Here is a 72,089-nt window from a genome sequence, read left to right as displayed (position 1 = left end):
ATGCTGTAAATACTGTTGTTTATCTAATAAACAGAGGGCCTTCAAGTTCCTTGGATGGTGGTGTTCCAGAGGAAGCATGGACAGGTAAAAAGGTAAACTACTCCTTTTTAAAACCTTTTGGTTGTGAGGCCTTTGTCCATATTGATAAAGAAAATAGAACAAAGCTTGAGGCAAATTCAAAGAAATGTATCTTTATTGGATATGGTGTTAATGATTTTGGTTATCGCTTATATGATTATGAAAATCACAAAATCATTAGGAGCAGAGATGTAATATTCAATGAAAAGGTCTTGTATAAGAATCAGTTGCAGGAAAAGAAGAAAGAAAACGAAAATAAGGAATACGCAGTTCTTGATGAAATCACTGAAAAAGTAAAGGTGCCTGAAAATAATAATAATCAACAACCACAACAACAGCAACCACCACAGCAACAACAGGCACCCCAAACACCTGAAAGTGGTGTTAGAAGATCTACCAGGATAAGTATACTCCCTGAACGATATTCTCCTACATTATATTATTTATTGTTGACTGATTCCGGTGAACCCAAATGTTATGAAGAAGCAATGCAGGTTGAAAGCAGGAAGAAGTGGGAGGTAGCCATGGAAGAAGAGATGGACTCCTTAATGCATAACCAGACTTGGGATTTAGTCAGGTTTCCTGCAGGAAAAACTACATTGAAGAATAAATGGGTTTACAGGCTGAAGGAAGAAGATGGAGGAAAACAGAGGTACAAAGCTAGACTTGTAGTGAAGGGGTTTGCACAAAAGAAAGGTATTGATTTTGATGAAATATTTTCTCCTGTTGTTAAAATGACTTCAATCAGAACTATTTTAAGTCTTGTAGCAGCTGAAGATTTGCATCTTGAGCAGTTAGATGTAAAGACAGTCTTTCTCCATGGGGATTTGGAGGAAGAGATATATATGTAGCAGCCACAAGGATATGAGGTGAAAGGGAAGGAGAAACTAGTGTGCAGGTTGAAGAAGAGCTTGTATGGCTTAAAACAGGCTCCAAGGCAGTGGTATCTAAAATTTGACAAGTTTATGTCTGAACAAGGTTATACTAGATGTCACTCTGATCATTGTGTTTATTTGAAAAAGCAAAATGATGGCAGCTATATTATATTTTTATTGTATGTAGATGACATGCTTGTTGCAGGATTTGACATGCAAGAAAAAAATGTGCTCAAAAGAAAATTGGCAAATTCATTTGCAATGAAGGATTTGGGAGCTGCAAAACAAATCCTTGGTATGAGAATAACTAGAGACAGGAAAAATTGTAAATTAACATTGTCTTAGAATGAGTACATACAAAAGGTGTTGAAAATATTTAACATGCACAATGCAAAACCAGTTAATACACCTTTTGCTAGCCATTTCAAACTTAGCAAGGAAATGTGCCCAAAGACCCAAGAAGACATGGATTATATGTCTAAAGTTCCATATGCATCAGCAGTTGGAAGCTTAATGTATGCAATGGTCTGCACAAGGCCTGATACTGCACATGCAGTGGGAGTTGTAAGCAAGTACATGAACAATCCAGGAAATGAACATTGGATGGCAGTGAAATGGATTCTCATATATTTGAAAGGTACCACAAATCAAGCATTATGCTTTGGTGGTTCAAACATCTCCCTACAAGGATATGTTGATGCAGATATGGCAGGTGACAGAGATAACAGGAGGAGCACTACAGGATATGTATTTACTGTTGGAGGAACAGCTGTCAGTTGGGTTTCAAAAATCCAAAGTGTTGTTGCACTTTCAACAACAGAAGCAGAGTATGTTGCTGCTACAGAGGCTAGTAAAGAAATGATTTGGTTACAAAGGTTTATGGGTGAATTGGGTAAGGAGCATGATATGGGCACGTTATACAGTGATAGCCAAAGTGCCATTCATCTTGCAAAGAACTCAGCATTTCATTCGAGGACTAAACACATACATCTCAAGTACCATTTCATACGTTAAGTGTTGGAAGATGGAGAGTTGAAGCTGGAAAAGATACACACTAGCCAGAATCCTGCAGATATGCTAACAAAAGTTGTAACCAGGGAGAAACTGAGAATATGCTCAGTTTCAATTGGTCTTCAAGGATGACGATGAAGATGAGAAACAGCCAGGTCCAAAGAGGAGTCATTGTCCAGCAAATGAAGCAGCGATGGAGTTTCTACAATCATTCTCCAAGTGGGAGATTGTTGTGTGTGGAGCATGATTGTTCAGAGGTCTTTGTTTCAGCCGGATGTATACCCCAGGAAGTTTGTACACCCCTCCACACGGGGGGGTGCGGGGGGGACTTGTCCCCTCCGCGGGGCTCCGGGGGCCAGCGGTCCCCTAGCGGGGGCAGTACCCCCGAAGCTAAAAATAAATGTAAAATTGCCTTGTAAAAGTATAGTAATTTCTAGTCAATCTGGGCCGTTCATTAGGCAGATGATCTGACGGTAGAACTTATGTTTAGTTTAGGGTTTTTTGCCCTAGAAGGCAACCCCTCTCTTTGTATGAGGGCATTGTATTGGAGGCTGAGATATAGATGTGTATTCGGTGAGCGAGAAACAGAGAGGTGAGACTGTGAGAGAAAACAGAGGATATTACAGCGGATTTGCTGTAGGTTGTGTCTCTTCATTTTGCTGAATAATAGAAAGGAAGGACTGGTTGTTCGGGGTGGACGTAGCCCAAACTGGGTGAACCACGTATATCTGTGTCTCTCTTGTTTTGTGCGTTTTCTGTGTTTATATTTCTGCAATATTTTATGTGTTCCATTGCTCCGTAATATATAATTTTCTAACACATTTCACCAAGGAAAACAAGAATTCGAGCTAAGTCAAAACAAAAGTAGTGAATAAAGGAATGTAAATGTATCTGTATAATGGGAGTTTGGAGAATTTTTAGTTGGAAAGGGTCTAAAATTTTTGTGTCATAGGGAACTAGTTTGAACACTTGGATTGAGCCCTCATGCTCAATTTCAAACCTTTAAAGAAGACTGGAATATGTAAAGGTTTTAGCCTAGTAACCACATTTTCTTAATACAAATTCCTACCCATTTCTTTGAAAAGAAAAAATAAATATTACAATTTTATTATAATTGTTTATAATTATATAAATTTATATAATTTAAGTGTGTATCATATAAATAAAAAAATTAACATTAAAATTGTGAAGATAAAGATAAACAACTAGAAACGAAAAATATTATTAATAAAAGTTTTTTTTCTATATAAATTAACAACTACTCCCAACATGCTCCTAAAGTTATCTTAACCTATATTGGTCCTTCCCTAGTTATCAAGTTTAACATTGGTGATTTTGACGGCTTAGATGCCCCTGGGTCGTGACAACTCAGGGAAGAGGTTAGTCGTGCAATCATCTTAGGACTCGCATAAACTAGCAAATGTAAAACAAAAAGTAATAAATAACAACAAAAATTTAAAGATTATTTTTTTTAATTTATATATTCAACTTCTTATTTTCTTTTTCTTTTTTTGTGACTAGCGAAATCAGCAACGCACCGCCTCTTGTACTCGTGTGACATGGCGTCGATCCCCGATGGCTTCCACTATAACCTCCATGTGCAACTACACCACCCCCAAGCACAGCGCACTTGTAAGACGAGGTTTGAACCTGTGACTTGCACAATGACACGAAGGCCTTCACAGTATGTTCACTAGCCAACATGCCGCGCCCCTAGGGTTATATATTTAACTTTTATCTATTAGTGAAATATTAAATTTCTATTTTAATTGTTTATTAATATAAGAATTTCTATAATTTAAGTGTGTATGGTATAAATAAAAAATTAACACAAATGTGATGATTATGATTAACGTTCACTAAGATTGATATGATCTATTAGAGAAGTAAGAGATTAGTTGAGATTCTTTAATATTTTATTTCTATGATCAAAAAGGAGGTAAAGAAGCATTCCTTTATCACCATAGGTATGTTGAATTAAGTGAAGAAGGTTAATAGTGTGGCAAATATTTTGAAAATTTAACCGGATGTGAGTAAGAGCAGGTTAATCCAAGAGAAAATGTGTTTCATCTTCAACACTCTTAGCATCACAAAGGTGATAGACTTATCGTCCCAAGGTGTTTTGGGAATTGACCAACGCCCGGTTTCACTTTGAAGCTCATGAGAATTAGTTCTTATCTTAGTAATATTCATTTTCTTCTTAGCATTGATCAAGATAGAAATATAATTCTAGTTATCAAGATTGGGGTTGATCACCTCCTTATAATACCTTAGCTTCATTTTTTCCTCTAACTCCTTATCATCCAACAACTTATCCTTAAAATTGGAAGTAATAATATTTTTAATATTATCCTTATTCTCCAAGATGGTCTCCTCCTTTAACCCCCTGTGGTTTAGCCAAGACTGGGCATCCTTGTGCCAGCCTCGCTTGAGTCGAAGATGGGGTTTTGACTAGAGTTAGAAGCAATTTTGGGGAACCTCTTGGCTCTCATGTTGTCTAGCTTATTCTTATACATGACATGTCTAATCATAGTCATGCTTTCAATGGGGAAAAGGCTAGCTTCAATCAAGATGATAGGTTAGGGAGTATTTTCTTTAATCTTAAAGTCGTAGGTGTAAATTGTTTTTGGATTATTTCAATCTTCTTCAACTATTCTCTAGATAATTTCAACCCAAAACTTCACATCCATATAAAATAACAAGCATGATGAGAGCCTCAAAGAGGAACTTTTTTTACTCCATACCCAAAGATCTATTGACTTACAACTGTTTTCAAGCCCATAATAAGCTTTACAACCTCCAATTGTCCTTTTTTCAATGTTATAATTCTAGTTGAGTTGTTGATGAATGTTAATTCCCATATATTTGTATGAAGAAACTCTCCAAATAGTTTTTATCATACATGAAATTATCATAGATGATCATTTTGGATTTAATTATCGTAACTTTAGTCTTGTTGGTATTAACAGTCATACTCATCTTAGAGCAGTGATCTTGGAGCACTAGTTTTCTAATATACATATATTTCTCTTATATGTAATCTTTATATTTTACTAAAAATTTACACTTCTAATATCGTTGTTTATAAATATATAAATTTATATAATTTAAGTATGTATGATATAAACTAAAAATTAAAAAAAAAAAACACTCACACACATATTTAAAAATGATAAATAACAACAAAATTTAAAGATTAAATTAATTTTTTTAATTTACATATATTTCTCTTATATATTTAACTTTTATATTTTATTATAATATTATTACTCTATTATATATATATATATATATATATAGTGTGTGTGTGTGTGCCCACAGGGCATAGGATAGACAGTGATGGTGGGTACTGCTAATTCACTCCATGATGTGAAGGTCATAAATTCAGTGGTGTTAAAGGCTAGTGTGGCCCATGCCCGTGCAATATCCGAGTGATTTTGACGGCTCAGATGCCCCTGCAATTTCTCAAGCCAAAGTTCAAGTTTGTAGCTATCATCTGAGACAACTTGACAAACAATATTATATATATATATGTGTGTGTGTGTGTGTGTGTGTGTATAATTTTATGGAAATGTTACACTTCTATTAACTATTTATAAATATATAAATTTATATAATGTAAGTTTTTACTGTATAAATAAAAAATTAACATATCAAAATTGTGAACATAAGGATAAAGAAATAGAAATGAAAATTATTATTTATAAAAAGTCATGTTTGTGTAAATTAACAACACAGATCTTCCTCAAGTTATCTTAACTCTTATTGGTCTCTAACTAGTTGTCAAGTTTGGCATCTGTTTTAATCAATAAGTCATCTAAGGGCTCACATAAACTAGTAAAAACAAAAAATAAACATTAAAATGTTTTTTTTATTTACATATATTTCTTTTATATATTTAACTTTTATATGTTATTGAAATATTACACTACTATTATAATTATTTATAAAGATATGATTTTATATAATTTAAGTACATGGTATAAGTAAAAAAATTAACCCACACACATTCAAAAATAATATAATAAATTTCAACAAAATTTATAAATTAAAATATTTTTTCAATATACATATGTTTCTTTTATATATTTAACATTTATATTTTATTGAAATATTATGCTTCTATTATAATTGTTTTTAAATATAGAAGTTTATATTAAAGAAAAAGTTGTAAGTAATATTTCATTAGATTACTGAAAATTTACATAAAGTACAAGAATGTAGAGTTGTCCACAAACCATGTTCAAATTGAGCATATTCAAAAAACAAAAAGGTCTGTCTAACTTGGAACTTACATTGTGCAAAGGGTAGGGATGACCATTTGCCCGTAGATGGGAAATCATCAAATGGTCTTCCTGAGTGCCATGAAACAAGTTCATAACAACAAAAACCAAACTATCATGCAAAAAGCAACAAAAATTGAAAAATCTTGTCTTGATTCATGATAATGTATATATTTAACATTTATATTTTATTGAATATTACACTTCTATTATAATTGTTTATAAATATGTAAATTTATATTAAAAAAAAAATTAAGTAATATTTCATTAGATTACTAAAAATTTACATAAAGTACAAGAATGTAGTCATCGACGAACCATGTCGAGATTGACTATATTCAAGAAACAAATAGCTTGTCTAACTTGAAACTTGCACTGTGCAAAGCTTAGAGATGACCATCTGCCCATAGATAAAAGTGGACCAAAACCAGAATCGATAGAAGAAAAACTCTATTTACAACATGAAACCTAGCAATGGGTCATCTGCCCATAGATAAAAGTGGACCAAAACCAGAATCGATAGAAGAAAAACTCTATTTACAACATGAAACCTAGCAATGAGAGGGACACTACCAAAATCACTTTAGGGATCGAATCTCCCCATTAAATGGAGAGTTAGAGACAGTGAAAAAATATTATTAAATAAATAATAAATAAATAAAAGTAATGATGTTCAATGTAAATTAACGACATCCCTATAATTATCTAATCTCTATTGGCTTTTAAGATTTTATTTTTTTTATTTTAGTTTGTTGTTATAACCCTTTTTGAATTCCATGAACTTGGAAACAATTTTCAATATAATTTTAGAGGAGAGATTTAGTGAAATTATTCATGTTCCCGTTTGGGTTAAGATTTGCAAACCTCATTAACCAGCAATGAAATTCATAGAACTTCAAATTTAATCAATTTTGTTGGATTCTGAACATGACCACGGACTCCGCTGCACAGGACATTTTCATGGGGGCTTGATTGGGGAGTCTTCCTAAATTATGGATGCCAGTCTGCAAAACACCTAGCCATGGCCAGTAATCACAGCCAGTATGGTCGCTGTGTTATGTGCACCTTATCTGATGTGAGGTAAGGTACAAGGAATTGCGAGCACCATATTCCAGAGGTTCAGGGTGATTTATCAAATTCTTCTAGAAGGTGGTGACCATGGCAGGATGAATGCAACTGTCTGCTCATCAACTGTCAGTATTTAGAGAAAAGAGGTATGACTCGTACGAGGAAAGATTGAACTCCTTGCATCTCATTGGAACAGTTATTGGATGAAAATTATGGTCGGAGCAGTGTACCTAGGCATCCGCCCGGAAAAACCTCCGGCCGCTGGCAATTCCTCCGCCCAGCTCCGCCACCCTCAGCTAGCTCCGCCCAGCTTGATTCCGTGAACTTCCAAAGATTAATAAACAATGGTAGCGCATCTGACTCCAGGCACAATGGTAGCGCATCTGACTCCAGATCAGAACATTGCATGTTCGATTCACGTCGGATACAATGTTGCCAGTTCATTTATTCTTCGGCCAGATGTTGTTCGATTCATTTCGGGTACAATGTTGCCTGTTCATTTGTTCTTCGCCCAGATGTTGTTCGATTCACGTCGGGTACAATGTTGCCAGTTCATTTGTTCTTCGCCCAGATGTTCTTTGTGCGTCCCAGTGCGGAAGTCCTGTTAGCACTTCGCCTTTCCGGTCCTTTTGGCACTTCGCCTTTCCACCGAAAGATCTAGGATTCCATTCCTTTCTCGCCATATCCTTCTGCAAATCTTCCAGCCCATATCTTTTGAGTTTAATTGCCAATCTCATATCATATTAAATACCCTCTTGTCGATGCGATACAGTATGCACAAGCCATATAGTTGCTGAATATCTATAACAAGATTCGAACAGGCGACCTACGCTTACAACAAAAACAAAACTAACCATAAGCAAACATGCAAGATCGGGACGCTTTCTTACCATCGATTTTCCCGGCATGATACTGAAGAATGTTCTAGGGAAAATCGATTGTAAGAAAGCGTCCCGATCTGGCATGTTTGCTTATGGTTGGTTTTGTTTTTGTTGTAAGCGTAGGTCGCCTGTTCGATTCTTGTTATAGATATTCAGCAACTATATGGCTTGTGCATACTGTATCGCATCGACAAGAGGGTATTTAATATGATATGAGATTGGCAATTAAACTCAAAAGATATGGGGTGAAGGGTATTAAATATGATATGAGATTGGCAATTAAACTCAAAAGATATGGGCTGAAAGATTTGCAGAAGGATATGGCGAGAAAGGAATGGAATCCTGTCAGAGATCTTTCGGTGGAAAGGCGAAGTGGCAAAAGGACTTCCGCACTGGGACGCAGCCGACAAAGAACATCTGGGCAAAGAATAGACGAACTGGCAACATTGAACCCGACGTGGATCGAACACACAACCTTCTGATGTGGAGTCAGATGCACTACCATTGCGCAACCTATCCCTGTTTATTAGTCTTTGGAAGTTCACGGAATCGAGCTGGGCGGAGGTCGCGGCAGAGCTGGGTGGAGTTCGTGGAGGGTGCATAGCTGAACGGAGGAATTGCTAGCGGCCGGAGCTGGAGGTTTTTCCGGGCGACAATGGAAACCAGGCCATTCCTCCGCCTAGGTAGACTATTCCATATGGTCTCTTTGGATACTTGGGGAATCACTGAACAATTTGTGATCAGGCTAAACAACCATATTTGCAAGAAACCCAAAAATGGATGTAAATTACGTAATTATCATAAATTTATCTAGTAAAGTCGCACAGAGACCAATTTCCAAAATGACCAAATAATGAAAATTTCATTTATTTAGCAAGCATCTAGCAGAATCAAGTAGTAAAGTCGCACAGAGACCAATTTCCAAAATGACCAAATAATGAAAATTTCATTTATTTAGCAAGCATCTAGCAGAATCAAGTAGAGAGCCTTCAACAGCGCAATGTTGTTCAGGTAGATAACAAGATGCCAAATCTGACCCATGCAAAGAAAACCATTGATTCATACTGTTACAACACAATATCAGAGATTCAAAATACTGAATTTCTCAATAACAAGAGGCTAAATCTAATTTCATGAAGAGAAGCATTGATTTATATTCTTACGTTATCCAATATCAGAACTTCGAAATATTGAATTCATGGTATCAAAGATATTCTTGCATAGTTGTTAGAATACTTGCATACAAACTGCAAAGTATTTCCAAAGTAATGTACAGAATTAGAGTATCCTCCGTGTCTTTAGCGTGTAAAGTTTTTTAACATTTTTTTTCTAAAATATAGCATGTGTTTCCTCATGAAAGAATGTGGTATTTAGATCCCATACTTCCAACAAAGTCTTTAACATTTTAATCACTAATTCCCATCCTTTGTTCGAAGAGATTTTTGATAGGTTTGGAAAGCCCATTTCTCTTTGACTAAAAGTTCCTTGGTAATTTATTTTGACTCCAATTAGGTTTTAACCGAACATATATTTTCTTTACTCTTGAGAATCTCTTTCTTCAAAGAGGAATAGAAGTCCTTGACCCATTCCTTAGTAGTTTGCTTAGTGGTTCAACTAAAAGTTCCTTGGTAATTTATTTTAACTCTGATTAAGTTTTAACCCAATATATATTTTCTTTGCTCGTGAGAATTTCTTTCTTTGGAGAGGAATAGGAGTTCTTCACCCACTCTTTAGTAGCTCACTAAGTAGCTCAAAATTTGTGTTCCCGTATATGCATTGGAGATCTTATAATACAATTGTGCCATGCACTAGAAATGGCATCTAACACATATTTATATATACAATTAGAGAGGATTATATCTAAAGGGGATAGGACCCTAATTTGGTAGATCTTTCCTGAGAAATGAGATAGGCATGTGTTCAAAGGCTAACAATGGGATGATTTTATAGGAACCTTGGATAGAGGTCTATGGAAAAGTGATTTAAACTAGAAAGCAATCTACCCAAACCATGATATGGCTAAGGCCAAATCTTGTATTCATCTAGGTTTATATTTCTTTAGTTTTATGTATATAAGGTCCCATAAAGAGATCAAATCTTCTATCCTTTCCTGAAAGGGATCCCTTACTATGCTCTCTCCTTTTTCATTTTGATTGAGCATGGTGTTGAAATTTCCCACCACAATAAATCTTGATCAAATAATGGAATCTCCTTATGGTAGAAACAGGTTCTTGTCACTCTATTTTTCCCATCTATGAAAGGGACATTTAAACATTTTGTTGGGTAAAATGTTAAATTCTTTGCACGACTAGCTCCACACTAGTCGAGATGTTGTTTTTAAAGAGGTCAGGGATGTTGTCAAACAAGAAGTCCTACCAAGGGAACCATATTGGTATACTCCATCTTACTTTCGTCATAGTTTTTCATTGTCTATTATTGATTATGATACTAAAACTATCATGGAGGTAGTGGGTTCAGAGGATGGAAAACTTTGGAAAAGGGTCATGGTTGAAGAAATGGCAACCTTAGGAAAAAATTGGCTTGGGACCTAGTTGAGTTTTTCGCTCGAAGAAAGCCCACTGGTAGGATATGTGTATTTAAGAAGTTGAATGCATAAGATAAAGTGGAAAAGTACAAAGCTTGGTTAGTAGTCAAGGTTACTCCGAAGTAGAGGGAATTGACTTTCGTAAAAAAAATCTCATGTTCCTAAGTTAACTTTTATTAAATTCCCTTTTTTGTTCCTACTACTTTTGATCGTTAAATAGAACAAATGGATGTGAAGACAACATTCCTACATCGAGATCTGGAAGAAGAAATCTACATGAAACATCTAGAAAGTTTTGGATTGGAAGGTAAAAAAAAAAAGTAAGCAAGTAAAAAAATTATGTATATAGGTTAAAACAATCTCCAAGGATGTGGTATAAAAAATTTAACACTTAAATATTGAGACTTCGTTTGACAAGGAGCAAAGTGATCATTGTGCATATTTTAAATTAGTTGGTGATCATTTATTTATGTGTTCTTGTATGTGGATGATATGTTGTTGATTGAAAACAAGGGAATCATCAAAGATGTCAAAACTCAATTTTCCTTCAAATTTGACATGAAAGATCTTGTTACTTTAAATTTTATTTTGGGTGTGGAAATTAAAAGTGATTTGGAAAACAAGAAACAATAGTTGAATCAAAGAAAACCTGTTAAGACAATATTGTGGAAGTTTAATACGCAAGGATATAGACCAATCAATATCTATATTCTTGTAGGTGTAAACCTATCTATAGACTAATGCCTCAAGACACGAAGAGGAAGAGAAGGATGATGCAGACTGGGTTGGAAATACAGATCGCAAAAGATATACAAGTGGTAATGTGCTTAACCTCAAGTGGTTATGTGCTTAACCTATTTGGAGGAGAAATTCATTGGATAAGAAAGAGACGTCTATAGTGGCACTCTCAACTACATAATTGAATACATGGAAACCACTCATGCAAATAAGGAAGTTGAATCTTTACAACGATTGTGTTCAAGTATTGGGTTTGTATAGGAATCAATAAGTTTATATTGTGATAATTATAGTGCAATCTTTCTAGCAAAAAACCTAGCTTATCATTCTAAGACAAAGCATATTGTTGTTTAGTATCACTTTGTTAGATACATTGTTGAAAACAAAGTGTTGTTGGTGAAAGTGGACACTTTGAAGAATGTTGTGGATTCATTAATAAAGTATGTGGACATTAAAAAGGTTTTTTGTGTAGAGAAACAATGGGCATTTCTACCCTAGATGGTTGATCATATAATCCCATGACCCCATGTATGTAAGCCTAAAACAAGTGGGAGAACATTAGGTGTGTTATATTCTTTCCAATTTTCTCTTTTGGCACTTTTGTGGCACATGGTTTTTCAACCCATGCTTTTCTAATTCTAATTTAGGAATTAAGGTTGTAATATAATCCAAGTCAATGGATTAAGGATTTTGGATGCCACGGAATCATATATATTGTATTGTAACTGATGAAGTTTACTAATGATAAAAACTCGAGATATGGCTCTAAACATTTTATTGATGTTTTTATGTGTGAATTCCATTGTTTACTTTTCTATTTATAAAAAATCTATATATGCATTGTTTACTGTAAAGATTTAAGGATTACGTATTCATGATATTGAAGATTAAGACTCATCAAGAGTCAATAATAAGAATGAAGACTATAGGTCAAATGAAAATATGGAGAGTGGGATAGCGCTTCCTCTTGCTAAAGGATGTTTTTAGTGATTGGAAAGGGATTCATTTTGGGATTTTCTTCCAATATCAATGCTTTGAAGGTTCCAACATTGAAAGAATCAAATGCTAACATTTTAATACTAGGGGTATTTTCTCCTTGAGAGATATTTTCATACTTGCTTTATTCGAGTATAAATCTTTACCTTGAGATTCACTAGTGGGTGCCTTTATTACTATGCAACGAATGTGTCATTCGGTTGGTTTGTCAAGGCTATCCCAATTCTTGTCCCGGTCTAGAGAGATTTAAGGGTGTTGTTAAGGAAGGCCCTTGTTTTGCTTGAAAAGAAATGGCTTATTCATTACTAGACTTTTTCTTCTTAACCCATTGCCATTGTTCATTCTTTTATTGTATTTCCTTCTCTATTTGAGCATTATTGGTGCAATGTTTCGCAAAGTGACCATATTCATGACACAATCTACATCTATATGGAAGTATCTCATGATCCACCAATTTAATGTGTTTCTAATTATCCAGGGTTAACTATATTTCTTCGTGCATATCATTCTTTCACTGCAAAAGTGTAGTTTTTTGTTATTCATTTTGAATTAAAAAAAAAACATAATAAAGTGGTTGATTTTCAGTAATTTGTGGCATATACAACGCGTTGAATTAAATGATTAAAAAAAATTGCAGTCTAACTGCTATTTTCAGAATTTTTAGCTAATACAACCGTGAGATTCATTTATATCCTAACAATCAATGGTGAAACTAAGATTACATCAACAGCGTGTACAAATTGGAGTCGAGGAGAAAATATTTTGTAAAAAGACTGAATTTTTAGAAGAATAAAACAGAGGATAATAGTAGCTAATTGTTGTTATGCCTACCGAGATAAATTGTGCTATTAGCACCTCAACATATTCAGCAAGGATTTGAAAAATTCCAACTTTTTGGTTGATTTCTTTGAAATCTGGTGTGAAAACATAATATAGAATGTCGAGGAGTCCAAGATAGAACATAAGATCTGAAGGAAGGAGATGAGTATCTTGGACTTGATCACTGATAAGCTCCTCCATGAAAATGGTGCCAGGGTCTAAGGATAAGGCTACATGTGTCGCAATCTAACTTTCAAGAGGTTATTTTTTGCTGCAATGGTTCTAAGCTTACAAGATTCCAAGTTTAAAACCTCCAACTGGGCTTCACATGCCAGCTAGTCTATAATGCATTTTTTAGTCACCAAGAATCTGTATACAGATTATCTTCACTCTCTTAGCTAGCGACATAAATGCCCAAGCTACAATCAACTCCGCTTTAGTGTTGGTTCTAGTTCCAATTCATAATCTGAATGTGAGAGATCTATTTTCTTGCAATTTAATCTAGCCTCCCCCACAACAGAGTTATTTTGCGCAGCACCATCAAAGAACCCCACTACTAAATCATAGTCAATGGGAGTGACGGGACTCTTTCTAGGACTATTGTAATGTTTGGAGAGGAATTCTCTTAACAGAGGAGTGAAGTGATCATGAAGGATGAAAGAGGAATTCTCTGAACAGAAAAGTGATCATGGAGGATGAACGAGGAATTCTCTGAACAAAAAAGTGATCATGGAGGATGAAAGGAGGATATTTATGTCCTCTTGTTCAAAAGTAACCTTATTCCTGAGGTTCCAAATGCCCCAAACTACAAAGATGGGAAGATTAATTTGATTTTTATGTTTCTTTGTCCAGAAGCACAACAAGTCATTAAAGGTGGATTGATCTAGATTTTCTTTGGTGCCTAGAATTTCTAGGACAAAGACCATATTTTTTTAGATGTTTGGCATTTGACAAAGAGGTGGTCCACCATTTCCTCCTGCTGTTTGCAAAGGCAACAGCTATTTGGTCCCATAAAACCACATTTCTGCAAGTTTTCCCAAGTCAATGTTTTATCATGTAAGACCAACAACACAAAATAATTTATCTTGTTGGGCATGGCCATTTTTTTGATGTAATTTTACGAGTCAAAATGTATTAATTAATAATTTTATTTTATTTTTTATATTTTATTTTTATGTAATTTGACCAAGTAAAAATGTTTACATAACAGGACATCTTTTCCATATAATTATTATTATTATAATAATTAATAATTAAACCAGCATTTTTAGCCCCAAGGGATAGTTCAATTGGTCGAGTTCCCGTTGCTAAGTACTTTCCAATTGGGAGGTCACGGGGTCAAATCTCCTCGACACCCTCAGGGTTAGGCCTGTTAAGATTGGCCGATGGAAAGATCCCTTCGGGTGGATCTGCCCCGATATTTCCCGTGGATGTAGCGACCACTCAGTGATCGTGAACCACAATTTAAACAAAAAAAAAAAATTAAACCAGCATTATCAACATTGCATTTATATACTTTTTTAAATAGACATAATCAATGCATTTTGCTCACCAAATATTAGTAATATCCATGTTAGTCTTTCATGTAAATGTTCCTCACTGAGATCTTGACTCATTAAACATTATTGTAATAAATCATTTGATAATCTAACCAATATATGTCTTCTTCTCTACATAACAAATGATTTTTTTAATAATATGGTGAATGTGGGTATTTGGGGACCCTCTATATAACAAATTGTTTTTTTAATAATATGGTGAATGTGGGTTTTTGAGGACAATTTGAAATAGAATGGTGAATGTGGATATTTGTGAGGATTTCAAATAGGATGGTGAATGTGGAAATTTGCCAAGGGTTTAAAATAGTATGGTGAATGTGGATATTTTCCGAGGGTTTGAAAGTATCCATTGCATACCAGAACTGTCCTGCAAATCATATACCAAAGCAATAATGGTTGAAATTATGTGATTTGTTAAGTTGCATGACACAGAACACACATAATGAGTACTATTTTCTGAGGCTTTATTAATAATTCATGTAGGCATCTCGTTGAAGGTATTCGTTTGCTTTAAAAAACCATATTTCATGATAAGATATTTTATTTATCTTAAATCTCTTAATTCAAATAAAATACCAAATATACTATAGAAATCATGTAAACAATATGCACATACATGTGAACTTTCAAAGACTAATTCATTATACAAATAAATTTATCCAATGGATTTGATACCAAAGCAATAATGGTTGAAATTATGTGATTTGTTAAGTTGCATGACACAGAACACACATAATGAGTACTATTTTCTGAGGCTTTATTAATAATTCATGTAGGCATCTCGTTGAAGGTATTCGTTTGCTTGAAAAAACCATATTTCATGATAAGATATTTTATTTCTCTTAAATCTCTTAATTCAAATAAAATACCAAATATACTATAGAAATCATGTAAACAATATGCACATACATGTGAACTTTCAAAGACTAATTCATTATACAAATAAATTTATCCAATGGATTTGTTAATAGCTGATGTTAAATTCATAATTCTATTCCTTATCATTAGAATTCCACTAAATGAAATACATCATAATTCTATTCCTTATCATTAGGATTCCACTGAATGAAGTGTTTAGTGATAAGAAAAACAGATGGGGAATTCAGTCAACTCAAATTTAATACAGATCTCTAGTAGGTATGAGAGTTTGACATTGTATTACCTTAACTTCCGATTAAAAGCTAAATAAGATATTTTATTTGTTTCTCTTACCACTCTTGATTCAAATAAAATACCAAATATATTGCAGAAATAATGTCAGTAATATGCACATACATATGAACCTTCAGATTAATTCATTATACAAATTAATTTATCTAATGGATTTAATTGTTTTTAATAACTGATATCAAATTCAAAATTTGATTCCTTATCATTAGATTCCACTCAAAATTTTCCTCCAAGTGATGAGCAAAAAATGGGGAATTCGGTCTACTCAAATTTAAGGCAGATTTCTACTAGGTATGAGAGTTTGACATGGCATTGCCTTGAACTACTTAGAGCAAAAAATGGGGAATTCGGTCTACTCAAATTTAAGGCAGATTTCTACTAGGTATGAGAGTTTGACATGGTATTGCCTTGACCTACTTAGATCAAGGTTAGTATAAGAGTGAGATTCGTCTCGGTCACGAGGCTATGCAGATAATACTCCAAAATACTGAGAATGCGTATACCACTAAACCTCATAGACACTCGAATCTATAACTCTCTTTCATAAAGGCCAAGCACTATATCCTATGAGTGCTGAAGTCTAGACAGCCTCCACGCAGTCAGTGTGGCATCAAGCATCTATATCCAATTGTCAAACCATGCATGAAGCTTTAATTAACACGTGATTAAAGACACCATACTGACATCTTTGTTTGAATGGGCCCCAAAAACCCATGTGTAAGTCCATTATTTTCCCACGATAAGCATGGTCCACGCAGGCGAGAGTTTTCTCAATTCCACACGCCATGCATGTTAACCATGCATAAAGCTTTCAATCCCCAAAACTTATTTAAACAAAAAAAACGCAGCAATTTTCGCATCCATATGGCATACGTGCGAACAATGCTTAGAGCTTCCAATCCAAAAATTGCAGCAATTAACATGATGATTAAAGACATCATGTATTACTTCACTGTTCGCAGTGTCAATTGCTTAAGATGGGCCTATACATACAGGCATCTTGATTGAATTGTGCCCAGATATTTACCGTAGCAATTATAACTAACATATGAAAACTGTTGCTAGAAGTTAAAATAGTCTAACGCATGTTGCATGCCACAAGTTGCATTTTCAGTTTCCTCGAGCTTATTGAATGTGGCGGAAAAGCCAAGGCATTTCACATCAGAATTTGTTGAGCTGCATAATCTTGCATCTTCAAATCCAAATGATAAATAGGATTTGTTTCATTGAACTTTCTGACAAACTAATCAACAATGAAAGAATCATACTATACCATATTAAAAGTATAAATGAGGGTAATATATTTACTCCTGTCAGGAACAGTCCGTTCTTAAATTAAGAAGTCCAAACCAAGGGAACGAAATTCTAGCCAGACAAAATTCATTGATTTGGCCAGCCGAGACGTATCATCATACACCAATTCCCCAACCGAAAAATTCAATAAGTTCGATGTCAAATCCAGCTTGACGTCTGGTACTATCATGGGAACTGATAGTAAAATCCATTGAAATACAATTTCACTAAATGTAAAAAGTGTGAACATGGTGTAATTGGCAATAGGCTCAAAACTTAAATTACAGCTTACATTCCATCTAATGGCACAGACACATGAGCCCAAAAAAAATTACACATTCACCGATTAATTGAACATCTGTCAGAACCAATACAAATGTAAGTAGTCGTTATTATCATCGTCTGTGGTTATAAAACCAAATGTAACCAATATCAGAGGGGCAATAGATTACAAAATGGGAATGTTGTACAGTTTCAAAAGAATATCCTAAATACAACTAGAATCTCTTCCAAGAAACAAATGAGCAACTCCCTTAAACAGCTGCTCATTATGGCATGCAATGCTATCACGGAGCAACTGCTGTATGACTACTACCTAGAAGTTTAACACATTGCAAGGCATCAAAGCCAAGACTCAAATTTTCCCATATTCCATCTGTTTGACTATCTGATAGCAAACAAAAACACTACAATATTCCAATTTATAATTTGGAAGATATACTCGGCAAAATGCTTGCAGTGAAACACAAATATATGCAGCGAAAACATGTATAACAAAATGAAATAAATGTAGTTGCCACTCCAAAAATGGATGGCAGGCCGCCGATCCAAACCAAAAGGACCACAATTATACGACTCCTCGAACTTCATTCATTTAAGCAAACGCCCCCAATGGTCCAGTCCTTCGGTCTAAACACTATTTCTTTAATTGTATATCTTTACAGGCTTTTCAAAAGTGTGGCGGTTCTGCCAACATGAAACAATACAATCAGGTCCCACTATCATATATATAGTATAGCAAAACACTGCAGTTAATCAAAAACATAACTCAAATTTTAAGTAATTAGACAAAGAAAATTGAATTTTACATGATTAGCTTGGTGGGATTTCTTTGGAGCACTATCAGAATGCTCCAAACCAAGGTACTGCTCCCAAGCTCCATACACATCTCGCTTCTGTAGAAGCATTAAACCAAAATAACTGAAATAAATAACCCTGCTCAATCTTTGTATGCATTTAATTTCAATTGAACTCATAGCAAGAAACATCAGAACGGCAAAATAAATCCGACATATAACCTGAAAACGAGTAGACACGATGTCTGCATCTTGAAGATATTCAGGACGACCCAAAGAAATGAATGCGAAATTCCACTGTTACAAAAGAAAGGGACGTTAAACCTGAATTATGGAAACGAAGCAGATTTGGATTACTAACATTTTGAAATATTAGAAAAAAGCAAAAATTCTCTACCTTGCAAAATTCTTCATCGGGAACATGCAATTTCATTTTTATTCTTTCTTTTACTTCTGCTAATGTTTCGCCTTCATGGATAGCCAAAAAGAAGGGCTCCCCGAAGTTTTGCACCTTCAAAAAAATAAAAAGCTCCAAATCATTTTTTTAAATCAAAAGATTTAATCACTGCACTTGTTACACTCATTGAAGCTTAAAAGCATAGAATCCTTTATTTTAGTAAAGTACAAGTAAAGAAAACTAATAAATTTACCATATGGTTCTGAGATGCATCCTTTGTGAAATGATACACATGAATTAGCCGGTCCTGGGGACCTATATTTTTCTCCTCTTCTGGAACCTGTTCAGAGATGTCATTAAAGTAATCATCAAGAAATATCAAAATCATTAGAACAATGGAAATTCGGAATACCTCCTCTGCTCGCAAAGTCCAATATTGATCATTTATGTTCTCAATCTTTTCATTCGGGGGGAAAATCTGCATACAGAAACAAATTATTGGCATTAACTGAGAATGTGAAGTGATAGCCAGGTCACTAGATTTCACCATAATGAAAAATCATAATGCATATAACAAACCATCAATAGACCAAAACTCCTAGAATAACCTTGTAAATTTACCTTGTAAATTTTGTGGTAGAAGACCTCAAGCAATCTAATATCCGCATTTGGATTTGAAAGCTCAACCTATTTTAACAAGAATAATAATGAATGCCAAGCATTGTCAGCAGTATACCTTGGAAGACAACTCGAAAGATAGAATCAATAGAAACACAAGGCTTCCAATAGTTTGCTTCAGCAATGACAAGTAACAGTGTCTATTCATAAGTAACATCCACAATAAAACATTGGCATGTCACTGAACAAGCTCCCTTGAACGTAAGCAGACAAAACATTACAGTGCAGAAAGCAAATTAATAAAGTCAATCCACAGAAATTGAAAATTGATTGTATACCAAATAAAATGAATTAACACAATTGTTTAGAAAGAATACCACATCTCCACATAATGTTATTGTTAAAAATTCAAATATTAAACTTGACAGTGATATCATGTGTTGACCAAGTTCAAAATTACCACAAATGACAATTCATGCACTACACATACATCCAAGAATGTACAAAAGCAATGGGGAATTAAAAAGAAAAGGGAATGTAAACAACCTTTGTCTTAAGTTCATTGATAACATCACCAACAGTACTCTGTTTGGGCAATCTGATGCTGTGCACAGATACCTGTTATAAAGCTAAAAAACATCAATCACATTACAAAAAATGATGCTGCAAGTATAGCATTCTACACGCAGCTCCTACACTGCACAATCAAACTAGTCCTAGTATTTTGCTCACCTCATCTTTTGTTGAATGATGGAAAGCAACCTTCAAAGTTTTTAGCCCTTGCAGCTCTGGAAGAGGGATATCGAGAATTTCATAATACAAGATGTCAGAAGTCTGTCAAAAACAACCATCCATAACTCAGTACATTGAAGAGCTGGCACATAATAGAGTTTCACTTCCAAAAATCTGAAAATATACCTACAAATTTATTTCTATTTTTGAATAAATAAAAGCATGTGATGTGTACCTGATTATAATGTATTAACATATCACTTAAGTGATCTACACCTCTGAATCTGATGGCTTGAGGCTTTGGTTGCTGTGAGTAGCAATTATGTGCTGTGAGACGGATTTTTGAGGGATCGTCCAAATCAAGTTGCTGTGCAACTCTCTCCACAACATCGTCATAAGTAGAGAGTTTTGAGCTACAAAAGTTACAAACCATGACTATAAATAAGCCACCATTGTCCCTTAACTTTTAAGATATAAATCAAAATAATTTCCTCCCTCTATAGAATTACAAATACCAAGGTTCAAATCACTTACAGTTCCAAACAAAAATCGTCTTCCTTGGACCTATCCAGGCGCCGAAAATGTACAATCTACAGAAGAAAATCACCACTAAAAATTTAATAATCTTCTCTATTCACCCCACTTGGCAATGGAAGATACAAATGCAACATAATTCATAAAGACAGAATTTTGGATAAAAGAAATAATTAACAAATCGTACAGAAAAATTTAGTATGTAAAATCCTACATAAAATTTACAGGAGCAATTAAGCCATACATCATTAAATGAAGGCAATTATTATTAGCCTTAGTCTTATTTCTATGCAGATAATGATGCAGGGAAAAATATTAGCTAACATATATTTTACATGTTATTCTTCTAACACCTAACATTTTTATTTCTTGCAACAGAATGGTACCTCTACATTGGGGACTTTCATAAAAATTACAAAACAAACAAGTCGCACCAGGGATGTCTGTACCTGAGAAGATAAAAATTCATAAATTATTTGAAGTTAAACAGTAAAACCCTATGGTTGCTATGGGAGGCAGGCGCAAGGGGGATCATTCTAGATCGTGAAGGAGATCAAGAACTTACCTATGCTTGGGGTCTGGTTTATGTTTCTAACAATGAGCAGAAACACTTTTGGTTTATCAAGACCTTGTGTTGATCAAGAAGGGGATAAAATGTGCTACTGTGTTAGGGGATACAGCTCCAAAACGATGTTTATCTTGCTAGACTCCTCAGGTACCTTGTATCCATAATTCAACCGCTTACATCCAGGTCACCTTGGGTGTGGAATTAGGAGTGATGAGAATAGATGAAGGGTCTGTCCATCTACCCCCTCCCATCATATTATACCTCCTAAGTCATGGCAATGCACCATAAACCCAATTGTCATCCCAAGCATGTAAGCAATATGTGGGTGTTAAAGCCCTGTGGAGGTGTGCTTTTCATTTTACCTCACATGCATCATGTATTATTAAGGGTTGCAACATACGGAGAGTTCATGGAGCAGTCCGATTCTGAACATGGCCACAAACTTTGCTCCACAGGACATTTTCATGGGGGCTTGATTGGGAAGTCTTCATGAATTCTAGATGCCAGTCTGTGCAGAACACCTAGCCATGGCCAGTAATAACAGCCAGTATGGTACAAGGGGCTGTGAGCAGCAGATTCCACAGCTTCAGAATGATTTGTCAAATTCTTCTAAAAGGTGATCACTATGGCAGAAGTTCTACCCTTGTTCCACCCAAGGATACCAGATCCAGATACCTTAACTATTCTGGCCAAGTACTTTTCCACCCACCTTCATCAATTCCTTCAGATCCTCTTGCTCACTTTGGATCAGGATACTTGATTATGTACTGATGTGAATAACATTTTCGTAAAGATTCAATAAATATCCTGGTTGATCCAAAAGGAATAAGGGAAGAAAGACCATTTGGAAAACAACGAGATAAATTATCCCCTTTTTAATTGAATTTCATGTGATTCGAAGCAATAAATTATAATGTCATGATTTGTATGAATCATACTAATGTTTGGTATTCAAGTATCCATATATGTTATAAAGATTGATGATCTGTTCTGATTAGGTGTCTGAACTGGAGATGTGAAAATTAATTATACTTAATCTATTAATCACCTTCAAGGCTTCAACCCTCCAACTTTGAAAATTATGCTAATATCTGCAGGTTGTAGGTCTCAATGGAAGAATTTATCATAAATGGTGTTTTGCAAAATTTAATTGACATAATCTAACTTTAGAAGTTTTGGCTCTTTTGGCCAAAATTCGATGATACAATTTTGGGTGAGATTGTGGTTTTTCATTGTTTAAAATGCATTTTTGAACTCATAAATGGATTCAGCACCCTGAAAAACATCATGGCACTCAAATTGTGCAGATTAAACAGCTCAAACTTACAATTCTAACAAAGCCCTGCCAAATTTCCGGCAAAATCAACCAAAAAATATGCCAAGAAAAGGGCCAACACATCCAAAGTTAAACTACAGCAATTCAGTTAGCTTCAATGTCAAAGCATTAGTTCCACTATAATTTGTGTGGGTAATTTCAGTAAATTAGTCTGCAAAAATTGCTTCATGTCAAATAAAACATCAAACTGATAAAGAAACATGATAATATCTAAAAACTATCACGATGTCACAATTCTTTACCCCAAAACAATATTATTGCAGTAAACAGTGCAATATTTTCAGTTTCATGAATATCACGAGATTCATGAAGAATCAACCTGCCCACAGACAGAGGTACATAAAATTATTGTCTTTTTGGATATTTTGTATTTTTTTATTTTACCAATATTTTGAAATATTTCCAACATTGCCGATATTTTCTTTTCAAGATCCATGGCAATATTATAATGTTTGCAACATTGCAAAGCACTTATTTTCCAAAGAACATTGCTAAGCACTTAAACATGGAAATGAAGATATTTCATATAAATGAAAAAAAAAATGGCCTTGACAAGTTACAACATTAGACATAAAATTAAAAGCTGGACGTCACCAGGGAACTACAGTGCATTACAATAGAAATCAGGCAATTAACATTTGCGAGCTACGTAATTGAGATTCTAAGCAATGATAATGTTTGAAACATTGCAAAGCACTTATTTTCCAAAGAAGATTGCTAAGTAGTAAGCACTTAAACATGGAAATGAAGATATTTCATGTAAACGATAAAAAAATTGGCCTTGACAAGTTACAACACTAGACGTAAAATTAAAAGCAGGACATCACCAGGGAACTATGGTGCATTATAATAGAAATCAGGCCATTAACATTTGTGAGCTATGTAATTGAGATTCTAAGCAATGAACTCAGTGCCCATTTCGGTACAGGAAACATTTACCGTACAGAAACAAATTCAAGGAAAACATAAACGATGCTATAGAAAAAATACAAAGCACTCTCAAACACAGACCTTGGCAAACCTAAGATATTTAGCAAAAATTGAATAATTTTTGTGGCCCTGATGATTCTAATAGATATATAATTAAAAGCGGGGCATCACATGAGAACTACAGTTCTTAATTAATAGAAATCAGAAAATTAATATCTGGTACTATGTAATAGAGATTCTAAGCATTTTACTTGGTGATCATTTCTGTACAGGACACTTCAAATGTTTCACATATATTTCCTACCAGGTATGTAGATGCCATTACATTACCATAAAAACTACTCTGCGTGTTTTCAAGGAGTAGACAGGCACCATGACTTAGAATTAAGGAAAAAAATTGAATAACGAATAAAAACAAAGACACAACAGGTTGTAAGAAATAATTTTCTAAAAAACTTATCCATGAATCTAAATGTGCAGTATCAGAATCAACAGATTTTAAACGATGAAATTCCAAAAGCTTATTATCCATGCTTATAAATGCACACCATCTATATAAAGAATTTCCTTCCAATACATTCACCTATATATAGATATGGTGTTTCCTGTTCCCTAGAATTTTGAGTATATGGTGGCCAAAACCCAGAGCATTTCCATGCTCCACATGGCATTATCTGAGGAAGTGCAACATCTATCCCCTACAATATTTGTTCACGGTTCTAACAAATGCAAAATTTGTATGAATAGCAATGAGTTGAATCAAATTTTGAGGCACAGTTATGTACAGAATTTTCACAACATAATTGAGAATTTAGCACAGCTATCAACTTATGCCCTGTATAATTAGACAGGTACCAAATATGGCATGAACACTCTTAAAATCAACAGAAAGTCATCAAAGAGACAACAAACGCCCTAAAACTAATAACTCCATTGAAAAAACTTGGCAGGCTAAATATAATTCAAACCATACAGCAAGTACAAAATCTTGACATTCAAAGGAAATAATTGTGCACAATTACATATTTGCCCACATCCAAAAGAAGCTTTAAAACCAGCATAAAATAAGAAAAAGCCTTGTTTGACAACTTATAATTCATACATGCTTGTGCCATATAACCTAAAGTACTAATTAAAACCTTCATTTTCTTTAATAATAATTTTACATCAGTTAGAAAACGCACTGCAAACAAATTAAATGATAGAAGACTGGTCCAAGAAATTGCAAGTGTGAAAAAATACAGGGCTACCAGTAGATTATGTACCTGCCGATTATGAACATAATCCAGGAATGAAGGAACATCTGGAAATCGATGTATATCCTCTTCAGATGTAGCTAGAGATCTCTGAAAACAAATGATGTCCCCATCTTCAAGCTGCATGATTGACATCACCACAAATATAGGAAATAATATAGTGAGGGAACCATACTTAGTAACAAACTGCATTGCATGAATTTCGAATAATAAATCCCCTCACTGACCCTTTCTAAAATAAATAGAGATACAATAATGATAAAACAAGTATTGACAACAATGGTATAAAACTGAACTAACCTGGCTAGATCGAAAAGTAATTCTCTTTTCAATGGGTTCACACATGACATTTGGTTCAAATTTGATTTCCTACATATTACAACACCCAATGCATCAAAAATTAACCAATGGATCATAGACAACCAACAAACTAGGTGCAACAAGGATCCACAGATACCTTGGAATAAGAATGCTTATAATTAATTTGCCAGCACCACATGACATCGTCACTAATTAGTGTCACAGTATCCAAAAGCTTTTATTCAACTAACCTCGTAAAGATCAATTTCCTCATCTGGTGGAAAACCAGCCATGGCATTCAGCTTTGTAATAATTTCTATTGGCTTGCCCAGAGCCTTGACAAAAAGCCTCCCAACATACCTGAAAGACAACAACACTTAATCATATAGACCCAATAAAACATCCCACAAGGCATTGTATTGAAAGGCAAAGTGATTTAGAACATTCAAGATAAACAAAAGCTATTACCTGAGCTCTTCTCTCTCTGGATCATACAGTTTGAAAAACAAAAGTATATCATCTTTTGTTTTATCAGGAGGTGGGAGCAGTCGATGATCCTACAGATATAAAATTATAAATCATTATCAGGTAACAGTGTCATAATGCCTATCACAACTGAAAAGCTGGCACCAGTCAGATATCAAACATTTTAGCAACTCAAAATTTACAATGACATGCAACAAAGGTAAGATGTCTCTATGGACAAGAAAGATGAGAAACAATTCCAGATATAATATATCAAAGGGAGCCTACATCTTCTACCACTAGTGCAAACTGACAGCATTTCAATAGTCACATTAGTAAGAAACAGATTCATAGTTCTAAGCAAGTTTCTATGGGTTCTTTTAATTAAACAATTAGCACAAATAAGCTACCATGCCATTCCTTTCTTAAAAAGGACACAATTTTAATATTAAAATAATAAGCCAATATTCCATGGCTAACAAATAGTCAAAAACTGTGATGTGACTGCTGTCATATTTCATTGCACAAGATTCCAGTGTATACCATGTTGAAAACAACAGTCCACATGTCAGATTCAGAAATTTACCGGACCATATTCAGCTTCCAAAAACAATCTCAATTCTGCGATGTGTGCCTTGTTTGAAGTCTCCCTCAAGATGCCAACCTGTAAACAATAAGGACTGCAATAAGTACTAAAACTCAAGAAAACCCCAGGAAAACTGATTTTAAAAGTTGCTTACAGATTGGGACTCCTCCGGTTGTGTTAAGGGCCTGTTAGGACGGTATGTATGGTTTTGACGCTTAGCCCACAGCCAAAACCGCTGAAATTGCACTGGAATACCAAATTCTTTTGCAACTTCTTCCTGCAAAAATAATGATATTCCATTAAAAAAAAATCTACAAAGACAACTGATGGTAGAAATGAGAAATGACAAAAATACAGTAACAAAAATGTCATCAGACACTACATTTACAGGTCCTTTGAACATTGATAAGATACATATCAAATCTTTAAATTACAAAGGATAAACCATGATTAACAAATGGAGCAGAGAAAATCCATCACTATTTCCTGTGAAGGCCACAGTAAATCCCACACAAGAAACTCAAGAAACTGAAACTCTTAAACATTAATCTTACACTCTGTTTATCATGGGGCTACAGAACAATGGTCATTCCTTGATGCAGTTCATTACATCCACTAAAATATCCAGAATACTCACTATATTATAAATTTCCACTGTAGTTTCTAGCCTTTTATTTCGGTGCAATATCTAGAAAATGATACACAATTATATTTATAACCTTCCATCCCTCACAATTGTTAAGTGGATATGGCCAATACTGCAAATGGTGATGCTCATTCCACTTTCATTACTACCATACGGCCCTTCTACAACATTAAATAAGAGGGTATATGTATGAATAATTTCCCCGGTATGACACAAAAAAGGTAGAGAATTTTGGTAAGTTTTACTACGACACTTCTGCAAGCAGAAAATATTCTTGAGGCAAATCATCTACCTTCTTCAGGTGAAATTTAGCAGGATGAGCAGAGCTAAAGATCAGCCTATTTCTTGGTTGGTATATTAGGGCCCTGGTGTCTCTTCCAGGTAGATAAGATAAGACCATTTTATTAATGTCCAACAACTGACCATAAGTGACAAAAGTAGGTTAATGTGACTGAAGAGCGCCAGTATACAGTGCAGCAGTAACAGCACAACTTGTAGAAAACACCAAAAATAATACAAGGAACAAACCATATATGTATGTGTAATACCACCTCTGCCCCTTTTATAGAATAAAGAGGCAAGATAAAACAAGCTCAGTTAAATCTATAAATGACTATGCCAACAAATATTCTAGAAACATTCAAGGTCATTTACCACTTAAAGTTTCTTAATTTATTGCACTATACAGTATGCCATCTCAATTCCAGAACTAAACAACATTTTTCGTAAATACCTCGATCTGTTATGAATAAAACTAGCACGTTACAAAAAGGCTAGCACCCTTTTGGTAGTTAAGTTGCACATTGTAGACCTGAAGCTAGTAATAAATTCACCCTGTTGTTGACACAGTTCAGCTTACCACTGGATAGAGCACTGCTAGAAGTGGTTCATTGAGCTTATCAGTTCATCCTCTGTTGGGCCAATGGTGAGCCTGAGATTAATTATTATAAAAAGGTGATATCTTCTAGCCTTCTTTCCAGATTTACATCTCATTATTTATCATGACAAGAGGCACATTAACAAAACCTGGTTTGTGAGACCCTCAAAAATAGACAAACATGACCACTCTATATTAACAAGGTTAATTTGTTTCCTTCTTTTAAGACTGCAGACAAGAACTTATGTCCTATTATATTTTTATTTAAGCATAACTTTACATGATAGAACTGTAAACTGAAATTGCACAACTGTTTCAGCTGTACAAAAAGTACCGAAGTAAGATGAACACAAGTTGGAACAGTCATTAACATAAAATAGTACAGACCAATTGAAACAATCCATCTCAAACCTCTGGGAACCTCATGGTTGTGATATTCCCATTCGAAGTGTTAAGTTTAGAATCTAGAAAATTTGACATCATAGTAATATCGGTATAAACTCTGGATACATACTGGTTACCTTGTGAGCTTAACCAAAAAATCATGTGGGTATCCAGTACATAAACAGTAAGACTGAGTTCTAAAACTGTGGGAGATGAAATGATTAAAGCCAACGTGCACATTGTCAGAACCAAAATTTATTTAATATGCCAGCTAGAATATAAACATAAATATTGAAGGATCCATTCCAATGTTGTGAACATTGGCATCGGGATAAAATCGGCAAGGGTTTGGAAAACCAAAAAATTGGCAAAATTAAGAGACTATAAAAATATCTTTAAAACTCGGCAAACATCAGCTAGGACAAAAAATTGTGATTTTGAGATAAAATCAGGATGTTATCGAGATGTTCACAACACTGGTCTTCATCCATTATGCATCATATCTTGCTTATCAAGCAGTCACAGACTACAGCATACTATGTTAAACTAAATGCCAAAGCCACTTCTTGTAACAAGAAAACAAAGTGCTTAATTTGCTCCTAGAAGTTATTACATAACAATCTACTTTAGGGACTTGAAAATCACAGGGAAAGATTTTTAAAAGTACATTCTTGCAGGTACCCTTTTGACAAGAATGAATTTCATTCTGGGGATGGTTGTGCTATTGTGACAATATCCACTTGCACTGACAAAGTGGTCTATGGATTATTTAGTAGTTTCTTATCAAATAATTAGATTCTACCATTTCTACTTGGTGTTCTTGTGTATTTATAACATTAAAACGTAAACACCATAAGTAAGATATACGCTATGAAACCTAACAAGGTAAAAAATTTATATATGATAGATCTTATCATCTTCTAGATATCATCTACATTAGATCTTATAAACTTGCAAGTTACATTTTGTACCAAAATTCTCTATATTATAATCATTAATATATAACCTATATATTAAAGTATCAATTAAAACTTACGAATTTATATATACTCAAAATTTAGCGGTTGAAATTTAAAACACCAGATGCCGATTATTTTATATAAGTATTGTATATTTAAAATGTATATATAAGTTACATATTTATAATTATATGTTTAATTTGTTCTATTAAGCTCCAATTTTTACAAACTATGAAAATATATTTATATTGTTTGTACTGCAGTTTCCCCACCATACCTGGATCCTGACTTTCCACAAATCTGGCAGATACATATCCAAAACATGGTAACTTAGACACGGGGCTGGGAAACTCTCATCGTCTTTGGAAGAACAACCCTGCAGCTGTTTCCCAGTACCTTCTACATCTCCAAAAACAAAGAAAGCTCATTGGTACAGTTACTTACTCCCTAACACTTGCTTGTTGAAATACTGCCTTGTAAAGAAAATGGATGTACACTTGCCATGTTGATTTATGATGAAATTCAATTTCATCTGTCAACTTCAAGTCCAAATTTTACATTGAACAGTTTCAACTTTCACCATCTGAAAATATCATTAATCCCTCTAATTTTGCCAATTCCATCATTGTTCAAAATAGTGACCATATAAAGGGAGGGCCCAAGAGGCAACTATGAGAACGATTCGATATCAAGATGACATAATATATCAACAACTGCATGGAAATATAAATTTAGGTTCTTCTCTGTGATTTTCCAATTACTGTCTATCAGCCTTACAATTTAAACAGTTGACTCAGCAGAACAAACAGCTGACTAAAGGACGGTTATGAACTGCAAGCTTTAATTATTAGATTCTAATGAGATCCTTTGAGATCATAATAGCCAATACAAATTCCTACAATATAAAAACTACAGCAGAAAAGTTCAATGAAGAAATTAATGATAGAAACAATATGTCTCTATACAGAAAACTGAAAAATACATGATTATAAAAGAAAAACCTTTAGCACTGATATCAAAATTTTCTACAGCATAAAGAAGCCTGTCAACTTAAAGAATATGAATGTGATCGGATGTGGATGTCCTGTTCCAAACAGGACCATAAAAAGCTGATTACAAATGATAATACATTTTTCCATGAAAATATGAAAAGCTTCTTCAAGTCATTCAGAAAGGGAGAATCATAATAGCCAACACAAATTCCAGCAATTTACAAAGTACAGCAGAAAATTTCAATGTAAAAAGTAATGATAGAAACAATATGTCTCTATACAGAAAACTGAAAAATACATGATTATAACAGAAAAACCTTTGGCATTGATATCAAAATTTTCTACAGCATTAAGAAGCAAATCAACTTTAAAAAGTATGAAAGTGATTGGGTGTGGAGGTCCTGTTCCTAACAGGACCATAAAAAGCTGATTACATGTGATAATATTTTTTCCATGAAATTTGGAAAAGCTTCTTCAAGTCTTTCGGACAGGAAGAATCATACCTTGAAAGAGATAAAAGGAACTTGCTTCTGAATCCGAAACGTCCGGACCTTATCATGATCGACAAGATCAAAATAAATGTCCTTACCAATCTGATTAGAAAGATCTTGATCGCGGGCAACCTGAAACAACAATTGTAACCAGAAAATATTATTTCTTTCTCAATTATTGACATTTTAAGAAGAGCGTTACACAATTGATAAGAGACTACCTTTATAATTGTATAAAGATGCGCCTCTGCCTTTTCTTTCCGCTTCAGTTCTTTTTCCTCTTGTTCTTTCTTTAGTCTCACCTGTAAAATATAAATGCATGGTGCTTAGCATCACGATAAACAAGATATGAACCAAGTAACTTGACGAAAGCTTTAATACATAATTAAACACTGATAGTTGAACAAACAAGATATTGGATGAAACGAACTTGAGGAAGCTCTAATACATAACCAAACAATGATAGTTGAACAATTTCACAACCAAAATGCTCACCCTTAGGTGCTCGGCAATATCCTTCTCATCGACATTGCAGATAATCTTGTCCTTGTCACTTTCTCTAACATAGACAAGCATGTAAGCATTTGAATATTTTGTAAACTTAAATGGAGTATTGTTCAACCCAGGATTTGTCTGTGGAAGCTGCAACAACAAAGACAAAGAAAAGCATTGATATTTTTGAAAGCTTTCAGTGAAACTCCGAACAGCAAAATGGGTAATATTTTTACCTCCTCTTCACCACCATATTGTTCTTCCAGGGCTCTCTTAACATCTTCCTTTGTAACGCGTTCATCATCAAACTTGTACCTATGACAAAAATTCACATATATTTAATCAGAAAAAATGCATAGGCATCTAGAAAGTAAACCATATTATTTAGCAGAACAAGCCCCCACATAAACAAATTACGGTTCAAATGGCATACCACTGATCTGAGAGAGTCGGCCTAATAAATGCATAATAATGGCCACCATGAACACCCCCGCTATGGACCAGAACACTGCCACATAGCATCAGAGTATAAGCTTCCAGCACAAATATTTCATAAAAACAGAATCTAAATTTTAGAAAAATATACTAATAGTATTATTGAATTCTTGCATGTTGATGTATGGTTGAAACCCTTTAACAAATACAAAATATAATGAAAAATAAAAGAAACATGGAAAAATATCAATACATAATACAAAGACAAAGACAAAGACCAGGACCAGGACCAGGACCAGGACAAAGACCAAGACCAGGACCAGGACCAAAGACCAGGACCAGGACCAAAGACAAAGACCAAGACCAGGACCAAAGACAAAGACCAGGACCAAAGACCAGGACCAGGACCAAGACAAAGACCAGGACCAAAGACAAAGACCAAGACCAGGACCAGGACAAAGACCTGGACCAAGACCAAGACCAACACAAGGACCAGAACCAGGACCAGGACCAGGACAAAGACAAAGACCAAGACCAAAGACAAAGACAAAGACCAGGACCAAAGACAAAGACCAAGACCAGGACCAAAGACAAAGACCAAGACCAGGACAAAGACCTGGACCAGGACCAACACAAGGACCAGAACCAGGACCAGGACCAGGACAAAGACAAAGACAAAGACAAAGACAAAGACCAGGACCAAAGACAAAGACAAAGACAAAGACCAGGACCAAGACAAAGACCAGGACCAAAGACAAAGACCAAGACCAAGACCAAGACCAAGAGCAAGACCAGGACCAAAGACAAAGACCAGGACCAAGACAAAGACCAGGACCAAAGACAAAGACCAGGACCAGGACCAAAGACAAAGACAAAGACCAAAGACCAAGACCAAAGACCAAAGACCAAAAAACAAAAAACAAAAAACAAAAAACAAAACAAACAAAAAACAAAAAACAAAAAATGTTTTAAAAGCCCAATGGGCCTAAAAAAAATTCATGACCAAAGACCAAAGACCAAAGACCAAAAAACAAAAAACAAAAAACAAAAAACAAAAAACAAAAAACAAAAAACAAAAACAAAAAATGTTTTAAAAGCCCAATGGGCCTAAAAAAAATTCATTATCACTTCATTGAGTTGAGTTTCTTGGAGAGCAAGAGCAACAGAGCAAGAAGAAGCGAGGAGCAAGCATGCAAAGAGGTAAGTAACTTAGTAATTTAGTTAGTTTAGTTAGTTTAATTTAGTTAGGTAGTAATTTAGTTGATTTAATTTAATTTATTTAGTTTAAAAATCATGAATTTAAATTAAATTAATTAATCCCAATAAATTAAATTAATTTGCAGATTCAAAACCCTACAAACATCAAACACCATGGACCTAGCTATATTTCTTGGCATTTTCCTCTTCTTGGTCCCTTCTATGGTTATTATGGTGCTGGAGAGTAGGAAACGGAGGGGCCAAACTAAAGAGGGGGATGAAGACGCTGGAGAAAGTCGAATTGATGAAAACCCCGATGACGAGGAGCTGGAGGAGGGTGAACATGACCCTCAAAAAACTAAACAAGACCAAACCCCATTGTGGAAATATGTTAACAAAGCTGAAACAGGGAGAGGGGGTGGAACCACTAAATTTCATTGCCCCCATTGCAACAATGATTACACAAGTTCATACACCCGTGCTAGAAGACACCTCTGTGGGAAAAGGCCATGGGATGGAGACAAACAAATAGGAATCAAAACTTGTCCAGCGGTGTCAGCAGCGAATAGAGCCAAATACATAAGAGGAGGAAACCCAATACAAATCAAAAAAATCAAGGGGTTTCTTTGAACCAAGCTCACAATCACAAAGAACTCCTTTAGCATCCTCCCAAGGCAGTGGATATGGAGGCACAGGGTCATCAGCTTTAAGGCGTAGAACCATATCAGATTTCCTTGATGAGGGGTGTAGGAATGATGTGGATTCAAAGGTTTACAGGTTTCTCTATGCATGTGGGATACCATTCAATGTTCTTCGCTCACCTTATTGGCACGAAATGGTTTCTGCCATAAATGATGCCCCTGAAGGATACAAGAGCCCTGGGTATGACAAGGCAAGAACCGTTGGCCTTGATCATGAAAAAGCAAAAATATCACATTCTTTGAATAGAATGACAAGTTCTTGGACTGACCATGGGGTGTCCATTGTATCTGATGGATGGACAAATGTAAAAGGCAAGCCATTGATAAGTGTTCTTGCTGTGTCTGTTAGTGGTCCCATCTTTCTAACTGCACATGATTACTCAAACAAGTTCAAGACCGCCATCAACATTGCAGAAGCATTACTTGAAACAATTGACCGTATTGGGCCATACAATGTCATCCAAGTCATCACTGATAATGCTCCTAATTGTAAGGCAGCGGGAGCAATTATTGAGGATAAATACCCCAACATATTTTGGTCTAGATGTTTGGTTCACATATTGAACCTTCTGATGCATGATGTTGTCAAGAACAAAAATGCACAATACCAATGGATTGGTGATTTGTACAAGAAAGGCAAACAAATGATAAACTTTATTACAAATCATAGCAATACCCATGGCCTTTTCCGCAGTCACTCGAGATTGGAGTTGTTGAAGATTGCGAAGACCAAATTTGGTAGCTATTACCTCACCTTCAGGCGCCTTTTGAAGGTAAGAGAGTCATTGGCTAGCATGGTATCAAGTCCACATTGGCAGGTATTAAAGGAAAGGGCTACAAATGCAGCTGATAGGCGAGGTTTTGAACTGGTGGAGGAGGCCGCTCTTGATGTTCAGTTTTGGACAAGTGTGAGGCAAGTATTGGATTTCACCAAGCCCATTTATCACATGATTCGATTTGCAGATACAGACAAACCAGTGATTGTCTGTGTGTATGAGCAGATGGATACCATGTTGGGGCAAATAAAAGATATTGTTCATAACAGAGATCCCGACTTGTACAAACTGATTCACGATTGTGTGTGTGAACGGTGGAATAGACTTAATCTTCAACTACATTGCTTGGCGTATATCCTTATGCCAAAATACTACTCTACATCTTGGTTGGGCCAACCTGCACCAGGGGGTGGGATTAGGACCAAACCCCATTTAGATGCAAAGGTAACTAGAGGATATTTGGAAGCATTAGAAAAGTTGATACCTGACAGGGAGGAATGTGCAGTTGTGCGCCTTGAAATAGGCAAATACTTCAGTGGCACTGGTTTGTATGGTAACTTCCATTCTTTCACAGGTTGTAAATACTTCTTCTGCAGAGAGGTGTTGGAGCATCTACAGCTACATACATAATGTGAAAAGAAACAGACTCAATGAAAACCGAGCAGAAAGCTTGGTTTATGTGCACTACAACTTGAGGTTGTTGAGTCATTACTGTGATCGGGCTTATGAGGATCCCACATACAAAATTTGGGACAATCACCCAAAGGATGACAATTTGGAGGATGGCATTGTACATCTTGAAGAACTGGAAGAGGAACTTGTAAGGGATGAAGATGAAGCGGTTGCAGCAGCCATGCCACCTCCACCTCCATACGCCAAAATACTACTCTACATCTTGGTTGGGCCAACCTGCACCAGAGGGTGGGATTAGGACCAAACCCCATTTAGATGCAGAGGTAACTAGAGGATATTTGGAAGCATTAGAAAAGTTGATACCTGACAAGGAGGAATGTGCAGTTGTGCGCCTTGAAATAGGCAAATACTTCAGTGGCACTGGTTTGTATGGTAACTTCCATGCAATGGACGACAAAGATAGATTTGATACTCTCACATGGTGGGAAACATATGGCGGCCATGGACTTTTGCCAAAATTGGCAAAAAAAGTTCCTTCACAAGTTGTAAATACTTCTTCTACAGAGAGGTGTTGGAGCACCTACAGCTACATACATAATGTGAAAAGAAACAGACTCAATGAAAACCGAGCAGAAAGCTTGGTTTATGTGCACTACAACTTGAGGTTGTTGAATCATCACTGTGATCGGGCTTATGAGGATCCCACATATAAAATTTGGGACAATCACCCAGAGGATGACAATTTGGAGGATGGCATTGTACATCTTGAAGAACTGGAAGAGGAACTTGTAAGGGATGAAGATGAAGCAGTTGCAGCAGCCATGCCACCTCCACCTCCACCATCCAGTAGCAGTGCTCGAGGTCCGAGTCTTGTTCCTTTGCTGTCGCCACCTCCATCTACACCCTCACGTGGAGGTTCTAGTTCTGGTCGTCGGTCTGTGCAGGAGACTCCTAGAAGACCACCACGACCTGCTTATACTCCTGGAGACTCTCGTGGCAAGGGCCACATGTAGATTTACAGTTTACTTGTCTTTTTTAGTTTCTATTAGACTTTAGTTTTCATAACTGTTGAGTTTTGAGTCCTTGACTCTTGACTCTTGACTCTTTCATATCATAATGTTAATTTTTGTAAACAATATATCACTGTGACAATGAAAATTTGAAGTTTGAAGTTGGGCCTTGGCAATTATAACTCATTGGTAATGATTGTGAATTATGAACATGATGCTTCGTGAAAGACTAAAGTTGTTTCATTTCATTTCATTATTCATGTTTCATTTTATAAATTTATAACATTTCATATCATGTTAACAGTTAGAAGTTAGGACTTAGAAATATCTAAGATATTACTTCTTGTAATGGTTAAACTTAGCTTACAAGTACAACTTTGGTGATCAATGATGATAAATGTTATTGAATTTTCAATTTTGAAAGCTTGAAGTTGAAACTTTAAGATTGAATTTGATGAATCATGATTCACAAGACTCAATATGTTGCAGTTGTAATATGTATTTTACTAACTTGTGGACATGGTTGATGACGATTATAATTTCTGGATGATTGATGTGATATGGTTCAATGATCAATCTATTTTTTTTTTATGTTTTTTATGTCTAATTCATCATTCTACATGTTTTTGTTGACATATATGTATCAAAAATTAAAAAATATAAAAAATATATATATATTTTAAAAAAATCGCTCCCGGATTTGCTCCTAAACCGGGAGCTTCTGAAAATGGTCGCTCCCGCTCCCACTCCCAAACAACATTGTTTCACAATATTGGCCAAAGAAAGACCTCCAAGGAACCAACAACAATTCCCCATCAATGTGATGAAAATAACAAAGTGGAAACTTAATAGCGGGCATCATTAAAAAGATTACCTCACTTTGCTAATCCCTGATATAATTAAGAGGAGCAGACAGTATAGGCATGTCTTACTCTCAAGAAGACGATGTTACTGAATTCTGGTGTGTTGATGTATGGTTGAAACCCTTTAACAAATACAAAGTATAATGAAAAATAAAAATAAAAAACATGGAAAAATATTAATATATAATTAGACCCTCCAAAGGAAATGGTGTCATGTAACCTATTTTGAAATCCCTTTGCAAACAACTGTAAATATTGTAAATGTTTAAATAGGATATTTCACAATATTGGCCAAAGAAAGACCTCCAAAGAACCAACAACAATTCCCCATCAATGTGATGAAAATCACAAAGTGGGGACTTAATAGTGGGCATCATTAAAAAGATTACCTCGCTTTGCTAATTCCTGATATAATTAAGAGGAGCAAACAGCATAGGCATGTCTTACTCTCAAGAAGACATTGTTATTGAATTCTGGTGTGTTGATGTATAGTTGAAACCCTTTAACAAATACAAAATATAATGAAAAATAAAAGAAACATGGAAAAATATTAATATATAATTAGTCCCTCCAAAGGAAATGGTGTCATGTAGCCTATTTTGAAATCCCTTTGCAAACAACTGTAAATATTGCAAATGTTTAAATAGGATATTTCACAATATTGGCCAAAGAAGACCTCCAAGGAACCAACAACAATTCCCCACCAATGTGATGAAAATCACAAAGTGGAACCTTAATGGTGGGCATCCTTAAAAATTAGGTTTTAGGGAATTCATAAGGTTTTTCCATTTTTGGTTTTCTCACTTTTTTGAGTGGGAAGGGCTACATCAGTACATAAATATCAAAATAACAAAATTTCCCCAAATTGGTTAATCTTGACCAATTTCGTCGAGAACAAATTTCCCCAAATTGGTTAATTTTGACCAATTTTGTCAAGAACAAATTTCCCCAAATTGGTTATAATTTTGACCAATTTTGTCATGAACAAACCCGTCTTTACTGAATTTGTCAATGACTAACCAATTTGGTTGACCACTTCCAACCAAAATCCCCCCAAATTAGCCAATTTTGATCAAGTTCAACCAATTCCAATATCTTCTATGTTAGTGTTTGCCTCCATCACTGTCCCACCATATCATGTATCATTTTCAAATCAAGGAATACACCAAACACTAATAATCAAGGATTAGTGATCTCCTCCAAGAAAGTGTCATCACGTCCAAAAATATTCCAATGCCAACCTTAAGATCATAAGTGATAATACATCAAATCAAGGAATACATCAAACACTAATAATCAAGGATTAGTGATCTCCTCCAAGAAAGTGTCATCACGTCCAAAAATTTTCCATCGACAACCTTAAGATCATAGGCCTATTGCTTTGTACATACAATTACCATTACCATTCTGATTCAATTCTTTGTAGCTTCAAGACTCAATGAGCATAGATAAAATTTCAAAGCTATTGCAGATCTGGATCACAAGTTCCCCAATATTTATATGGGAGAAAACATTGAAGATGGTTCAGATTGCTCTCAAAAGCTAGGTTAAAGTTTCCTATATCACATCGTCGGTTGAGAAAGACATATTAAAGCTCAGCTAGCCTCTATGTAGGGTCAAATGGAAATCAAAGAATTTCTTCTGAGCTACAACAAGCATAGAATATGACATAGCAAAAACCACGCATGGAACTCAACGTTGAATAAGATATGTGGCAGCTTAAATAGTGCAGCCTTTGGCTGAAGCTTGGGGACAAGTAAAACAGCATTCCCTTTGATGAGCTATGCAAGAAAGCACAAAAACAATAATAAAGAGATTACTTTGGAGGAAGGATCCAAGATATGCAATTTCCTGGCAACCAAGCATGCCGCCAAGACTCATTTTGAGTCCAAATATTCCAAACAAGAAGACACTAATCCAAGAGTAATCCGAATGGTCATCTCCTCCGTAGAGAACATTGTGCTATTAAAACCAATTAAGGAACTAGAAATCTTAAAAGCAATACAGAGCTGATTGTTGAAGAAAGTGTAACTAGGTTCGGTCTTCATGACATTGTAATTATGATTTTTGTAAACAAGAAAATGAATTTATTATTATTCCTTGCTGCATGGGTTTCATGAGCAAGAGGTTTATTTATTAGTAGCTCCCATTGAGAGCCTTAGGATGTCAAAGAGTCAATGTCATGCTCTTCTTGAGCCTATGTGTAATGTATACAAGTCTATAGAAAAGTCTAGAAGCCCTCCAAAGACAAGCACAATCCTCTTGAAGAAGGCAGCAAGCAAAACGATGAAGAGAACAGTCATGTCAGCCTCAAAATATATATAACTGTCAAGTCGGCTCATAAAAGGTGACACATAGGTTCAATGGGCATGTCGGCTTATTATGGAGACACAACAACTATATATACCCAGCTAGGGTCACCACAGGACAGAAATTCGGACAAGTCTCTGCAACTTCGGATGGGTACAGGAGTTGCAGGAAGACAGTTTCGGATAACATTTTCGGAGGTCTGTCCACAAGCTCAGCAACCTCGGATGGGTACAGTAGACAGCTCTGCAATTCTCATGGACAATTACAGTGAGAAAGATGACAGTTTTCTCCTCCTTGGTGGTGCACATCTTAGTGAAGGAAACACAGTCATTGTTTTCGGTGGTGAAGAAGATCTCAGGAATCCTACAGTAGCACAAACAGTCTCGACATAATTGATGGTAAAGATCTTGATGCAAGGAACTCTCAGTAATGCACTCTTAGCATTGCTCTCTAGAGAGTCACAATCTCAGCATGATTCTGACCTCACAGTTATACATTATCGGCATTCTAGACACAGTCAAGATCTCGGTGAAGTAGGTCTTGTTCTTTAATGAAGACAAGGTCGTGATCAAGTTCTCGGTGCAACTCACATTCAAGTAGAAAGACCTCGTTGACATGGTGATGAAGCAAGCAATGGTGCAACTAGAAGGACCTCTGTGGTACTATGATGATGATCTCGGTGAAACAGTAATGATGATGATGATCTCAACAGTAAGAAGAGGATTGGTGTCTTGGTCTTGGAGTGGCCTGATAGGTCAAGTGTCATTGTCTTGGTATTCGTCAATTGGAATCTCTATAAGAAGAATTTTGAGCGGGTTTTCCTCTCCAAGAGGTAGAGGTTTTGACCCTGGCAAGCCAATATCTTGTGTTCTTGTCTATTTGTTTTTGATAACTATTTGATGAATATAAGAAGACACTATAATAAGAACAAGTGAAGATTGTACTAAGAAGAAAAATTAAAATACCTCACAAGTAGTTATCATGCTAGAAGAATCACATTAACTACATTTGCCCTAGATTCTTCAACACTGATCACCTGACAATGCCCCAGGCCCTAACAAAGCTCTCCCTGTTTCTATATATCATTGTAACATAACCTATCAGTTGGAAGATGGAGGATTAAAGGATCTCAAAGAATCTTCAAAGAATCACAATATTAAGGGATGTCAAAAGCTTGGATCACTCTCAATTCACTTACAATACCCTTCTTTTGGGAGGAGACTCCCACTGAGAGGTTCTCAAATTTGGAATCTGCTCAAAATGATAGTCCCCTTGAAGACATGGATGGAATGCCTGAACTTAAATACTATTTTCCATATTTCGAAATGATTTGAGCATTTCAAATGATAGAGAGGTTGGTCATTTGGGTCACCTCCTTGCAATCTTATCCCCCTTGTCTCAGTTTTGTAGTACAAATTCAGGGATGAACATTGAATACGTGCATGAACTTCTTTCTCTACTCACTCTCTATGATCTTCCATTTTGAATCAGGTGTGGCACAACGATGGGCTTCTCAAAGTAAAAGGGGGAATTCAAGGCCCTTAAGGTGTGCCTCATGCCTCTCAACAGAAGAATCAATCCATTACCTTTTCTTTGATTGCAACTTCACTAAACAGGTATACCCAAGTTGCTTTGCTGGCCTTAGTCACCATTGAATCAGGTGTGGCACAACGATGGGCTTCTCAAAGTAAAAGGGGGAATTCAAGGCCCTTAAGGTGTGCCTCATGCCTCATGCCTCATGCCTCTCAACAGAAGAATCAATCCATTACCTTTTCTTTGATTGCAACTTCACTAAACAGGTATACCCAAGTTGCTTTGCTGGCCTTAGTCACCAATCACATAGGCCTAGCTCGTGGAGAGACATGTTTTAACTATGGGGTAAAAATTACATAGGGTCTCTCAAAAACAAAACTCTCTTGAAACAATTATAGACTGCACTTCCAAAATTTCAATGTTGGAAGATTTGGCTGTATCATAATATAGCTATTTTCAACCAAGACTTGGATAAGAAGTTAAAAACTAAATTTGTTATAGCCAAGGTTAAAGGCCTCTTGTTGTAACATATCGATTCAAGAAGAAAAGAGAAGTTGGATCAATAGGTATTAGAACAAAATGAGGAGACATGGATCCATCAATTTCCTCTTTTGATCCAAGTTACCAACACACTCAAGCATAATCCAAACACCAACACTTAATGGCAGATTTGAATGGATAAGCACAATTTACTTCACCGGCAATTCAAAGCAGATCGCTTTTATTTTTTTCTCCAATGGAGCATCAAAATGAAATCTAGGGTTGGCAAGTGCAAGGGAAATTATATTTGACACCAATAGAAAAACAAAATCAATCATTGCCTGGGGATTAGAAACATGTACAAACAACCACACAAAGACCTGTGCTCATCTCCTAAGTCTCCTTCTCACAAAGGGCTCCAACATAAAGTCATCATTGATCACTATTAGAGACTCATCTTGTTCATCTTGTTTACGATGTGTAACATCACTATGAAGGATGTTGATATGGTCAAATAATCTAACAGTCCTTTGTTAGTATAATAGAAAAAAATTCTGTAGAAAATCCACGAAATTCTGCAACTGCTAATATGAACAATCTGAAAACTACTTTCTTTTGATATAGACACAGAATTTCTCTACTAAATTTTGCAGTGGAATAGGAACAGAAATAAACACACCATCACAATAATCAAGGCACAAAAGTTTATAGGGAACCCAACTGGGAAAACCCTTTGCTTTTTTGAGAATTTTATTGAAGCAATTTGAGCAATAGATCTCTTACAAATACAAACTTGTTCCAATAGAGAATATAAACTGATTCCCTCTGCTTGTACTAAGCTGAAACACTCCTTGCGAGACCTCTGATATGCTCCTCGATTTCTTCCTAATTCCTTGCGCATAGGCTACTCCTAAATTCTTGCGCAATTCCAAGGAAATTACACTCTCCAATAATGTGCACAAGTTACTCTTGGCAAAACTTCTCTCACAAGCTCCACACATAAACCTGTGCAACCTTCTCACAAACCCATGAGCTCTATTGTCTTGTCTCCCCAACTCGAGCTCACAAGACAATGATCAAATATGTGCCTTTGTTCCTTCTTTTGAAGGCAATTCGAATGGCTAAAGTTAGCAAGTTGTTATTTCTGGAAAGTCAAACTGGTGATTGAGTGAGTTAAGTCTAACTGACTCATGTAACTCGATCTGCCCAAATTTAGACTTGAAACTCACGCATGTTGGCTTCCATAGCTGATTCGCACTAGAAGGCACTAAACTGAGCCATCCACTTCAGCCTATTAGTTAAATGCCTCATAAATAGTCCTAACTCTTAGGAGCAAATCCTAAATTAAAGGAATTTGTCCTAACTTTTAGGAATTAGCTCCTAACTTATAAGAAACTCGAGCATGCTAAGGAGAAACTCATTGTGGCTCCTTGAATTAAGGCACAAATCAAGGAACCCTTTCTCGCTACTATTTTCAACATTTTCAAATAGATCAATGCAATTAACTTGAGAATGTTTTTCATGAAATTTATAGAAGGCCTATTACTTTTACAATTTTATGTTACACACAACAATCCCCCCAATTCACTAGTTTCATCTGAATCATTTCCTGGTCAACTATTATTATAGGTTTTGATTCATGCTTGCCAACCTCTTTTATTTCTGGACAAAAAGCATTAAGGCATGCTCCATTACTTGTACACACAGATACTGATAAATATAGAAGTAGTACAATCAATGTAAAAATCCGTTTAGGCACCCTAAAATCACAAACTATCATATAACAGCAACACAGCATCCAGTATGTGCGACTATTATTATGTAGATCCAACCTGGGAAAGTTGACAGTGTAAATCATGCAGGAGATGCAGTGGAAATCTAAACTCATGTTGAATACCAGGCATATCAGAAATAATTGCAAGCATATCCCACTATTCTTGTTTCAGCCAAAAGTGCACAATACACTATCTCGAACTAGATTACAGATTAAAATCCAGCTGTTAGACACATTTGTTACTTGGGTTTGGATTTTTAAATGTTAGAAAAGAGGCACCCACTTCTTGGAGTCTGAAAAAGGGTTACCTGTGTAGAGTGTACAAATTACGCACACTCCTGTCTGCGTCTGGAGAAAGATATTTTCCATCCTCCCTATCCAAATCAAGCTGCAGTGGAAACTCATAACGATCATTTATCTGCCAAAAGACACAGGAAATCAGGTCTATAGATGGCAAAAAGACAGTATCTATGCCAAGGACAACATTTAGTCATTCAAATAGGACAACCATTTTTATGAACAAAGAAAAGAAATAGAACACATTTACATCATACATCAGCCAAAGAAAGCCTCTTTTATGGCTTTGCAGTGCCTCAAAAATATTATTCACATGTACCTCATATTTTCAAGGCTAGCTACCTTGCAAAGCTAAAATCCTTATCCAAAAAGCATTGCAATGGGCAGTGGTATTATATTGATAACTGTTCCTTTGGAAGTTCAAAGTTATCTTATATAATATATTATAAAAAGATACTAATTTAATACGAGTCTGCAGTGCACTGATTTTATTTTATAAATCAAATAAAGAACATCAAAATGAATTTGGTTACCACCCCAGCTCTCCAATAGCTGAACAATAAAAAATAAAAAATTATTATAGCAAAAACGATATCTTGATGTTCCTAAATTGAAATTCATAAATTAATGTGTTCACTTCAATGAAGCCAATTACAAAATTCAGATCCAATCATCTAATTCTTTCAGAAGTCTACAATGTCACTTATAGCTTCTAAGGCTTTTGTTGGCCTTATATGCCACAATAAGATGAAATGCATTGCTAAAATACAAGATGTATAAAGCAGCTTCAAAAAAAGCAAAACCACACTTTCATTCATAACAAATAGATGAAATTAACACTCACACTATTGATTTCACAACTGAATGCTGTATTCGGCATATAGTTTAAAAATAATTATCTCATCCTTCTACTCTCCATCTTTATAATCCTTATCTTTATTTGCATTTTTTATGCATCTAAGAGTTGCCTTCAAGGCTCCCATATTACCCTATGATTAGAAATTTGTAGTTCCATTAACCTATTTCAGTCATTTGTGGACAGATCTTTTATTTATTTCTTCTAAGATGAGAAAAAACTATAAAATATGATAACAGTTACAAAAATAATCTACCCACTCAAACAAACTAAAAGAGGAAAGCACAACATTTGTTGTGGCCCAGAACATGGTTATTTCTTGAACTGCTAGCTTGGGGTGGAACAACTGCAGCTAGGCAGTAAAATCAATTTTATATTTAGTAGAAGTTTGTTTTCCCAATAACAGGATTATCCTAACATGAATGTTTTTAACTAGACTATCTTAGGATCATCCAGTGTTATCAGAACCAGTTGAACCAGCCAGTCTGGCGATTTTTTATCCCTGACAGGTCCAACCAGTGGCACTGATGGCCTGTTTGGTACTGAACCAGCCAAGTCCATAAGACGCCATACAGCACAAATTCAGAGTTCAATATAGTGGGCCTCACGTGATAGTATTGTGGATGGTCAATCTTGATAACCCCACCTTGGGTTTTGTTTATAAGGCCATGGATCAAGCAAAAGAGGCAATAAAAATCACCATATGGGGATAAAAAACAAAAGTATCTTCTTATATGGAGAATCATTGAAGAATGATAGAACAAACAACTCCATAGAACTTTACATGCAGCTGGTTTCTACTTAAACCCAAGTTAGGTGATGTTAATTTTCAAAGTTTATATGTTATTTTACTCATTAGAAAAGTTTTTCCAAACATTCCAAAACAATTCATGAATATTTTTGGTTTTTCGAACTTTTAAGGTACCATTACACAAAATTTTGAGATGGATGGGGAGGGAAAAGAGGTATTATACAAATGCATAACATGCATGGTCCCAAATCCCAAGATTCATGATGAGATACATAGCAAGCTCTTGAACTTCAATGAGTACCAATATCTTTGGCATCTCTATGGCTATAAGAACTAGAACAAAAGATCGCTTGGGTATTAATATTTGTGATCCAAATCAGATCTTATGTTATTTGTCATCCATCTTGATGCTTTCAAAGTGGAAAAATTCAATTCAAGGAATCAACTGATGAGACCATTTTTATTGGTGGATCCCAATTTGGCAAATTGGGGTTTAAAACCTTCCAAAGGCAATTTGACGCATTTAATTAAGTTTTTTGGAGTCAAAAAACCCACTTGCATCAGATCTCTAATGTTGTTCTACCCCCAAATACCTTTCCATTGATGTAAGAAAGGCCTCAAAGAAAGTTCGTATGCAAAACTTATGCCACTCAAAAATTGAACTTTTTGTTTTGTCCACTGTGATTTAAGAGGATGCCACAACAAGCCCATCACTCATGCAAAAACGGCTAGCCAAATAGGCCCTATGTAGAACGCTCTAGAAGGGTCGAGTTGTAACTCATATTGAGGGTTGAGTGGGTCAAAGTTAATCCCTAGTTGGCTATCAAGTTGTGTTATAATTGGGCCACTAGGAAGAAAAGAGGTTTGATTCTATTCTAGTGCAATTTGTTCCATACTTAGGCAAAATAGCTAAAAGTGGATAGAGAGAGCAAAACAGAAAAGTCTTGTATTCTATAGCAACCCATGGGCCACAAGTCTCACGCCTTTGTATTTGCATTATTTCCATTCATAGAAAGAGAGAGCATAGCAACCTCATCTTATAGTTGGATTTCCTCCCTAAAGGGTTTTCCAAGTCATCTTGTGTTATTGTGGTTTTCAAGGATTGACCTATTTATTCTCTATTTTCTGCATTTTAATATTGCATGCGTAAGAAAAAACAATAATTTAATAAATCCAAAAAGTCCAAGTAAAATTAAGATTTTCATATTTCAATAAATCTTTATGAAATATGTTATGAAATTGTCCAATGGAATATCCATGACAGTTTACAAGTTTCAAAATCATTTGCTATTACTTCTTTGCCTTCAACTCTTATTGCAGCCTATTTGTGGCAATAGTTAGGTGGCCAATGCCCTAATTTGCAAAAAATTGCAATTTGCATATTAAGCCAAACACGCAATTCTTTAGGGTGTGAACAAAATTGGAACATTTTTTAGCATACACATGCCAAGAAGAAAACACATTTGGACCAAAAATCATTGAATGACATGGTTAATGTTTAGTACAACTTTAGTTTGTGACGTAACCAATTGCTAAACAAGACCCCTTAATCAAGCAACATAATTTTAGGTGACTTTGATACATCAAAGAAGTGGGTTGTGGAGAGTGAGGCACCAACATTTGACAATGAAGACCTTTCTTGGATGGACCTAAACCCACCTCCATAGAGAAAGATATCACTACTTTCAAGGCTAGAGGAATCAAGCTAGAATCCCAATGTAGAGTCTACTCATTCTAAGATAAATTAATTGGATTCATATTGATGCGTGCACACACACACACACACATATATTGAATTTGACTATTTTATGTATTTTTTGGTGGACTAGATTTTTGTTCAGTTTTTTTCCAATTCCAGTCCCGTTCTCATTTCTGGGATCAACTGGTTCAATGACCAGTCCAATTGTCATGACACTGGCCAATCATCTACTAGGGGCATAAACATTATTCATCTGTAGAGGAATAGAATGCATAATCTTTAGTAAGATCAAGATGTATTTAAGCTTAGTAAGAAACAGTTTTTGTTCTTTGTTTGCTAGGTAAGAGTTCAAATTATTTTTGAAGTTTGTCCTCTTTTAATAGTAGGAAATGTATTATCAGTTCAGCACTTAATAGGTTTTAATTAGAAATAAGCAAGCAGTTGATTTTACCAAAAACCAAGATCACAATAGAGCTGTTCAAAACTACCAATTCTGATTCAAGTGAGTTAGGTGAATACAGGTTTTAAGTAGCAATACGCAAGCAGTTAATTTTACCAAAAAGCAAACTCACAATAGAGCTGTTTAGCACAACCAATTTTGACTTAAATGTTCTAGATAAATACATAAAAACATATAGTAAGAGGCACTGGCATGCACAACACCTTGACCATTGTGTCACGCATGAAATCATACTCGAATCGCTTTAACTGAAGCTGTAGCACTGGAGGGAAATCAATGAAAAGAACACCTTTTCTTGCTTCCTGAAAGAACCATTGAAAATTAGAGATCCAGTGTTGACAAAAATTTACAGGTATCAATTCTTAATGTGAATCAAGAAGCCTAGAAAATCTAAAAACCACAATCTGACATTTTTAGGGTTGGTGATTGATAACCTAACCTGCAAGCCATAGTTCTCTGCATGGTATTTATTATCACCTTCAAGTTTTTCGACCTCCACATACTTGTCAAATGATGCATAGATGTCTCGACAGCCTTTAACATCAAGTTGTAGATCTATTGGGAAATTTTAACACCACCATATTAACAATATGGAAGAAAACCGTTGAATAAATTGCAAATACGACAAAGCAGACTATACCATAGAATGACTCTTATCAAGTTGTAGATCTATTGGGAAAATTTAGCACCACAATATTAACAATATGGCAGAAAACCGTTGAATAAGTTGCAAATAGGACAAAGCAGACCATACCATAAAATGATTCTTTTCGTGTAGATTTATAATCAACATTTATACATTCGATGTAATTCATATGATGCCCCTCAAATAGCTGTTGTATTGTACCCTCCACGGCAGTACCCTGAAAGCAAATAGCAAACAGTTTTTTAATGATTCTCCATTTCAAGAAACTCATGGCAAACAGTTTTTTAATGATTTTCCCTTTCAATAAACTCTAAACAACCCGACAACAGTGATAAAATCATCAGAAACAACAGGAAAGGCACAGAACCTTCATTTTGTCTTCTAATTTCTCAGACAATACACGGTTCAACTCCTGTACATCATGCTGCATGAATGAATCATATGTATCCCATCCAAAAGATTTCGTCAAATCTTTTGTTGACACGCTGGTATCATTGTATTGAACTTTGTAGAACAAGCTCTGTAGAGCCAAAGGAATGCTATTTGATGGTACATCATTTTCAGTTGTGGGCATATGATACACCGCCTAATAAATCATAAATCATACAGATATCCATATCAAATTTGGTGCACAGATATTCATTCACAAATAAACCTAAAGATTCTCTACAGTGAAAATAACACCATAGGGGTATTGCATGGTACCTATTCATAACAAATTGCAAAAACAATCATAATGAAACACTACACTGGCAAATCTCAAAGGCAAGAAAAAACTAAAGACAATGGACCATAAAACTGTTTAGCAGCATTTATAAGCCAAACCCGCCTAAAGAAAAGGCAATGCTAACCAACCTTTCTAAAGTAAGGCATATGATACAATGTCTGAAGAAGGGAATTCATGTAACATGTTGCTCCTTGATTTTTCAGTCCAACAAAGCCTGTCTCCTTTTTTGAATCATATTGCAAGTAATCCATCCCTCTTTGTACAGTAACTTCTGCTTCTATTACCAAAGTGTCATTTACCAAATAACCTTTTCCTGAATCATAAAGATCCAAAAGTGGCATGAATGATGTGAAACCCCAATCACTCTCCCGAGCATTGAACTGATGTTGTGTGTCTGCAGATAAATGAAAATGAGAACGGGTGTACATGTTAATCTACATGGCAAATAATGATATCAAACAAAAAGGGCCACAGGTAACCAAGGACTTGAAAGAAGAGGAACACCTAATTCCTGAAATGAAGCTTGAAAAACTACACACACAGCCTAAAAGAGCGTAAGATTGTAGATGAAAAAATGAACGCACATATACAAAACCAAAGAAACTCAAGTAAGAACCCCTACTCACGGAAATACAATGTTCAAGGGGTATATCGCATAGACCACGAGGCATCTGAAAGTTCAGAATCCATACCCTTTCTGACACTGTATTTTGAATGAATCTGATTAGCAACAGCCAGGCTGAAATGAGCATATCTGCTCCAGCCGTATGGTAAAGTGGTAGAATCCGCCACATCCAAGTACATTGACAAGTGATCCACATTGTTCCCCCTTGGAAATATTAGAATTCGCCTGCATCAAAGTCAAAAGAAGAACAGAAGGTTGAAAAACCTGGGTTCAACTCGGTAATCAGTGAGTACACCAAGGATTCAAATATCGACATCAATATTGGTCCTTACCATTTATATCCTCCGACTATAAAAGTTTCAGAATAATGTTTTTTCACATTTAGCTTTGTAAAGTGTTCAACTGTCCAGGTGAATTTTGACGTCGGAGGATCCTCAATAATAGGCTGGTTCTCAGCCGTGCTCACTGTATCGGCTTGCCCTACTGTTGCTGTTGAAAATATAAAAGTGAGAAACACAATAAGCTGAGACATCCGAATGTTGCGAGACAGTGTAGCAGAATAATAGAAACAGACACGAATAACGTCACATGCGACTAGATAATAGATATTACATTTCAGTGTACTCACTCACCAACATGAGTGGAGATAATAAAACTAAAATTCACTAATCGGTGACATTGTTCATGATGCCGTGCATTGATCATTTTTGTAAAAATTCAGTTTAACAGTCATAACTGTGTGAATGTATCAGTTTCAGCAATATCAGTAAAATCAGGTGTTAAGTTCTGGAATAAGTTAAAAACTGTGGCATGCTCCAAAAATTTTGATTAGTCTTTGCACCCGATACACAATGGAATCGAGAAGAATAAATGCGCTCTCTCCACTGTGACGTGGTTAATGATACCCGACACTCAAATCCATACAAAGCAATTATTCGCAGTGTAAGCGAACCCTGATTTAAGAAACTTTAAAACCCTGACAAACTCAATAAGCTTTTTTTATGCTACATCAAAACCAAAACCTATTAAAACCTATAAAATTAAAGTTAAAATAATGGAGCTAGAGGCTCCCGAACCGAATTACGAGTTTTCGATCAAACTTAAGAAGATGAAGAAAAAATCAATAAATAAACAGAAAGGTACAGAAATACAAGTTTGTGAAAGGGTTTTTGCGAGTAATGACCTTCCATGGGTTCAATTGTGTCGTTGTTGAAATCTGGATGGGGCACCAACATTTCGCCGTCCTTGTTCTGTTGCTCCTGCATGCATTCCACGCCCTAACGCCCGCCTATCCAATCCCAAATCCGATTGCTATGCTTATTGTTATACGGCGGCATACATTCCCCCTTATTCAATTTAGCCCTACCACGCCATGGAAACTAATAACGATTCTAATGGACAGTGTCCAGATCTAGCTTCTGTCGACACTGGTAATAATAATAACTGCAATCATAGACATGGAAAAAGACCCTCCGGCATCCTCCAATGCCAGATATACCTTTGCATTATTATTATTACTACCAGCCCAGAAACTTTGAGCGCACACGAAACGCTTTATACTCGTACATAGCACCACGGTCCTGTTAGGCGGTTTTATTTTTAATCCAGCCGGGGAAGGGGAAATTTTTGAAGGTAGTTTTTAACTTTTAACTAACTAAATTCTTTGAGAGCCCTTTAATCTTGCATCAAACGTTTTTGGTGGTTAAATTTATCGAAATATTGGATGGAATAAAATTCTATTTTAAATTGGTTTTTAGAAATTTCAATAAATTCATACTTTGGATTGGTTTTTTTTGGGAAGGTTTTGGGTAGATTTAAATTTGTATGTCGAATTTTTTAAAAGTTATTTTAAATTATTATTTGATGAAAAAATATTAAAGAAAATTATAATTTGTTAAAGCTATTTAAGCCCCATGGAAGATCAATTATGGGTTGTCATTATATGACAAAAATACTAATAACTCAAATTACTATAATAACCCAAAAATATATTTAATAATTTGTGTTATTAATAATTTGGTAAAGATTGATAACATCAAATATTGAATAATCCAGATCAATGGCAAGGAGAGCATGCAGCCTTAGCTGTTGCAGCAGCTACCAGAGCGAAACAGCATTTGTTGCGCCTCAGTGGCCCTTGCTGCTGAGGTCAGAATGGCATAAAGAAGAAGGAGAGATCGCAGTTGCAGTTTTCGATAGGCAGATACTGCCCCAGATTGTAGTGGCCCTCAGCGGCCTATTGTTGTTGGGGTTTGAACAATATGGATCCACTGGGAGAGGAAGATCATCATCACACAGATCACCAACAAGATTCAGAAGTAACAGAAAAAGCCTTTGCTTCCCTCATCTCTGCAATGGGTCCAGCAAAGAATAGACCGTCAGTGTCAAAGTTCGTTAAAAGAATGGAAGAAATACCAGAAATATCTCTCCCCCCAGCACTTCCAAGAAAAGCAGCACTCTCTCTGGCAGAACGAGGGCTAGTAGGGCAGTTTACTGGGTTGTGGCCATCACCCAAGACTGTGCAAAAGTGGGTAGAAAGAAACTGGGCTACAGCAATATCCGGGAAGATCTCAATCAGATTCTGTGGCAGAGGGTACTACACCTTCCATTTCGAAACCAAAGAGGATCGCGATCTGATATTTAGGAACGGCCCATATTTTATGGATACAAGGGGACTGTATTTGAACAGATCGACACCGGACTTTGACCCAGAAATGGACGTCCCAAATGTTGTTCCAGTATGGGTGAGACTACTGCATCTACCTCTCCACTGCCAGGGAGATGATTTAGTTAAAGCAATAGGAAACGCAGTTGGGAAATACATAGATAGATGTGGGCCTGAAGAGAACATGCATGCATGCGCCCAAATCTGCGTGGAAGTAGATCTAGGCAAAGGCCTCCCTGAAGCAATCAAAATAAAAGTGGATCATTGGACGCATATACAACAGCTGGACTACGAGCAAATCCCTTTCAAATGCAAGGTATGTCATGAATATGGTCATTTTGCAAATAGATGTACAAAAAATAGAGAAAATGAAAATGAAAAGATTGAGGATCCGGAAAGTAAATGGGAACAAGTCAAACAAAAGAAGACAGCCACTAAACAACCAGCACAGCCCTCACATTCTGCTGAAGCCCACACTCTCTCGCCAAAAGTAAACTTAGATAGTCAAAACCCCTTTGACCCTCTGCCCACATGAAACCCCCCATCTCTTGGAGCCACCAGATCTAGAACCCCACGCTCTCCAACACAGAGGTCCCCCCTTTCCCCCAGAGACTCATTTCACCCCCCCCCCAGTAGACAGGATATTAACCAGAAAGCAAGCAAAAGAAGCATACCCAAATGCAGAAAACCAAAAAAAAATGGAAGAAAGACAAATAAAGAAGTAAGGAATGAAGCAGCAGCAAAAGAAATGGCCCTAGCAACACAACAGCCCATGGACACTTATCTAGGAAAAAGTACAGGAAACATGGAGAAAAGCCAGCACAAGGGGAAAGGAGTCATGCATCACCCAATAAGTAAATAATGATAATAGTCTCCTGGAACTATAGAGGAATGGGCTCACCTGTTAAGGAAAATGCAACAAGAGACATTTTGACAAATGAGAACCTATATATCCTTATGATCCAAGAGACAAAAGTAAACAACCAAGAATCGGAAAATCTAGAAAAAAAAAAAAAAAAAATTCACACAATATGAAGGGGAAGCAATTCAAGCAACTGGAGCATCAAGAGGCATATGCACAATCTGGAAAAAAGCAAGATGGGAATTAATGGGGAAGAAAGCAGGGCAGCACTGGATTCTAACGGATCTGAGGAGGATCAACACAGAAGAGAAATACAGAGTGATAAACATATACGTCCCCAACCACTATAAGGAGAAAGAACAATGTTGGGCAACAATAAAGGAAGTACTACAAGAAACTCAAGATGGAAAAATAATTTAAGGAGGAGACTTAAATTTGGTTAGAAGCACAAAAAAAAAAGTTTGGAGGAAACTTTCGCGTAGAAGCATCCAGAAACTCTTTAAAAGAAATAATGGAACAGCATAGCCTTCTGGATATTCTTCCAAACAATGGAAAATATACATGGAATAACAAGAGAGTGGGTAAAAGTAACATAAAAGAAAGACTGGACAGAATACTGATCCAAGACAACATAGCAGCATTGTACCGCTCTATCAAATCCAAAATCATTCACACCATAGCCTCTAATCATAAACCTGTTGTAATGGCAATGGGAAAAATGGAAAACCAAGGCCCATTCCCCTTCAGGTACAACTCAATTTGCGACAGCAGCACATAAATCAACGAGGTAGTGAAAGTAGCACGGGCACTAAGAATCGCAGGCTCACCACAATACATATGGGAGACAAAACTAAAAAATGTAAGAATCAAGCTAAAGAGTGGGAAAGGGCAAATAAATTAAAAAAATGGACAGCTTGCAGGCGGAAAAAGAAAGTAAAGAAGAAAACACGCAAGACTACCTTAAAGAGAAAGAAATTTTCTCAGAGATATACAAAGAAAACAGGAAAGAGGAGGAAGAGGCAAGACTGAAATCTAGAAACCTTTGGCTTAACGCAGGGGATAAGAATACAACCTTTTTTTCATAACAGCATGAAAGTCAGAAGCGCTAGAAATCAGATAGAAAAAATACAAGTGGAAAATCAAGAAATTAAAGGAGTGGAAGAAATAAAAAAAGCAGCCCACAAGCACTTCAAAAATTTATTGTCAACAACGAAGGAACCAGCTCAATATGAAGAAATTATGTGGCATACAAAGAAGAAAACCAAAAAAGAACAAAACAAAGATATGTGTAAGGACCTCATAGAAGAAGAAATTGTGGAGGCCATTTGGAGCCTGCATCCAGACAAAGTGCCCGGGCATGATGGATTCATAATAGCCTTCTATAGAAATCATTAGAATACAATAAGAAAGGATTTCTTAAGAATGACAAAAAATGTTTAAAAATAAAAATAAAAAAATGGGAGGCCACACAAGGTCGTCCTATGTGGTTTTGGTTCCAAAGGAAACAAATCCATCCACCTTTAATAGGTTTAGGCCCATTTCACTGTGCAATTCCTCCTACAAGATAATAACAAAAATAGTAGCAAACAGAATAAAGAAAGTGCTGCACTTAATCATCTCAGAAAATCAAGGAGGGTTTGTCCCAAACAGACAAATCATTGACAATGTCATCATAGTACAGGAAACTCAGAGGAAAGAAAGAACAATCACAGGATTGAGGATAGCAAAAGGAATAAGGACTATAAATCACTCCTTGTTTGCAGATGATACATTGCTGATGGGAGGAGCATCAGCAATAATAGCAAGAAGGTTCAAAAAAATAATGGATGCATTTCTACAGGTGTTAAGAGGACTTTTGAATAATACAAAATGCAAGATCTATGGGTGGAACATTCCAGCACGAACTATGCAAAGAATTTCCCAAATCATGGAAATCCCAGCACAGGAAAACTAGAGTCATTTCCTTTATCTAGGATTATCAATATCAAAAGAGATAATGAAGGCAGAAATACGGACAAAACAAATTGGGAAAATGCAAGACAGGATAAAGAATTGGGGAATGATGTGGTTAAATATGGCTGGAAGGGTGATATTAATTAAGGCCCTCCTTGCTGCACTACCGATATATCAATATGCCCTAATCATGGCACCAGTCAGTGCTCACAACCAAATGGAATTAATTCTAAGAAGTTTTCTTTAATAGGGAGGGAAGCAGGAAAACAAAAAATTTAGTCTGGTAAGGGGGGAACAAGTAGTGCTACCATACAAACAAGGAGGATTGTCTATTTGGCTGCCTCGGCTCATGAATGTAGCCCTGGGAATGAAAATTGTTTGGAGGCTTAACAAATATCTAAATGGTTCCAAGGAGAATCTGCTGAATGGGAACATCCCAATAAGACAAAGCACCCAAGTATGGAAGCTAGTCAAAAGAGTCATTCCAATAATGGGCAGCCATATATCCAAAACTCCTAGGAATGGACAAAAAACCTCGATTTGGGAAGACAGAATCATGGGAAAAGACCCTTTATAGGATCACTCGGAAATGGAGGACATTCAAGAGTGGATGAGTGGGAAAGGCCTTAATACCTTACATTCAATCTCTCTATGGAATCAGAAGGAGTGGAAGGAATGGAAAAGGCCAACAATTCCAGCAAACATGGAAGGACAATGGAATAAACTCAAGTAGCATCTAAAGGGGGCAGCACCAATGCATACTGACAAGGAAGACAATTACCTCTGGGACCCAGGTAATGGGCAATATACAGTCAAATCTGGATACAAAATTCTTCAAGACCAAATCAATCAACAAGAATGGGAACCATGGAAAATAGCATGGAAATCGGAAAGTTTGCCTAAAATAAAAGTCTTCATTTGGACCTTATTAAAAGGAAAGATCCTGACTGGCGAAATGCCCATTGTGCCAACAGGCAGAAGAAACCATTCAACACTTGTTTCAGGATTGTAAATTCTCAAGAGAATGCTGGGAGCAGCTCTTGAGCCCGCTAGAAGTAAACATAGAATATGGTAAACCAATGCCAGAATTCCTCAATCTTCTGGGGAAAGCCTACCCATATGCTGCAAAGAAGAAAACACAATTATAAGAATTTGGAAATGTATCCCAATAGTCCTATGCTGGCAAATTTGGTTGACCCGGAACAGGTGCATCTTTAAAAACCAAAATCCCAGAATTGGAAAAACATTATCAAAAGCATGGGGATTAATGTCAGAAATATTCAATGAAAAAGGAACTACTCCAACGAACTATATCATCCTTCAACAAGAAGAAAGAGAATGGCTTAACAAAGCCATAATAGACAACAATGGTAAAAAGGGACAGAGAAAAGAAAGGTCAGGGGAAAACTGGAAGTTGAGAATGAATGAGGAAGAAATTGAAAGCTTGAAAAGACAACAAAATAGAATTTGTTTGCAATTTAATGGAGCCTCCAAGAATAATCTCGGAAAGGCAGAAGCAGGCGGGATAATTTTTGACCAAAGTGGGAAAAAAAATGTCACATATGAATGGGGATTGGGACAAATATCAAATAATAAGGCCGAAGTTTATAGCTTATTCTCGGGGACAAAAATAATTTAAAAAAGAGGAATTCAAAATCCAATAATCCTGGGAGATTCAGCCATCATAACTGAGACAATGACCCGAGCCATAAGTCCAAGCAATGAGTATATGAGAAAAATTATCAAAAGAATAAGAAGGAATTTAGAAGCGTCTGGTATCGTAACTTTTAAACATATAATGAGGTGCCACAATCAGCAAGCGGATTTCTATGCAAATCAAGCAGTGGAGAGGAATGAAGGAAAAAGTTCGGGAAAATAATAAGGAATATCACCACTCTGTGCCTTAAGATCAAAATGAATTTCAGAATATTAATGCATAGGGGAAAAAATGGACAGAGAAGGACAAATTATGGAAAAAATAAAAAAACAAAAGACTCATAAAATCAAAAAACAAACAGCCAAAAGATATTCCAGAAAATCATGGAAAGACAAAAGGAAAAGCGAGGAAAAAACAAGCATTGGCAGAAACAACAATATAAATCAACAAGACTATGAGCAAGCAAAAAAATGCCCAGAAGGAAAGTGGGCTATAGAAGGGAAAAGCGAAAAAAAATTAGCACACAACTCCAACGAATGGGGAGTCAAGTATGGAGTTAAGCTGTCAGATCAGAAGCACCCTCACAATAAAGCAGCCAGCAGGGAGGAGCAATCTACAGGCCAGCGCTTCCCCAAGGAGCCCTCAAGTCTTCACGCAGGAAGCCCAGCTCATTGGACAGCAAGAGCACTAGCTCTCTGCGCAGCAATTAAGCAGGCCCCCGCGTGGATTGAAGACCAACAACATTCTTGTTTCCTTACAAACTCTTCTGAGCACTCTGTACATCGATTTCCAGCTCCAGCGTTTCAGGTGGCGGCTATTGGCAAAGAATCTCAACACTCAAGGCCTGGGACTAGCCAACACCCCTCCGCAGTGCCTCCAGGCTACCTCATGCATTTTAGAAAGTTTGATCAGCCCCCTCTCATCTCCCAGCTAAACCCTCTCCCCTCTGCGCATCGTTCTTCAGCCCCTGCGATTTTGCTGGCAGCCAATCCTTTAGCTGCTGCGATTCTCCCCAGCCCTACGCTCATATGCGATTCCACATCCACACTGCCAGCTGCTCACCCGTCCTCCGCTGAATTTACCTCAACTCTTCCAGTCTACAATGCAGAGCATCATATTCCTTTCTCCCCTCCTCTCATATGCAGGGCCTTCAAAAATAAATAAATAATAAATAAATAAAAATAAAAATAAAAATTCTCTCTCAGAGGCTTTATCCATAGCACATAAAAAATTCCTCAATAGAGCCCACCAGAACGAAGCAAGGATGGAGCAAGAAAGTGCATGTAGCTACAACAATGCAAAAGGAAAAAGCAGTCAGATGGAATCTCACCAAATTGAGAAGGCATCTAGGAATGATGCATGCAGAGGAAACAAAGTTGTGATAAATTGGCTGCAACAGTCTCTTAAAGACTTAAGAAATGAGATGAGAATGGAGTCTAGCAGACAGAAGCAAAATATGGCAGCACAATTCCACGAGATAAAGGAACTGAAAATCAAGTGCAAGAAGCTACAGGAGGTAGTAAAATACTACGGGAGCAACAACAATGAAGGATAAAATTCACCCAACAACAACAATAGAACTGATGCAATCCAAGAACACTTAATAAATAAGCCATAATCTTATTGAGAACTTATGTTATGTAAATTTACTTTTTTAGTAGGTCAATTCCTCAGGCAGTATTCTAGAGCAACTAAAAGAATGATAAAAAAGGTAAAAATATTTTATCCCAAATAACATTTAACAAAAAGGAGTGACAAAAACCTTCAAGTGAGATATTAAAGATAATATTATCCATGGTAATTTTTTTCTATTTTGAATAAAAATGTTTTTATACATTTTTAGATAATGATTCCATAATATGGCATTAAACAACAAATAGATTATGAAAGTAGTTAGAAGGTTTGATTTAAGACTTTGGCATTTTAACCCATTTCTCAATTCATCATAATAATAAAAAAAATAGAAAATAAAAAGTTTTGAGTTATTTAATGTTAAAATATTAATGCTAGGTTGATGATTTAGTAATTAATAAGGATAATTATGTTTATGTGTATAAATAATAATTAATAATTAATAATGTAAACCTTTGATCAAGGTGAGAAGCAACGTGGAGGTTGGGGGCGCCCACCACCTTATCACCTCCCACAACATTTAAGAGGAATGATAGTGTGGCTAGCCTGCCCCATACTAAAAAAAATTATAAATTTTGGTTATTTATTAGAGTGATTTAAGCTAGAAGGAAGATTAATTATGACCTCTCATAATATTACAAAAGTGGCTATTAACTCAAACTCCCATAATAACCCAAAAATATATCCAATAATTTGTGTTATTGATAACTTGGCAAACATCTTTTATCCTAAGGAAAATCTAATAAAAGAGCCATAAAAACCTTAACTGAGATATTAAAGACAATATTATCCATGGGAAATGTTTTTATACATTTTGAGATACTAATTTCATAATATATTAAACAACAAATAAATTATGAAGGTAGTTAGAAGGTTTGATCTAAGATGTCATTGTAATTAATTTCTCAGTTCATCATAATTAAAAATAGAAAATAAAAAGTTTTGAGTTATGTGAAAAGATTAATACTAGGTCAGTAACTTATTAATTAATAAGGTTAATTGTGTGTGTGTGTGTGAATAATAATAAATAATATAAACCTTTGATCAAGGTGAAGAGCGATGTGGCACATGAGGTTGGGGGCTCCCGCCACCCTGCAGCCTCTCATAACATTTAAGAGGGGGCTGGCTAGCCCGCTCCATACACACACATGTGAACCTTTATTCCTAAATCTCTATATTGATCAACCTCCTTATGTCTTATTGTCCTAATAACTACAACCTTGCTTGCCATAATTTATGGTATGCTTGTCCTCCTTCCCACCACTGGTGGGATTATTATTTTGACTGTCTAGTAGCGTTGGACATGTGCTTTGAATGAAGTTTACAAGAGCATGGTGTGACCCTCGGCCTTTTATTGAGATTAGATTGCTCAGCCCCAAAATTGAAATCGTAGAGACTTGGGCTTGCATGATAGTTTATTCGACCTTCGTGTCCTGAAGGATCAATTGCTTGGGTGTCGAGCTAGATTTAGAACCGAAGACAGAACATGGGTATGTAGAGGCTTCATGCCACAAGATGTGGTAGAATTCACTGGGGATGAAGGTGATAGAAGTTGGTGGCACTGCCCTACACGTAAAGTTTGAGAACTTCATCGCTCCAACAAAGAGTGACAGTGGTAGTAGGTTCCTGGATTATTCCTTTATCCATGTCTTTTACTATTATGATTTTGAATTCTCATGGCTTGATTTTGGTTTTGTCCTTTTAAATTTGGTGGGGGGTTCAATGTGACCTGCTCTTTCGAGCTTCTTGGTGTGAGGGTGTCCCTGATTGGAGGAGTTTGCCTGTGTCCCTAATGTTGTGGCCTTTCTTTTCTTATCGGCTTGGGTCATCCCCTTTTCTATGTTTCCCCTCACTCTTTTTCAGGTTTGGTCAATTCAACTTCACTCTTCTTTGTATGGGTCTATCATGGGATATTTGTCTCGCTTAGACCTGTTCTTATTGGTATAGAATGCCTCAGCAACACATGCGTAGCCATGGGGGAGGTGGGGGAAAGGCCCAGGAATCCGTGACCATCTTTCACTCTTTAACTCCTCTTGACACTCATGAGGAAAATCACCAGCTTGAAACCTTCACCACTGATGATCATCGAGCATAATCCAACTCTGAAATCTTAGAAGAAGTAGCCAATTGGGTTCCTAACCATGGTCATACCACGGGAAGAAGGAGCCAGTATGTGAACTTCATTAGCCTCCATTGGCATATCAAAACTCTTTTGGGCAGAGTCTTGAAAGAGAAGCATGAAGATCAGAATGCCATCATCTCTTCCTTGAACAAGCTTAAGCAAGTGTAAAGCATCAACGTTCATGTTTGGGTAGCTTGGATGCTCATTTGGCTCATGTAGAAAGTCATATTCAATGTGAGTTCAAGTCTTTTGCTCTAGCTGGTACGAGTGCCTAGGACCCTTCTTCGATGACCTCTTCTGACTCTTGATCTCTTGATTTAAATATTATGTTTCTATGTGTAACTCAGATTATGATAACACTTGTTGTTTTCAACAATATACACTTAATTTTGATACTGCTATTAAATTATTGATTAACATATTTGGTTTCCCTCGTGGCAGATTGAAATCGATAATAGTTTGAACTATATTCCTTGTGATGATATATTTTGAAATTTTGAGGTAATGCAAATTTAACTTTAAAAATAATATTTTGTAATAGTTTAGTTTAAATGTTTTATGTTTGGCTTTTTTTGTTATAATTTTTAATTAATTTATTTAGAATATATTGAAATTGTAAATTGTAAGTTTGAGTTGTTGATTATATAATGAAGATAATCTAATTTTAAGGTTATAGTTAAGTTAGGCATCAAATTGGTGTATGAGACTTCATTGTTTGTGAGACAAAGGAGCTCTTAGTGATTTGACCAGTAAAGTTTATGGTGGTGTACATACTCTACCCCCCTCTAGATTTCAACCTGCGACCTCTTAGGTGGTAATACATGCTCTTAACCAATTAGGTTCATTCAACAATTTGAGTGCCCGAGGTTTTTTCGGGGCACTTAATCCTTTTATGCATTCCAAAATACAATTTAAGTAATAGGAAATTGTGTAATATAACACTATGACATTTTTTCTCTTTTTCGAACATATTTTCGAGTCAATTTTGCTCAAAATCTGATAAGATTGTTGGATTCATAAGTTTGAGTTGTGTAATATGCACAATCCAAGTGCCTCAAGGGTTTTTCACGTCATTGAATCCATTTATGCATTCAAAAATACATTTTAAACAATGAAAAATCACAAACTCGCAATTTTTTTATTATTAAATTCCAAAAAAAAAAAAAATGTCAAATTGTTAAAATGTTCCATATAAGTTGTGATCTCACCAAGAATTGTTTCTTCAAATTTCAATGAAAAATGCCAAAACGTAAAACACTTAAGACTTCACCTTTTGGAATAGCTTCTACGATTATAAGACATCTTTATATTTGAAGTTCCCTTATGGAAAGGAAATTATAAAAGCCATGGTCTAACCATTTGACATTTTTACCTTTTTGGGCGGTATCCAATGATAAAGAATTTGTGATGTTGTGAATTTTCGTTGTTTAAAATGTGTATTTTAATGCATAAAAGGATTCAACATCTTGGAAAATCCCTAAGACGCTCAGATTGTTCATGTTGCAAAGCTTAAACATAACATTCTAAGAAATTAACGTTCGATTTGGGTAAAATCAACCATAAAACATATCCAAAAAAAGGTCAAAAACATCGAATAGTTAAACTACACAATTATAAAACAACATAAAATTAATCAAAAAACATTTTTACTTTATCTAACCTTAAAAGGAACAAATGAATTTAATGATAGATATGATGGAACAAATTCAATAATAGGTATGATGGCGAGGTTGGGAATGACTTATATCCATACATATGATGGAATGAATTCAATAATAGATATGATGGTGAGGTTGGGAATGACTCATTTCATGATGCAAGTACTTGTTAACCTTGGTGTGTTTTATATGCTTTCGATGGTATTAGGGCTTAAAGTTAAGACGAAGACTCTTGATTAGTTTATGCTTTTGTTATTATTGTGTTATTAAAAATAATAGTGTAACACCCTCATCCCACATCTACCCAAGTAACTAGCCAACCGGGGTAAATATGCGACGAGAGGCCACTATAGTGGGATTCAACCTTCTAGGTGACCTTAAGGAAGCATAATCAACATAAACACACCACGCAAACCTTCCACCTCAACAACAGAACTCCCGGGAGCCATCCCAACCACTCAGGTAACCAGCCTCTGGGTCCCACTCAGTTTTTAGACCATTAAACCCCCAAACGCTCCATTGATATGGACAAACATGTGTGAAGGGGGCTCCAGACGCTCCCACAGCATGTGTATGCTTGCGTTTAGGGACGTTTCTCCTCAAACCTATGCTTGCAACTACGGGATTTGTGCCACTTTTCAGACCTAGAGCCTGGGTCACTGCCCAGAACTCAATGACACTTTCGGAAACAAATTTACACAACATGATAATGATGCATTTGCAAAAATAATGACAGGGTCTAAATGGACCCCTACTAGCCATGACATGCATTTCGTCAAACACGTCACAAATATGTAATCTATAGGTTTAAACAACATAGCTAAGCATAGGGGTCTCATACTTATATGAGAATCGCTAAGAAGCATTGTTCCCTTATATCATTAGCTGCATTATCATATATTAGGTCATAGATACATTGTTCATTCATTTACAACAAAACATGAGGAGAACCATACCTCATCATTATCATAATGCATGCTTATAACCAACATAATAACAATAGAAATACCAAGGATACATTAGCCATAGAATACACATATAAACCAGTACATTTACACATAAGATGTCAAGGAAAGAACCTCTTATTAATGAATGCAAAAGCCAACCCGGGATGGGACTACCACGTTCCACCCGAGAATGGTTGAACCAATTCTCTCTTCATTCATTCACCCCTGTGCCATATTACAAGCATGAATGTGGAACTCAAACCAAAAGAACCAACCAGGGCATCTTGAGGCTAACCCAACTCACCCTCATCCATAGAAACTAGGCTTTATTGTAATCCATCCTAGATCACTAGGCCAAAAAATAAACATGTAATAACATGCTTTACCATGATCTCCACCTGACCATTAGGCCAAAACAAGCATGGATGCCACTAGATTTATCCACCTACACCGTGAGGAATTTTCATGTCTCCTAGTCTCTCAAGCTTTACTGCAATCCACACTAGATCACTAGCCCTAAATCGAGACCCACTCTCCAGGATTTAATGCATATCCCATCCGAAGATTACTAAGCTTGATGGAGAGCACCCACTTCTAGGCTTTACCGTATATCTTGCCATTCATCGGTCGAGGATTCCTAGGCCCACTGAGGCAACACAAGATCTGTCTTTACTGCAACCCACAGTCCGGTTCAAGGGTTACTAGGCCATGTTTTCTATTATTCAGAGATCCACATCACTCAGATTCGAATCCATCTGGCAATCTAGCTTAACTGAAACATGAGAACCCCATCACACCATGGCTATCTGGAAATGGCAAGGCTAGGCTCAAAACACTATCATATCTGGCAAAACCCATGCCATAACAACAAAGAACCACATGCAATACCATGCATGCCAAATCTAGCAAGGAAAACGCACATGCAAATAGATACCTGTAAAGAATCTTGTTGTAGTTGCTTGATCTTGCTCTTCCTTGCTTGCTTCTTCCTTCCTCTTGCCTTCTTTACCTTTCTTGATCCAATGCCAAAGTGCTCCAAGAAAACTCTAAGTATCCAAGAGAGAGAGAGAGAGTAATGAGAGAGCTCCAAAATTGAACTGATAAAAGGTTACAAACTGATCCTCACAAGCCTTTTTATCATTGAGGACTCTATTTTCTTCATTTTCCATTATATTTTTTCATTTTCCTCCTCACATGCAACTTGTGATTTTTCACCTTCATTTTCTCCTAATTTCTAATATTTTCATGGATAAATGTGCCAAAAATGCCATTTTGCCTTTCCAAATGCTTTAGCCATTGCCTTTGTCAATTTCCTTAGCCATAATAAACCAATGAACGTCCACACTAGGATGTCTTGCCCAACATTCAGCTTAGAATAATTGTCCCATCAACAGTGGTTATTATTTTGCCTTTATTAACTTTTATTACATGGAATTTTCACGAGGGTTGTTACAAATAGTAATAATATTAATAATCTAATTTTAAGGTTATAACCAACTCAAACATTGTTTTATTTATTTCTTTTAATTATGATAAATCACTAGCACGTTGATGTAACATGGGCAAGGCACATGATCAAGCCTTCTCACTACCAGTATAACAACAAGAGTATATCCAACTACCCATAATCCATATATACTAGTAAATTATGACTTAGCAAGATTCGAGACATCATCGAAAAAGGGGAGGAGCCTACTCTTCAAGCATTATCATAACAAGCCAACATGTCCCTCTACAAGGATTGATCCTGGGTGGAGAGGAAAGCAAACCATTTTCCCAACCACTTGGGCTACACCCACAATATGAGCCAAACATCAAATTGGTATATGAGACCCCTTTGTTTGTGGGACAATGGACCCCCACCCAAACAACTATTTGACTATAAAGTCTTTAAAAGTGTGCACACTTTACCCCACTCTATTTCCAAACCCATAACCTCTCAAGTGAAAACACATGTTCTTCACCATTATGTCCACTCAAGTTATACAATTATCCTTACTTAAATTTGTTTAGGCAAGTGTCTTCTATGTTGGGCATATAATAATCGTAAATGCAAAACCAATATGTATGAATCAAAGGAGAAAGATCCATGATTGAATTTATTTGACACAAGGGGTGACAAAAAAAAAATCATGGAAAATCAACATCCAACCCAACAACGAGAAGCTACTTCATATGAAATTGAACCAACATAAATTAAGTGTAAAACTTGAGGAAATGTTTGCACCTCGAGAGATTTGATCCCTCTCAATGCTTGGAAGATAGAGAGTTAAGATGGATCTAAGTTGGTTTTAATTTTAAGAAGCGTATTAATTATTTATATTAATGGCAACTTCATCGTTTTCTTATTTTAAAATTGTTTTTAACACATATTTAATAAAGTATATTATTTAAAAAAATGTTAACATTTTTATTTATATATTAATATAAAACTATCATAAACTTAAAAATTTCAAATATGGAGAAGGATTGAATTTTTCAATGATAACTTTTTACCATTTAATTATATATACTGATTTCCCCGTTGGGAGTGTACAAGTGGGTGCGCCTCTCCTTTCGGGATAAATGTTGGCGTACCACCTAGTTGATTGCCATGAAGTCGTGGATGTCGGTAGTTAATGTGGAGGCCATAGGTATGTGTGCCATTAACTACTTTAAGATTTGCTTCTAGGGGAGGGATGTTTGTTTGAGTCCAAAAGCTTTACTATGAGAATATTTCTTTCCAGTATAGATCATGTTATGAAATGGGGCATGTAACTAAAAATTTCCCCAAGAATTTACAGAACAACAAAGACTGGAAAAAAAAAACCTAAAGGCCCAAATGGTGGGAAGGAGCTCACGATATTCACTATATGGTATTTAAAGAGGAAGTTGTTCAGGATAAGAAGGAAGAAGATAGAGTCAAATAAATTGCATTAGCGGAAACAAAAGCCAGACAGGAAATAACAAATGCCATTGAGGTTCCTTTAGACTCAACAAAAGTAGAAAAGCAACAAACCCTCATAAAAAGTGGATCCCCTCTTGAATGAACAATAATTCTTGTTGGAAAAGCATCTTTTGGGGCAGATAATGCAATTGAGGAAGAATCCAAATTTCACTTGTCGAAGAATGATATTCCAAAAATAGAAGAAAACATGGGCTCAACTTAAGTTGGGAAGAAAGGAAAAGGCATTTTGCCAAGGAAAACAAAAATTCGAGCTAAGTCAATACAAAAGTAGTGAATAAAGGAATGTAAATGTATCTGGATAATGGGAGTTTGGAGAATGTTTAGTTGGAAAGGGTCTAAAATTTTTGTGTCATAGGGAACTAGTTTAAGGGCTTGGATTGAGCCCTCATGCTCAATTTCAAACCTTTAAAGAACACTGGAATATGTAAAGGTTTTAGCATACTAACCACATTTTCTTAATACAGATTTCTTTGAAAAGAAAAAATAAATATTACAATTTTATTATAATTGTTTATAATTATATAAATTTATATAATTTAAGTGTGTATCATATAAATAAAAAAATTAACATTAAAATTGTGAAGATAAGATAAACAACTAGAAATGAAAAATATTATTAATGAAAGTTTTGTTCTATATAAATTAACAACACTACTCCCAACATGCTCCTAAAGTTATCTTAACCTATATTGGTCCTTCCCTAGTTGTCAAGTTTGACATTGGTGATTTTGACAGCTTAGATGCCCTTGGGTCGTGACAACTCAGGGAAAAGGTTAGTCGTGCAATCATCTTAGGACTCGCATAAACTAGCAAATGTAAAACAAAAAGTAATAAATAACAACAAAATTTAAAGATTTCTTGTATTTTATTTTTTTATTTTTATTTTTAATTTACATATTTTTCTTTTATATATTCATCTTCTTATTTTCTTTTTCTTTTTTTTGTGACTAGTGAAATCAGCAACGCACCGTCTCTTGTACTCACGTGACATGGCGTCGATCCCCGATGGCTTCCACTATAACCTCCATGTGCAACTGCACCGCCCCCAAGCACAACACATGGGTAAGACGAGGTTTGAACCTGTGACTTGCACAACGGCACGAAGGCCTTCATAGTACGTTCACTAGCCAACATGCCGCGCCCCTAGGGTTATATATTTAACTTTTATCTGTCAGTGAAATATTAAATTTCTATTTTAAATGTTTATTAATATAAAAATTTATATAATTTAAGTGTGTATGGTATAAATAAAAAAATTAACACAAATATGATGATTATGATTAACGTTCACTAAGATTGATATGATCTATTAGAGAAGTAAGAGATTAGTTGAGATTCTTTAATATTTTATTTCTATGATAAAAAAGGAGGTAGAGAAGCATTCCTATATCACCATAGTTTTGTTGAATTAAATGAAGAAGGTTAATAGTGTGGCAAAGATTTTGAAAATTTGACCGGATGTAAGTACGAGCAGGGTAATCTAAGAGAAAATGTGTTTCATCTTCAACCCTCTTAGTATCACAAAGGTGATAGACTTATCGTCACAAGGTGTTTTTGGAATTGACCAACGCTCGGTTTCACTTTGAAGCTCATGAGAATTAGTTCTTATCTTGGCAATATTTATTTTCTTCTTAGCATTGGTCAAGATAGAAATATAGTTCTAGTTATCAAGATTGGGGTTGATCACCTCCTTATAATACCTTAGCTTCAGTTTTTCCTCTAACTCCTTATCACTCGACAACTTATCCTTAAAATTGGAAGTAATAATATTTTTAATATTATCCTTATTCTCCAAGATGGTCTCCTCCTTTAACCCCCTGTGGTTTAGCCAAGACTGGGCATCCTTGTGCCAGCCTCGCTTGAGTCGAAGATGGGGTTTTGACTAGAGTTAGAAGCAATTTTGGGGAACCTCTTGGCTCTCATGTTGTCTAGCTTATTCTTATACATGACATGTCTAATCATAGTCACACTTTCAGTGGGTAAAAGGCTAGCTTCAATCAAGAGGATAGGTTAGGGAGTATTTTCTTTAATCTTAAGGTCGTAGGTGTAAATTGTTTTTGGATTATTTCAATCTTCTTCAATGATTCTCTAGATAATTTCAACCCAAAACTTCACATGCATATAAAATAACAAGGGTGATGAGAGCCTCAAAGAGGAACTTTTTTTACTCCATACCCAAAGATCTATTGACTTACAACTGTTTTCAAGCCCATAATAAGCTTTACAGCGTCCAATTGTCCTTTTTTCAATGTTATAATTCCAGTTGAGTTGTTGATGAATGTTAATTCCCAGATATTTGTATGAAGAAACTTTCTCCAAATAGTTTTTATCATACATGAAATTATCATAGATGATCATTAGCAGTAATGGGGGTACTGCTAATTCACTTCATGGTGTGAACATAAATTCAGTGGTGTTAAAGAATAGTGTAGTCCATGGCGGGCGCGATATCCGAGTGATTTTGACGGCTCAGATGCCCCGGAGTCGTAGTTTCTCAATTCAAAGTTCAAGTTTGTAGCTATCATCTGAGACAACTTGACAAACAATATATATATATATATATATATATATATATATATATATATATATATATATTATTTTATGGAAATATTACACTTCTTTTAACTATTTATAAATATATAAATTTATATAATGTAAGTTTTTACTGTATAAATAAAAAATTAACATATCAAAATTGTGAACACAAGAATAAAGAAATAGAAATGAAAATTATTATTTAGAAAAAGTCACGTTCTATGTAAATTAGCAACACAGATCTTCCTCAAGTTATCTTAACTCTGATTGGTCTGTACCTAGTGTCAAGTTTGGCATCTGTTTTAATCAATAAGTCATCTAAGGGCTCACATAAACTAGCAAAAAAAATATATTAAACATTAAAATGTTTTTTATTTACATATATTTCTTTTATATATATTTAACTTTTATATGTTATTGAAATATTACACTACTATTATAATTATTTATAAAGATGTGAATTTATATAATTTAAGCATATGGTATAAGTAATAAATTAACACACACATTAAAAAATAATATAATAAATTACAACAAAATTTATAAATTAATTTTTTTTTCAATATACATATGTTTCTTTTATATATTTAACATTTATATTTTATTGAAATATTATGCTTCTATTATAATTGTTTATAAATATATAAGTTTATATTAAAGAAAAATATGTAAGTAATATTTCATTAGATTACTAAAAATTTACATAAAGTACAAGAATGTAGAGTCGTCCACAAACCATGTCCAAATTGAGCATATTCAAAAAACAAAAAGGCCTGTCTAACTTGGAACTTACATTGCGCAAAACGTAGGGATGACCATCTGCACGTAGATGGGAAACCAAATGGTCTCCCAGAGTGTCATGAAACGAGTTCATAACAACCAAAAACCAAACTATCATGTAAAAAGCAACAAAAATTGAAAAATCTTGTCTTGATTCATGATAATGTATATATTTTTTTGTGAACTTAGGCATTACTACTTTCTATATTACAATATCAAAATTTCTTACATCTTTCTTATGTTCCAGGTGGCTAGCCTGCCCGCAGGAAACCAGGCAGCCACCTATCAGCATTATATCCAGACCAAAATTTGAAAATGTTCATCTCCTTGGTTCTATCATATATGTTCTTTCGAACTCTACTAATTATTTTATCTATTAGTCTATAATAAAACATCCCTAAATAATTCTTTTACTACAGTACTTCAAAGAAAACTATCCAAGAAACCTGCTTCATCAGTCCTCATTTGAAGAAATAACTGGGCTGGGCGCCATGGCGCTTGTACCAGGAGTCACATTCTTCTACTCCAAAACCCATTTTATCTCCCGCAGCATTTGTTCCATTTGTCCTAGAATTAGATTATTGCGCGAGGCCTGGATCTGAACCTCAGCAATTTCCTTCAGGAGCGTGGACTTTATATTTTCCAATTCCTCCTGTGTCTGACTCCTTAGTTGCTCCTCTCTCTGCTTCGTTTCCTCTTCTTCTTCCTCCCGGACTACCTGGTTCATTTCCATAGCACGGGCTACCACGTGCTTCATAATCCAATAATGTTGGATCGACTTATTAAACAGAGAATTGCGGCTCCGAGTATTTCCTGGATCTGGTACTAAATCCTCCCATTCACCCCGGGGAATCTCCTTGTTCGAGCTGATGGATCTCAGCTCCCGTTCCCACCCATTTATCTGTTCCCGGATTTCGGGGGAATTCCTGGCCATGTAAGCATTTATCATATACATTCTCTGCTCAGCCTCTGGTTTCCTTCCTCACCGCTTCGGGTTACTGCTCGATCCTTCTTCCTGGGTCCGAACTTGTTTCTCTTTCTTCGGAGCCATCTTGCTGCTTGCCTAGAACCTGTTCTTGATTGTGTCTTGCCTACCTATCAAGACAAGAGACCAAAAATCAGTAACTCTGTTGAGAATTTCTACTTCAATGTTATATACCTAGGGGGGATAATATGGGGTACCAAGGGAGGTACCCAAGGTAATAATGTAATAAGGGGATGGGCCATAGTAATAAATAAGGTGGTTAACCCATATCATGTAAGGGACCACAAGTAGTTAATAATAATGTAATGGGCCCATGGTATCAGTTGATGGTATGAGGGAACCATGGTAATGACCCATGATATTGTATGTATGAGGCCTATATAGAGGCTAGAGACTCCATGTGAAGGATATAGTCAAGGATTATTGTATGAACAGGCATATGGCTTGTGGAGTGTTCTCCTTCCTTAAGGAGTGAATGTATGGTGTTGCCCTACCTTAAGGGTTTGATCAATAAAAAATCATTTCATATTATTTCTGGGATTATTTGCATTATCTTATATTTTTATATCATATTTATAGTATTTCCGGGTTAGATGCATAGCAAGTGGTATCAGAGCTATAACAAGTGGTATTAGATCTATAACAAGTGGTATCAGAGCACTTTCTTGGGCACAAAAGTGGAGAATTTTTATTTTTTATTTTTTATTTTTGCAGGATTTCAGCGGCGGTGAGTTTGCAGATCAGATCTGTACATTTTGGTGCAAGATCTGCTAAATCTAATTGTAGATATGGATTATTTATGAAAAAATAGCCGATTTCAAAAAAAAAAATCGGTTGAATCGGAGTCCGGATGAAGGAGATATCGCTGATCTAAAAATCAGTGGGGTTGCAGACAATTTTTCAGGGCAGCGAGTTTGCGGCGCAGATCTGGACGTCCTGGTGCATGATCTGAAAAATCTAATTGTAGATCTGGATTCTTTGTGAAAAAATACCCAAATTCAAAAAACAAATCAGTCGAATCGGAGTCCGGATGAGGGAGATATCGCTGATTTAAAATCAGCTATTTTTTGTAGAAATTTTGGTGACGGCGGGAGAGCTGCAGTGCAGATTTGAAATTTCATTGCCTGGATCAAAATTTCTATCACATGGGCAGATGCAGAATGGTTGTTCCATTTCCAAAAACAGGTCATAATAGAGATTCTTAGCAATATTGACTAAACTGTGACAATTTCAAATTTTCGCCAAATAAGTGATTTTTTTTCAAAACTCTCTTCATGGCTTCTAGCAAGGTTCTATTATTTACAGGAAAAGATAATGATCCTACTATTGAAGAATACATACAAAAACACAAGTTATTATGGAAAAATCATTGGAGAACTTTTGTAGTGTGTAATTTTGAAGACGAGACAACCACATGGTGGGGATTACTTAACCAAAAGAAGTGTTCCAACCTGTCCGATGAAGAATTTGAAAAATTACTTTTAGACAGATGGTCTCAATGCCAGAAAACAAGATAAGGAGAAACACGTGGGGCTATTTCCTACTGATATATCCTTATTGCAGGTTCATAGATTGATTCCGAAAGAGAAGATCATTGTTTCTATAAATCCTAGTTGCAAGCATAATTTTATCAATGTTAATTTGGTAAAAAAATTGCAAGTTCCAGAAAAACACATTGAAAACACATAGGTGGATGATGAGGATGTTCAATTGTATAAGGATTTGAAGATTTATATGGATAAGTATGTGTTGCATGGTGATTTTTATGCTTCAGATATGGATAACATGGATGTTGTTTTGGGATACCCTTGGATGGAATCAGTGGGTACTATCAATATTAATGTACAGAAGAAATTCCTGAAGCTCTGGTATAAAAAGAAGAAAATTACATTACAGGATATTTCCATTAATAAACAGGTAGAGTGCAAGGAGGCTGAAGCAGAAGATATTCCAGGGTCTGACATATTAGATGATGAGCCAGTGATGATAGACAATCAAACAAAAACAGAGGCGGAAGCAGAAAAGGTTACAGGTGCTGATACATCAGAGGAGGGCTCAGTGGTTGAAGTCATATTGGAAAAGAAGACACCACAACAGGCACCACAACAGGGTGAATTAAAGAAAAAGACACCGTGGGTTAAAACTTCAACATATCATCACCCACATCACCCCGCAACCAACAAGATGGCAACCAATTAGCCACAAGGACAACAACCCCCGTATGACGGATAGTGAGGAGCGAAGATCCACCTACTACACATCAACACAGAAGAGTTGCCATGGTCAACTTCCATCTCAAGCAAGCGAGGCACCAGCGAGATCGAGGGTTCACCTTTCTCTTGGATGGCTAGATGCACGTGCATGGTACCAGTGGACTACTCTTTTGAGTAGATCTTATTATTTCTGTCCTTCCCATGTTTCGGGGACGAAACATGCTAAGGGGGGTGGAATGTTATATACCTAGGGGGGATAATATGGGGTACCAAGGGAGGTACCCAAGGTAATAATGTAATAAGGGGATGGGCCATAATAATAAATAAAGTGGTTAACCCATATCATGTAAGGGACCACAAGTAGTTAATAATAATGTAATGGGCCCATGGTATTAGTTGATGGTA

At 35.7% G+C, this 72,089-nt stretch overlaps 1 protein-coding gene across 4 annotated transcripts; it reads right to left on the bottom strand.

Annotated features, from left to right (window-relative positions):
* Positions 1-17,680: 17,680 nt before the first annotated feature.
* Positions 17,681-50,275, bottom strand: LOC149141508 (ubiquitin C-terminal hydrolase 13-like). Of its 4 annotated transcripts, none has more exons than XM_089450153.1 (31): positions 49,912-50,275; positions 49,061-49,217; positions 48,796-48,953; positions 48,232-48,497; positions 47,744-47,962; positions 47,485-47,593; positions 47,170-47,285; positions 46,934-47,032; positions 42,976-43,085; positions 31,389-31,463; positions 31,192-31,270; positions 30,959-31,105; positions 30,685-30,765; positions 30,476-30,595; positions 26,269-26,391; positions 26,115-26,192; positions 25,532-25,620; positions 25,315-25,423; positions 25,064-25,132; positions 24,773-24,883; positions 20,674-20,729; positions 20,375-20,552; positions 20,140-20,241; positions 19,954-20,025; positions 19,411-19,476; positions 19,202-19,267; positions 19,043-19,129; positions 18,790-18,903; positions 18,615-18,689; positions 18,405-18,491; positions 17,681-18,282 (listed from the first exon to the last, which is right to left on the bottom strand). In XM_089450153.1, exons 1-31 carry the CDS (start codon positions 49,991-49,993, stop codon positions 18,241-18,243), a joined length of 3,342 nt encoding a protein of 1,113 aa, XP_089306279.1. In that variant the 5' UTR covers positions 49,994-50,275; the 3' UTR covers positions 17,681-18,240. The 4 variants fall into 4 exon arrangements, with proteins under 4 accessions (XP_089306279.1, XP_089306280.1, XP_089306277.1 ...); XM_089450154.1 differs by having other exon boundaries at positions 49,061-49,211; XM_089450151.1 differs by having other exon boundaries at positions 19,043-19,267.
* Between the last annotated feature and the right edge of the window lie 21,814 nt (positions 50,276-72,089).

This window comes from Pinus tabuliformis, chromosome X (assembly GCF_031772625.1).
Source record: "Pinus tabuliformis cultivar Carrire ecotype Pingquan chromosome X, CPIR1, whole genome shotgun sequence".
Taxonomy (NCBI): Eukaryota; Viridiplantae; Streptophyta; class Pinopsida; order Pinales; family Pinaceae; genus Pinus; species Pinus tabuliformis.
This window is presented reverse-complemented; position numbering and strand designations above follow the sequence as displayed.

Excerpts from the sequence above, each read along its gene's own strand:
- LOC149141508 (XM_089450151.1), bottom strand. The coding sequence starts at position 49,993 with ATGCAGGAGCAACAGAACAAGGACGGCGAAATGTTGGTGCCCCATCCA. Across the intron at positions 20,553-20,673 it reads GACGATTTTTGTTTGGAACT|CTCAAAACTCTCTACTTATG; the intron begins GTAAGTGATTTG and ends TAACTTTTGTAG. Across the intron at positions 18,283-18,404 it reads AATCCCACCAAGCTAATCAT|AACCGCCACACTTTTGAAAA; the intron begins GTAAAATTCAAT and ends TCATGTTGGCAG.